General features: G+C 50.4%; 2 protein-coding genes across 7 annotated transcripts; both read right to left on the bottom strand.

Annotated features, from left to right (window-relative positions):
• Window positions 1–4,629: 4,629 nt before the first annotated feature.
• On the bottom strand, window positions 4,630–12,190 carry LOC115640453 (interferon-inducible GTPase 5-like). 3 transcript variants are annotated; one of them, XM_030543200.1, is made up of 2 exons: window positions 12,110–12,190; window positions 4,630–6,832 (listed from the first exon to the last, which is right to left on the bottom strand). In XM_030543200.1, exon 2 carries the CDS (start codon window positions 6,820–6,822, stop codon window positions 5,653–5,655), a length of 1,170 nt encoding a protein of 389 aa, XP_030399060.1. In that variant the 5' UTR covers window positions 6,823–6,832; window positions 12,110–12,190; the 3' UTR covers window positions 4,630–5,652. The 3 variants fall into 3 exon arrangements, with proteins under 3 accessions (XP_030399060.1, XP_030399058.1, XP_030399059.1); XM_030543198.1 differs by lacking the exon at window positions 12,110–12,190 and adding an exon at window positions 8,927–9,269; XM_030543199.1 differs by lacking the exon at window positions 12,110–12,190 and having other exon boundaries at window positions 4,630–6,984.
• A 9,882-nt stretch (window positions 12,191–22,072) lies between these two features.
• On the bottom strand, window positions 22,073–44,855 carry LOC115640454 (interferon-inducible GTPase 5-like). 4 transcript variants are annotated; one of them, XM_030543201.1, is made up of 2 exons: window positions 44,662–44,855; window positions 22,073–28,275 (listed from the first exon to the last, which is right to left on the bottom strand). In XM_030543201.1, the coding sequence occupies exon 2, from the start codon at window positions 28,232–28,234 to the stop codon at window positions 27,041–27,043; it is 1,194 nt and encodes a 397-aa protein (XP_030399061.1). In that variant the 5' UTR covers window positions 28,235–28,275; window positions 44,662–44,855; the 3' UTR covers window positions 22,073–27,040. The 4 variants fall into 4 exon arrangements, with proteins under 4 accessions (XP_030399061.1, XP_030399063.1, XP_030399065.1 ...); XM_030543203.1 differs by lacking the exon at window positions 44,662–44,855 and adding an exon at window positions 41,983–42,023; XM_030543205.1 differs by lacking the exon at window positions 44,662–44,855 and adding an exon at window positions 40,637–41,013.
• Between the last annotated feature and the right edge of the window lie 16,093 nt (window positions 44,856–60,948).

Genomic DNA, 60,948 nt, shown 5'->3' with positions numbered 1-60,948 from the left:
CTTTTAATTAAAGAAAGAAAAACAGTAAAAATTATCTTTGTAAATTTAAGATGGAATATGTTACAGGGTCTTTCAGCTATAGACACTGGGAATACCCTCCCAGCCTAAGTATACAAGTACAAATTAAAATCCTTTCAGCAAAATACAAATTTGAACTCTTTCCAGCCAAATACAGATTTGCAAATAAAGAAAACAAACATAAGCCTAACTTGCCTTATCACCTAGTACTTACTATTTTGAATCTATAAGAGCCTGTATCAGAGAGATGGAGATAAACCTGGTTGCTCATCTGGTCACTCTCAGAACCCAGAGAGAACAACCACCAAACACTAACAGCACACACAAAAACTTCCCTCCATCCAGATTTGAAAGTATCCTGTCCCCAGATTGGTCCTCTGGTCAGGTGACAGCCTGGCTCACTGATCTTGTTAACCCTTTACAGGCAAAAGAGACATGAAGTCCTCCTGTTCTATTAACCCTTAACTATCCGTTTATGACACACGGCCTCACAGATCGTGCCCACCTGTGGCCCCGTGCGGTCTGTGGGGGGTGCCCCTTTCAGTGTGACAGCCCTTCACGGGCATCCACTCTCTCTCAGGGCTCGGCTCCTCCATCTCCTGGAGCCGCACCTCTCTGAGCCTTAGCATGTCTGTCTGTCTCTCGCCGTGGGCCCCCTCAAGGAGTCAACTCGCTCTGGATCCCCGGGGTCTCCATCCCCCAAAGGGGTTGATGCCCCCTGTTTTCTAGACCGGAGCGACTCTCAGTCAGCATAAAACAGGAGGGTTTATTGAGGGTTGAACACAGCATAGGAAACTCTCAGGGCCTCAGGCCTGGCCACCCTCAGCCCAGCACATCCCAGTCTCCCCTGCATCCAGGTGGGCTCTGCCTGCTCCCCCTCTCCAGCCCAGAGGCCCCTGCTTCCCAGGTGGGCCTCCGATATCCCTGGCACCAACTCCCCCTCTCTCCATTGTCTTCTCTCCAGGTAAACACGGTTGTAAACAGGGTGGCCTGGGTCTTGTCTCTTCTCAGCCCCCCTCTGGCTGGAACCGGCTGGTCCGGTCACCGGGGTCCTCTCTTCGCATCCCATTTTTCTCGCACTTGCCAGAACCAGCTGTGACTCCTGAGCTGGGTCTCCAGGTCGTCAGGTCACCAGTCGCTGGGGTCTCCATCCTCCAGGCCATCTCCCTCTCCGGTCCTCTGTAACAACAAACTCCCTGTCCTCTCACCTCATTAAACCAGGAAATACGGGCACACTGAGTCCCACTCCCTCTGCATGCAACCCCCTGGAAAACATGAAAAAAACCAAGCAAACTCCCCACTTCGTCACAGCGTGTCATTAAAATATTACATGCAAATGGAGACATGCTAAAAATTGCTAGGTCTCAAAAAGACCTGACAGCCTATCAACGTTTTTACAGTCTGGTCCCTGACATCTAAGGGCATATCGTCTATTATGTTTCACACATTACTAGTTGTGTTAATAGTCTCCTGTGTTTGCTTGCTAGGAATGTGTTGTACGTGCTGTTGGACAAAAAGGATATTCGTTAAAATTAAAACCACACGCTCAAATGGCCTCTCAGTAAATTGCTGTGAAATAGTTGTATAAAATAGGACCCAGTCAAGAATTGTTCTCGAGGGGTCAAAAGGGGACATGTAGCAGTAGGATTTTATGTTTCCATTTAATATAATTTAGAATGAACAATAATGAGATAATAATGTAGCACGTATTAAATGTATCGGTGTATGATTTGATTATATCCTGCCAGCCACCCTCGTTGAATACAGGTCTGTCGCATCTTAGGCGGGGGTTCCGTTCTCCGGTTATCGCATAAAGCGAAAACTGCATATAGTCAAAACCCCAAGCCCTTTAAATCCTGCCCGCAGCTCCAGTGGAATTTAAAGGGCTCCCCCCACCCCCCACTTGGCCGCCGGAGCTGCGGGCGGGATTTAAAGGGCTCCCCTGCCCCTGCCCAGCTACAAAGCTGCAGGCGGGATTTAAAGGGCTCCGCTGGGCTTCCCGCCATGGTGAGGAGCCCAGAGGAACCCTTTAAATCCCGCCCACAGCTTTGGGCAGCCAGGCTGGGGCTGGCATTTAAAGGGCCCGAAGCTCCACTGTGGCTAGAGTCTCGGGCCCTTTAGTTTGCCCCAGGGGCTACCAGCCACCTCTGCAGTTGGGAGCCCCCTGGGTGATTTAAAGGCCCTGGGACTCCCAGCCACAGTTGGTGCCCCAGGACCTTTAAATCTTGAGGCCACGCCTCTTCTACTTGAGGCCACGCCCCCTCCCGGACTCCAGGCCTTTCAGCTTAAAGCTGAAATCGCGCATGTTAAATGCACGTAAGTTGCGAGACCCGTAGCAGAAAGGAATGGCCTAACCGGGCACTGGTAGAGATGCATTAGCCAGAATCTGTCTGAGCTGATTTCAAGTCAGTAACAGACCTTTTAGGATCACCACTTTGTTGTGGGTTTAGCATTTTAAAATAAGTAAGAGAATGCCGTGATTGTTTTCTCTTGCATTGCAATTTGATGTTCTTGTTCAAATGGTCTGTGTAAATCAATTCTGTTTTGTGCGCGAATGCGAAATGTGTGTGTTAGAAAGTAAGTGTGAAGGCCATCACCCAACCAGATGGTCTAGGGAGGAACCGAGGACAGACGCAAGGGCACCAGAAAATCACCACACGCCCCTATTAAAATGTCAAAAAAGGGGAAATTAACAACTCTAAAAATAAAACAAGCACCTCTCAATGGGGACAGAATAGCTGTAATCAAAACCATCATGGGATAACTCCCTAAAAAACTTAATTAACCCCCCCCCCCCAACCCCAAACAAGCACTCATCAAACAACGATTGGTTACAGCAGGACGGTACAAAACTCATTGCTCCCAATGAAGGAAAATCTCTATATAAACAGGGGGCCTTGCTATGAAACTTTGGATTCCTCCTGCCAAGGCTTCCCCGGACCATCGTGCCGCAACTGACAGAACCCGGCTTCTCCCTACCCGTGATCAACCTAGCTGGCCACTAGATTGATCCAGACTCTGGACTGTTAACTATAACATCGACTGGCAGGACAGTGTTTGTGTGTGTGTGTCTGTGTGTGTGTGTGGTGTGACTGAATGCCCATGCTAATTGTTGTATTTCCAATAAAGACGGCATATTGCCTTTTCCCCTGAAAAAGATCCTGTGTGCTTCTTAGAAGGATAACATGGCCAGGCTGCAGCTCCAACCCCCTCCCTCCCCCAGCCACCGGAGCCGGGCCAGGGAGAGCTACGCTGGCAGCTGTGGGAAACCTGGGTCCCTCCACTTGCCCTGGGTGGGAGGCCTGAGCAGCCCTCGCTCAGCGTCCATGAACCCTGCCCCCCAGACCTCCTGCCCAGGGCAGTTGGGGGGTCCACACCGCGGATCCTCACAGCTGCCCACGCGGCTTTTACTGTCAGAGCCCTGTGCAGATACAAAATTTGTATTCGCATCAACCCTGGTATCACAAAACTGGTCAAGATATTTAGTGGATCCCTATGGATTTGCAGGGCTCTAGAGATGGGTGCGCGTTCCCAGCTGTGTAGGGAGTGACTGAGTCAATAAAGCGTCACATGATCGCAAGACGCTGTGATTAGAATCCATACTGACTGTCAGTCCGTTTATATGGTGAAGGCACACGGTCCCCGGTCAATTATTGTGACTTCTTTGTATTATGGTAGCAAATAGAAACCAGGGCCCCATTGTGCCAGGTGCTGTACGAAGATCTAACACAAAGACAGGCCCTCCTGGAAGAATGCAAGACTATTGACAATAGGTAGATTCACAAACAGGCCAAGAAAAAGTGCAAGGAAAGAACCAGACGATACTGGTCAGCATGAAAAACTACACACGCAGCAAACCCACTGCCCCAGCATTGCAGTTAAATGCAACTGACCAGATTCCAAGGGCAGGATTTTAATGAGGCTTTTAGGCCTTGTCTTCAAAGGCCAGGTGTACTGGGTCCGCGGCTCTAACCTCCTGCCCCATGGACGCTTTTGTGCTGGTAGAACAGTGACATTCTCCGGCTCAGCTTAACCCCTCTCCCAAGTGACATCAACGAAACTGAAAAAAAGTAATGCTTCTGCCTAAGGTTATACCGAAAAACTTTTGCATGAGGACAAGACCTTCAGCTTCTAAGCTGCAATGGAGCTACAGCCGATTGACCCCAGCTGGGGTCTGGCCCCATTGACTCCAATGGAGCTATGGCCCGTTGACCCCAGCTGGGATCTGGCCCCACTGACCCCAATGGAGCTACAGCCCATTGACCCCAGCTGGGGTCTGGCCCCATTGACTCCAATGGAGTGACAGCTGGTTTGCCCCAGTGCGGGGATCTGCTCCATTCATGTTTGTAAGGTGCTCAGATACCAAAGTGATGGAGGAGCCCAGCGGGACCGAGGTTGATAGAACCTGATTAATATAATTTTATTTTTGTTGTATGAATGTCCAGAAGGAAGCTGCTTCATTCCTTGTGAGGTAAAACCTCAGGAGTACTGAGCTGTCGCTGAGCCTGTCTTCTTCATTATGGGCACTTTGACTGGTGTGCAACGATGCCCCAGATGGTTTATGGGGTCTGAACATGTGTTATGCTTATAGGAATCACACAGAATCTTTTAAAGGGGATAAGGCAACACGCCGCGTTTATTGAGAGTACAATTTAAGAATTAAAATCAGCATGTGCTTCCATTCACACACACACACACACACACACACACACACACACACACACACACACACACACACACACACACACACACACACACACACTTACTAGTCCTTGGTGTTCCTCGGTCAGTTCTTGTGGCCTGCTGAACCTGCACACAAGGGAGGGGAGCTGGTCAAATGTGTTCGAAGCTCCGATGTTGATGCAGAACGAACCCAAAGTCCCATGGCAATACACCCGTCTTTTAGAGTGATAAGTTCCCAGACAAGTCTATGGAACTTGCTGTGTCACACCGGGGCTGTCAATCACAAGGTATTCAAGGTTGCTCTTAATTAGCATTATTTTGAGTTGTTACTGGAAGGATCTGCAGCTGTTTCTCATCTCGTCCCTGTGGCTCAACTCCTTAACTCGTCCTTGGGGCGTCTGCCTTTGTTTTAGGGTCGTCAATCTGCCATCCGAGTGATTGATCGTAAAGTTGGTGTCTATCGACTCCTCCACTTAGGGTGACCAGATGTCCCAATTTTACAGGGACAGTCCCGATTTTTGAGTCTTTTTCTTATATAGGCTCCTACTACCCCCCACCCCCTGTCCTGATTTTTCACACTTGCTGTCTGGTCACCCTACCTCCAACTCCCTTCTTGACCATCCGGCCCAGTTGTCCTTTCTCAGTTAATTACCATCCATTCTTCACTCACACCAAACAGCACTTACGGCCATAAAACTTCGATCCTTCTAAGAACAAATGTTAACACAATCAGCAAAAAATAAACTCAGAACAATTTCTTTGTACTAATTCAAAGCTGGCAAAATGGAGAATAAGGCAAAATAAGCAAAATTTTACTTGAGGCAATTTCTTCCCACTAGGTTTTTGGCCTACACATGCAACTCCTGGATGGGGAAGCATGAATCTTCCCTGCCTGAAGTCAAGGCTGTATCTTCTAGACAGCAGCAGGCTCAGCCAACGCAACACCAAATCCTAGCTGGCTTTTTCCCTTTCTGCTTCCAGAGCTTTGCTCAAAACCCGCTGGGTGTCTTCAGCTACAGAGGCCAAACACTTCCGCAGCATGAAGTACGTGGTAACCAGCACCACCCCTCCAGACACCATGGCACCAAATACCGGGAGGCGCTTCCACGAATATTCCGCTAACATCACGGCAGCCCCCACCGAATCCGCCAACAGCTTCAGAGCAGTCATGGGGGTTGTTCCCAAGGACGTCATCACAGCTGTCAGCTCCCACACGGGATTCCCAACCTGCCGGGCGAGAGCAGAGAGGGCCCTGTCGTCCACTCCGAAGCTGCTGTAGTATTGGAAGAGGTGTTTCCTGAAGCTGAAGAAGGTATACAAGAAAGCGAGGCCTGGGATAGGAATGACAGCGAGAAGACATGAGAAAAGGGCTGTTTTCCAAATCTCCCCCTTCAGGGTGGCTTTTTTCTCGTTGATGATGGGCGAGGCGACAGCAGTCAGGCTAAGCAGGAAGGCGTGTCTCTTCAGGTGTAGCAGCTCCGTCTGCAAAGTTTGCCGCAGGAGGGGAAAATCATAGCGGTTGGGTTCCCAGCTGGACACAACAAAAACCTTTCGGTGGCCCACTCCTTCAGCTGCTATGCCTCCCCTGCAGTCCTCCCTGATCTGCTCCAGGATCCTCTCCTCATTGTAGCTGGAGGGACGCTGCCTCCTGGAAGCGTCCAGGTCCATGTCGGCTTTGGAGCGCACAAAGTAGAACCTCTTGCCCATTCTCTGGATCTCATGGACCAGCCTGGCGTGTTCGGAGCGGAAGCGCTGGGAGCCGACAATGATGAAGAAATCGAATCGGCTCAAATTGAGCTGCTCACAGTAGGTGTTTAGAGGGAAATAGGCTGTCCCCATCCCTGGCATGTCCCAGAATGTGATGCCTGGAAGGAAGGGATCTGGATAAGCCATCGGCTCCGTCATGGTATCGAGCATCCCGGTTTCAGCGGCGCCTTCATCACCAGCATGTCGCCCCAACATGGCGTTGATGAGGGAGGACTTCCCGGAGCCTGATTCCCCCGTAACAGCAATGCTGAGGGTGTGGCTGTTAAACCACTGTGGTGGTCTCTGCTGCACAATAGAAATCGCATCAGCCAGGTTCCCATGATGGACAGCGGTTCTGAACTCATCGAGAGCCATGGTGCTCAGTCTGCAGCAGAGAAGAAGAAACATTTCAGCTCCTTGTCAAGGCTTCCCCTGGAAAATCCTGCACTGACAGCGCTGTGTCAAGCCCTCAAAAGTTAGGAAAAAGCACATTTATGGTGGCCCATGTAACCTTAACTCTGCCCCTTTGTGTATCCGACCCATGCACTGAATGAGGCAGAGGCAGTGTGGAAAAAATGGAAGTTCTTTGATTTTAACTATTATTTATTATTTGTAGTATAGTGCGTAGAAACCCTGACCAAGATCGGGACCCCATTGTGCCAGGCACTGCACGTACCCCGACCGATATCAAGGCCCCCATTATGTCAGGTGCTGCACAGACCCTGGCTGAGATCACGGCCTCCATTATTCTGAGCACTGCGCAGACCCACAGGTGAGAATTTTCACAAGATCTCCGCTCCCATGAACTCTCAGAAATAAGCAGGGACATTTTCAAGCCAGCCCAGCGCACTGCTGCTGACAGGGACAATCCATCACAGTGGTCCCCAACCTTTTTGTGGCCAGTAGCTCATTCATGTTTTCAGAAGAGTGTGGCAGGCGCCAACAATTTTTCAAGGCTTATTTTGTATTTGTACATTAAATAATGTGAAAAACATCCTATTTAATTGTACATAATATATGAATCCATAAGATAATAAAGGTAATTTTACATGTAAAAGGTATTAATTAAATTATTCGGCAATTACTCTTTCACCTTACCATGTGAATTTACTCTTTTTTTAATCTATCTGAAAGAAAAATTAAGGCGTCTTTACAAAATAAATATCATAAACATTCGGTCCATTCTGCAGAGACAGAGAGTTGGTTTTTTTGGCAGCAGTTCTGAGCAGTGCAGAGAGAAGCCTGAGAGAGGCCACGAGAACAGACAACACTAGCGCCCACAGCACTCTGTCCCCAGCAGGCGTGGGGCCCTGGCTTCTCTCCCCTGCTGGGCACTAGGTGGGCCCCGCGCCGGGGACAGAGAACACCAGTGCCCACAGCCTGCAGCCCCGGGGTTCTCTGTCCCTGGCAGGCGCGGGGCCGCGGCTTCTCTCCCCTGCTGGGCACTAGGTGGGCCCTGCGCCTGCTGCGGACAGAGAACACCAGCGCCCACAGCCTGCAGCCCAGGGGTTCTCTGTCCCCAGCAGGCATGGGGCCCTGGCTTCTCTCCCCTGCTGGGCACTACGTGGGTCCCGTGCCGGGGACAGAGAACACCAGCGCCCACAGCCTGCAGCCCCGGTGTTCTCTGTCCCTGGCAGGCGCAGGGCCGCGGCTTCTCTCCCCTGCTGGGCACTAGGTGGGCTCTGCGCCTGCTGCGGACAGAGAACGCCAGCGCCCGCAGCCTGCAGCCCTGGGGTTCTCTGTCCCTGTTAGGCAGGGGGCCGCGGCTTCTCTCCCCTGCTGGGCACTAGGCGGGCACACATAAATGCCCCAGCTGGCGCCATGGCACCTGGGGGCACCACAGTGCCTGTGGACACCGCGTTGGGGACCACTGATCTATCGTCTGTGAACAGGCAGAGCCATGCGCAGACCCAGCCTTCTCCCTTGGCTGCTCTCTAGCTCAGAGGAGCTGCAGGGAGCCCTGCAGCTGCTCTCACTTGTCCCAAAGGCCTGGCAGGAAGAGGGGGAGCGCACGGCTTTCTTGTACTCCATCCTAGCTCCGCGCACAGGAACAGAGGAATTGGAGCCCGGCTATTTCAACTGAAGCCAAGGGAGAGTCTGAGGAACCAGAGCTGGGCACAGGTTTTTCAGCTGCAACTTTTGCAGGTGAAAAATGCAGATTCATGGATTGCAGAGCTGGAAGGTGACTGCCCTGGGGCCCATCTGATCCACCCGCCCGCGGGCCACAGGCCAGACACCTTCCCCAGCACGAGTTCCTCTGCAGGGCAGCCTAGCACCTGCCCCTAACACAGCAGCACCAGTGGGGGAGGGAAGGAGGCTCAGAGGCCGCGTGTTCCCCAGGGACTGACAGGAGAGCGGACGTGCCAATGTACAGGGGGTTGGAAAACAGCTAAATTGGCAGCACTGCAGCTGATCACTAAGGGAGGGGGGAATTGGAGGTGTTGGGGCAGTAAAATCCCAAGCAAGGGGAATCTCTTACCTCCCCCCAGGCTGGGCTGATCTCAGATGGGGTTGATGGTCTCCGGGAAGGGGCAGCAATCTGTGGGCACAGCTCACCCCTGTCTCGCCCCAGTGTCTCAGCTGCTCTCTCACCGTCTGTGGGCTCCTCGCTCCCCCTCTTCCTGCCAGCCCCCCCACCCCTTGCCAGGCCTCCTCTGCCTGCCTTTGTCTGTGCCCCTGGCTCTCTCCTGTGGCCCTCGCTCCAGCTCTGTCTCGAGCAAGGGAAAGTGAAAGCAGCAGCTGGCTGAGGAAGCAGGGCAGGGCCTCACCCCGAGCATGAGCAGGCTGTGGTGGGTAATAGGGGAGGGACAGAGCAGGGCCTAGATACGTGCCCCCCCCCAGCGTGTTTCCAGGCGGACACCCAGCCCTAAATGTCACCATGGAATCAGGAGGTGACAGTGTGGACATATAACACACACATACACCCCAGACCTGGCAGGGGACAGCAGCAAGACTCACTCTCTGTCTCTCTCTCTCTCTCTCACACACACACACACATACTCACACGCTAGTGCATGGCAGAGACAAACAGTGCAGAGACTAGACATGCTCAGGGCAGGGCCCAGCAACACAGTGCAGAGACCAGACACACTCGGGGCACGGCACGGACATACAGTGCAGAGACCAGACACGCTCGGGGCACGGCACAGACACACAGTGCAGAGACCAGACACGCTCGGGGCACGGCCACGGACACACAGTGCAGAGACTAGACATGCTCAGGGCAGGGCCCAGCAACACAGTGCAGAGACCAGACACACTCGGGACACGGCACGGACATACAGTGCAGAGACCAGACACGCTCGGGGCACGGCACGGACATACAGTGCAAAGACCAGACACACTCGGGGCACGGCACGGATACACAGTGCAGAGACCAGACACACTCGGGGCACGGCACGGACACACAGCGCAGAGACCAGACACACTCAGGGCACGGCACGGACACACAGTGCAGAGACCAGACACACTCGGGGCACGGCACGGACACAGTGCAGAGACCAGACACACTCGTGGCACGGCACGGACACACAGCGCAGAGACCAGACACACTCGGGGCACGGCACGGATACACAGCGCAGAGACCAGACACACTCGGGGCACGGCACAGACACACAGTGCAGAGACCAGACACACTCGGGGCACGGCACGGACACACGGTGCAGAGACCAGACACACTCGGGGCACAGCACGGATACACAGTGCAGAGACCAGACACACTCGGGGCACGGCACAGACACACAGTGCAGAGACCAGACACACTCGGGGCACGGCACAGACACACAGTGCAAAGACCAGACACACTCGGGGCACGGCACGGACACACGGTGCAGAGACCAGACACACTCGGGGCACGGCACGGACACAGTGCAGAGACCAGACACACTCGTGGCACGGCACGGACACACAGCGCAGAGACCAGACACACTCGGGCACGGCACAGACACACAGTGCAGAGACCAGACACACTCGGGCACGGCACAGACACACAGTGCAAAGACCAGACACACTGGGGGCACGGCACGGATACACAGTGCAGAGACCAGACACACTCGTGTCACGGCACGGACACACAGCGCAGAGACCAGACACACTCAGGGCACGGCACGGACACACAGTGCAGAGACCAGACACACTCGGGGCACGGCACGGACACACAGTGCAGAGACCAGACACACTCGGGGCACGGCACGGACACACAGCGCAGAGACCAGACACACTCGGGGCACGGCACGGATACACAGTGCAGAGACCAGACACACTCGGGGCACGGCACGGATACAGTGCAGAGACCAGACACACTCGGGGCACGGCACGGATAGACAGTGCAGAGACTAGATAAGCGGGCCACGGCACAGATTCACAGGCACAGACCAGACACGCTTGGGCGGGCAAAAAAACACACAGCACAGAGACCAGACACACTGTGCCTGCACGCACAGGCAACCAGACACAGGGCATGGCACAGACACATGGGCAGAGACAGACATGTTGGAGCATGCACAGACACAGGACTCGACATGTCAGGGCATGGCACAGAAAGACATGCTCGGCACACAGAAACACAATGCACAGACCAGACACACTCGTGCACGGCACAGAGCACACAGACTCAGGGCATGGCACAGACACAAGGAGGACGAGAGCAGAGAGTTTGGAGCATGGTGCAGGCACACAATACAGAGACTCGACATGCTTGGGCATGGCACAGAAACCACAATGCACAGACCAGACACACTCGGTGCATTGCACAGATACAGTGCACAGAGCACAGAGCACACAGACTCAGGGCATGGCACAGACACAAGGAGGAGAGACCAGAGATGTTTGGAGCATGGTGCAGGCACACAATACAGAGACTCGACATGCTTGGGGCATGGCACAGAAAGACAATGCACAGACCAGACACACTCGGTGCATTGCACAGATACAGTGCACAGGGCATACACACTCAGGGCATGGCACAGACACACAGTGCAGAGACCAGACACACTTGGTGCATGGGACAGACACAGAGCACAGAGCACACACACTCAGGGCAGGGCACAGAGACACGGTGCACAGACCAGACACGGTGCATTGCACAGACACAGTGCACAGAGCACACACACTCAGGGCATGGCACAGACACACAGTGCAGAGACCAGACACACTTGGTGCATGGCACAGACACAGAGCACAGAGCACACACACTCGGGGCAGGGCACAGAGACACGGTGCACAGACCAGACACGGTGCATTGCACAGACACAGTGCACAGAGCACACACACTCAGGGCATGGCACAGACATATGGAGGAGACACCAGAGATGTTCAGAGCATGTTGCAGGCACACGATACAGAGATGAGAAATGTTGGGCAGAAACACATAGTGTAGAGACCAGACTCGCTCAATGCAGGGCACAGACACACAGTTCACAGATCAGACGTGCTTGGGGTACGGCACAGACACACAATGCAGAGACTAAATATGCTCTGGGCGTGACACAGACACACAGTGGAGAGACCGGACATGTTGGGTGCCTGGCACAGATCACAGTGAAGAGAACAGACACGCTCAGGGCATGGCACAGACACATCGTGCACAGACCAGACACACTCGGTGCACAGCACAGACACCCGCTGCGCAGCAAAACAGGTTCCTGCTGTTGCCAGCTCCTACTTGCTCCCCCGTGGAGACAGCTTCCAAGAGGATCCCTGGGAGCCAGAGGTTCGCAGGCCCAGGCAGTATCGCAGGCATGAAAGGAACCATGCTAAGCTGAATGACCCGCCAAGAACCAAAGCCGGATTCCTGTGTGAGTGACACAATTGTGGGGCATCGGTATTCACACCACAGCTCTGGCTGCAGCTGGGTTCTCCATAATTAACCAGATGTTCGCCCCTGCACACACACACACACACACACACACACACAGAGCGCCCTCTCTCCTGGGTCTGCCTCAACTGAGTTCCCCCTCCCATGTCTCTTTCTATCTTTGTGGTTTCCTGGCCCTGGCCCAGCTGGGGTCACAAAGTTCCTGTGTGAGTGACACAATTGTGGGGCATCGGTATTCACACCACAGCTCTGGCTGCAGCTGGGTTCTCCATAATTAACCAGATGTTCGCCCCTGCACACACACACACACACACACACACACACACAGAGCGCCCTCTCTCCTGGGTCTGCCTCAACTGAGTTCCCCCTCCCATGTCTCTTTCTATCTTTGTGGTTTCCTGGCCCTGGCCCAGCTGGGGTCACAAAGTACCATTAAGTTGCCCTGTCACCCCCAGCTGGGGACTCGCTGCTAGCTCACAGGCCAGGCTGAGCTTGGCTTGCCTTAAAGGGCCGACAAGCCTGTGACACCTCCCACAACGAACCAGCCCACTGCACACACAGTGCAAAGAGAGGGTGAGAGGCAGCGAATCACACGTGTGAGACGTCAGTCACCTCATGTAACACCCAGCAGGAAAGTGAAGAGAGTCCAGGCTGGTCTGGGAATCCCAGAAACCTGCAGCCTGAGTCTCAGGGGAAGAATCTCCCAGTCACGTACTCAGGTTTGTTCTTAAATCATAGGACAAAGTTAAGGTCCCCTCTCCCCTCACACAGGATTTCTCACTGTCTTGTGAACTATTTGTCTTGCTCTCACAGCCCCATAATTACTGCCCAATAACGAGCTATTCCTGAGCCTTTCACCACAGAGGTTTCTACATATGACTTAACCCCGTGATCCCTCTCTGGGCACAGCGCTGCTCCCATTGGAGCTGGTGGGATTTGTGCCACTGACCTCAAAGGCAGGTCAGGTTTGTCGAAATTTTGGTGGTGCCCAGAACCCGCCCCCACAACTCTGCACCCCAAACTCCTCCCCTCACCTGCCTAAGGCTCTGGGAGGGAGTTTGGGTGGGGAAGGGGGTCTGAGGTGCAGGCTCTGGGATTGAGTTTGGATGCTGAGTGCAGGCTCTGGGCTGGGGCAGGGGGTCGGTGTGCAGGGGATAGTGAGGGGTGCAAGCTCTGGGACAGAGTTTGGGTGCAGGCTCTGGGCTGGGGCTGGGAGCATAGAAGGGGGTGAGGGGTGCAGGCTCTGGGAAGGAGTTTGGGGGGTGGGAGGAGGTGCAGTCTCTGGAAGGAAGTTTGGGAGCAGGAGGGGGTATGTGGGAAGGAAGAGGGGGTGCACTCTCTAGGAGGGAGTTTGGGGATAGGAGGAGGTGCAGAGGTGAGGGCTGTGGGGCTGAGGGTGGGGAGGTTCATGATGCAGGAGGGGGTTCAGGGCTGGGGCAGAGGATTAGGGTGCAGGGGGATAAGGGCTGGGGCTGAGGGGTTTGAGGTGTTGGAGAGTCTCAGGTCTAGGGTGGAAGGGCATGGTAAGGGCAGCCTGCACTGCCATTAGTGGCTGGGGGGCACTGGGACCCTGGGGCAGCACTACTCTGGCAGCACAAGCAGGCATCGGAGAGGCACCACATGCTGCTTTCTTTCGAACAGGGATGTGGCAGGGCGGGGGGAGATGCGGGGGGGAGGAGTGGCAGGCGGGGGCCGGGGCCTGCTCCAGGCAGGGCTAGGGTGGGGTGGGGAGACCCGGCTCCAAATATCGATGGAGCTGAGCCCCTGGCCCTGAATATTCCTGGAGCCCGGGCACCACAAAAGAATATAACTCGCCACCTAGGCGCAAAGGATCAGGATTCCCCCTTTCACAGGGGGAAAGTGACTTGCTCAAGATTGCACAACAGCTATAGACATCGAGCTCATAACAGCAACCAGGACTCCTGGCTCCCAGTGCCCAGCTCTACGGTCAGATTTTATTCCTTAGTGAAGCAGCAGCCACAGGCAATGCACAGTCCCTGCTGTTCCACTGACAAACCACACTCTGTGCATTGCCCTAATTAGCCAGCAGGTGTCACTGCTGTGCTAACGAAGGAAACATTACCCAGACTGTCCACCAGGTGTCACTGTTGCACCATCAGAATTACCAGCTGCCCCACCTTCTGCGGAAGGGCAGCCAATCAGAGCTGCTGCAGGTGATAGGCAGCTCTCTCCCCCTCCCCTCAGGGGGCAGAGGACTGTTTGGGTAGGGGAGGGGGAGAGAGGTGAAGACCCCCCCCAGAGCTGCAGGAGGAGCAGCAGTGGGACATGGGGGCAGAGCTGATGTAGGGCTGGGGGGGGTGCAATTTATGGCTGGTCTGGGGGAGGGGCAGATGTGGGGCTGGGCAGGGGGCACAAAAGTAATTAATTATAATGTGGGGGTCTGGGGAGAAGCGAGAATCTCCTTTCTACCCAGCAGCCAAGAGAGCCAGTCACCTGCTCTGTACGTCTGGGAGAGCCGGGCACAGGCATTGTCTCTGACGCACACACTGGGGCAGGGGGAGTTCAGAAACCAAAACACCAAAACCCTCAGTATCAACTTTTCAAAAATATCTCATGATTTTGGGCCAAACTTGTGGGGTTTTGGGAAAAAATCTCATGATTTTCTGGGTCTGACTTGCAGTTTCTGAACGTTGGGGGCTGGTATCCTGCTCCCAGCACCTGGCATCCCCACACTGCAGCTGTCACAGGCTGGTCACGAGGATTGGTAGCGACACATGGGATGGTGTCTCCAGCGCAGGCCCAGCGCCCCCAATGCCGGGCCCTGTAAGCTGGTTCCCGGGATGGGCGAGGAGCCACCGGCTTTGGGGCAGTCATGGTTCAGCCTGTCCTACTGACTGACTCCTTTCCATAATGCAGTGCTCTGCGCATGGGAATTACCCAAAAACCCCTGCTCCCAGATGGTGCTGGGCTCTCAGGGATACATTCGTCCAGAGTCCCAGAACGCACTGGTTGTCGGGGTCACTGTACTTCTGTGCCCCCGCTGCTGAGTGCGACCTGTCCCCGGCACACGGCAGGGAACAAGCTGGTCCATCCAGCTAGGAGCTGAGACTGGTCCCTCCCTAGGGGAGAGGGGAGGACTCAGCCCAGCTTCACCGTGCACAGCAGGTAACGCATTCGGCCACTGGGGCGGCCACACCATGCTCACGAGACACACGAATCTCACTGGATTCTCCAAACCACCCACATCCAGCAGCTCCACTAGTTCCCCAGCAGCTCATTGTTCCTGATGGGGGCTCCTGTGCGCTGCACCCGTCTGGAAATCTGACCCTTGGAACTGACCCTGCCCCAGTTCACACCATCCCGCAGCGTCAGCCTTGGAGCAGCAGTGACAGCTGCTGGCCAATCCGGGTAATGCACAGAGTGTGTCCTTTCCCCCACCCCTCCCTACCATGGGAGCAGCAGTGACACCTCGCAGCTAGCTGGGGGGGATGCACAGAGCATATTTCCATGGAGCAGCAGTGACTGGTGGGAATATGTCCTCCAGGTTTCCTGCTGTCCAGACGCCCTGAACCACCTCTCCCCTAAAGCCAGCAGGAACAGGGCTCTTCTCCTACAGCCCTCACAGGATCCCCAAGGACGGGAGATGTGAATGAGGACAAGGGGCTGCAGGGGTTTGTCCCTTAGGGGGTCTTGGCCCATCTGGGAACTGTTCCTGGAGAAGGCTCATGGGGCAGAGCCCAACTTCTCTGGGCTGAGCTGACGCTGCGTCTGCAGAGGAAAGGAGAGGAAAGGTTTCCACACGTGAGAGTGACCTGCTCCATGGGTTTCCTTTGCCTCAGTTTCTTATCTTGTGGTGTGAAAGTCTGACAAACAAATGTCCCTTTAACATGCTACTCCCCTCCCCCATACTGTCCTTTGTGAGAAAAGACTTTAAACAGTAGAAAAGGGCAAATTAATCATACAGCCCAGCCCAGCCCAGTGCCATACCTCATTCCTCCCCCTCTCCCATTCTGCACTGGGTCCTGGCATCCAAACCCACTGCTTAGTGAGTTCTGTGACCCCCTGAATCAGGACAGGTGAAGCACAGTTCTGCTGCCCTTTGCTCACACAATAAGGGTAACAACATTTCATGCCCCCTGCACTGATGTGATTTGTAACCCAACACCTGCCAAAGTTGATCACTTGGGTACCCAGCTCTGTCTGCTGGATACTAGGTGGAGCGGGTGTGTTCATGTAAATACAGTCTGGTCCTGAAGCGGTTTCCCCATGCCCCTCCCCCCCAGCTCATCACTGGCTGTCAGGGGAGAGTTCATGCAAACCTTGCTTACAATCCTAAGGACGGTAGGAGAGAAAACAGCGGAATAAAAACAATGGATGGCAAGAAGGCAAACTTCAGCAAACTCAGAGACTTGGCAGGTAGGATCAGGTGGGAAGCAAGTCTGAGGGGGAAAAGAGCTAGCTGGTTTTTTAAGAGTCATTGTTAAGGGCACAAGAGCAATTGTGTAGGAGAGATGGGAAGTCGGATAAGAGACCCCCAGTCTTAACTAGATTTTGAATGACCTCGTAGGATCAAAGAAAAAAAATTAATTAAAGAATGAGCGTTAGCTTAAGTTTGGTTAAGAACACAATATGTGGGTGTTGTGATGAAAGGCCCCGAGTAGCTAGAGGGAGGAAGGGCTTGAAAATCATGAGTTCTGAGGCCTAAGGGAATGAAGTCCGGTTCAAAGACTAAGTAAAGAAATACATGGACGTTTCTAAGAAGAAGGTCTCTGACGGACAGGGGTGACTGCAAGTGTTTTTCAATAAGAAAAAAATAATCTCTCTGAAAAGAAGCCAACACGGACTCCCCACCACATACCACTGTCTCCTGTGTGAACCCAGGTGCAGCAGGGAGGCAGGGACGAGATCAGGAGGAAAGGGACTGGGAAGAAAGGAAGTTGTAAATCTTCTCTGGATTAAGACTGGAAATAAGGGTGAATGATCTCAGACTGATCGTTAGCTGGAGTCAGTAATTGGCAATGACATCCCTTGTTTGTTAAAAGGTATAAAAAGTAAACTCTCAATGAGGTCATTGCTAATATCTGCCTGACCACGCTGGAGCTGAAAAACTGGGGTCGAAGCAACCTTTGGCTTAGCCCATTAGTAAGTATCCGGATCAAATGTTTAAAAATATTTTGTTACTGTTTGGATATAGTAAGTTGCTTATTATTTAGGATCTGGGGGTCCTAGTGGATCACAAATACTGTTGCAGAAATAGGGAACATCATTCTGGGGTGTATTAGCAAAAGTGTTGGATGCAAGACACGAGATGTAATTCTTCCATTCTATTCAGCACTGAAAAATCCTCAGCTGGGATTATTGGGTCCAGTTCTGGGCACCTCACTTCAGGAGAAATGTGGACTAATTGGAGAAAGTCCACAGGAGAGCAACCAAACTGATTAAAGGTCTAGAAAACACGAGCTTCAAAAAGACTGAAAAAAATGACTTGTTTAGTCTGGAGAAGAGAAGACTGATGGGGGACATAACAGTCTCCACCTACAGAAAAAGTTGTTATAAAGAGGAGGGTGATAAATTGTTCTCCTGAGCCACAGAACCCACGACAAGAAATAATGGCCTTAAATTTCAGCAAGGGAGATTTAGATTAGGCATTGGGAAATGCTTCCTAACTGCAAGGCTAGTTCAGTACCAGAATAAAATACCCAGGCAGGTTGTGGAATCTCTGTCTGGAGAAGAACCAAGTTGAACTCACAGCAGAAATGGCCTGTCTCCTTCAGCACCTCACTTCCTGAAAGCCAAGAAAAAGAATTCTGAGTCGGCCACTTGGGAATCCTCACTCCTGGTGACATTCAGGACCCCTCAGTTAGCCACCTTTAACTCTCTGTCTCGCTCTCTCTTTTCCAGAGTTATAGTTTGTGCCCTTGTTTTGATAAAGTTTGTTGTAAAATAGCTGTTAAATAGAACAAGTTACAATTCCTAAACACTGTACATCCCCCGTAGTTAATGGCTGCACACTGCCTGTCCAGTTCTAGGTGTATACAGACATAAAAATAAGACTACGTGTGAAAGCCTCTTGAACTGCATGCAGCCTGTCATAAAAATACAGGCGTTCTTGTTAGGTGGTTAGGAGTGTTTACCAGTTTATCAGATTCTAATATACCAGCTAATATTTACCAGTTTACCAGCTAATATAACTGGTGTGAGTATTGGTTAAAAGGGGTAACTGCAACACATCCACTGGGAAGGGGACCTTGGGGGATTGGCATGTGAGTAAATTTTCTTATGCAATGGTGCACCACCTTGTTACACAGGAGGGCCACATAAACCGAAGCACAACCTTGCGTGAGCCAAACAGATTCTACATGGTTTAATAAGATTTAAAGTCACCTGTATTGATTGATATTTTTAGGTCAGCTTATTTCGTATGTATTTAGCTAGAAACAGCCTATGTAGAACATTGTCTATTTACACACTTGTGTAAACTAAAATGCTGAGAGAATTTTTCCCTGAGGAAATGTTTCTTCTCATACTGGAATCATTTTTAAAGTGTAGCCCACACACCAAACAGGGAAGGGAGAAGAGCCTTTTTCAGAGAAAAATTTAAGGCCCAGCGCATCAGGGCAGTCCATGGAGCCATGCCCGCTTACACCTGTTAAGGATCATACCAACACATATATAAAAACAATTCATAAATATAGGAAACTAAAAGCTACTTTTTAAAGTAAATCAAATAGCCCTAAAATCTGTGGTAACGTTATGAATTGGTGTTGGGAAGGACATGACAGACTTTGACATGTTGTTAGAAAAATAAATATTATTAAAAACAAACCAACCCTGTGGCATCCAATTCCAGTAACAATCGATTGATATTGAAATAAGACAGCACTCTGTAGGTATAGCACATCCAGGAGTGTTTGGCTATGTCTACACTACAGCATAAAATCGAAATTACTAAAACCGGTTTTATAAAACCGATATTATAAAATCGATTTTATGCGTCCACACTAGGGCACATTAATTCGGTGGTGTGCATCCATGGTCCTAGGCCACCATCAATTTCCGGAGCGGTGCACTCTGGGTAGCTACATTAAAGGAATGAGACCAATAACTTCGATTTCCGTCCACACTAACCCTAAATCGATATAGTAATATTGATTTTAGGGTTACTCCTCCCGTTGGGGAGGAGTACAGAAATCGATTTTAAGAACCCTTAAAATCGATTTAAAGTACCTTGTAGTGTGGACGGGTACAGAGTTAAATCGATTTAACACTGTTTAAATCGATTTAACTGTGTAGTGTGGACCAGGCCTTTGTGACGGGCTTTGAAACCTGCCTTTCTGAGGAGGCCTCAGGACACTCATCTGTTTCTGGTCATCCTTGTTTTCTGTGCAAAGGAACAGAGGCCTTTGGAGGTGCAGGTCATGCAGGAAGTCGGGGCACAGTCACAGATAGAACCCAGGAGTCCTGTTGCTTCATACAACATGGTAACCACCAGTCCTGACCCCTGTTACACTGTGTTACAAGACATCATTAGTAACGGATCTTGTTAAATAATATTTAATGTGGCTTCCAAATATGTGACTAACAGGACAGTAATTGTTATAGAGACTTATTCATATCTTTTTTCTGAGCTTCTGGTTGAATCGTCTTCTGCTCTAACCCTAACCTTTGACATGCTAGTCAGTTTGGGGATCTGCTTTAACTCTGGGCCTTCTCTGTACATGAAGATAACGACTCTCCATCGGAATGAGCAGGGAGTAAATTTCAAGCTTGTTTGCAGGTGGTGTAGGATTGTAAATCTCAACAGATCATTAAAGAATTAAAAACTACATTATAAGACACTTACATCAGGGCAGTGAAGCAAGTGTGTTCTGTGGCCCGGCGTCATTGCCAAGGAGCCAGAGGCAGTGGATGGAGAGAGCTGGGGTGCGAAATGTGGGGATGCTAAAAAAGGAAATTCCACAGCCCCAAATCTTTGTTAGCACCAAGTTAAAGTTCCCCAGAGCTACCCTCTGCCCTTCCAGAATGCGGAGAGCGGCTAAATTTTGACCTCTGAAATCCAGGAAGTAAAGAGCTAAGATCCACACCACCTGTGCAACACAACCTTACTGTGCCCTATTTGAATGATGCCCCAGCTCGCCAATGACACACAGACTAGCACTCTGCCCTTACAGATATATCAGATCACCCTGGGAAAGGAGCACAGGAGCATGTAGGACAGAGATGGGCAAACTAGGGCCCAGGGGCCACATCCGGCCTCCAGAAGTTTTAATCTGGTGCTTGATCTCCTGCTAAGAAGTGGGGTTTGGGGCTTGCCCTGCTCCAATGCTCCAGCTGGGGGTCTTGCTCTACTCTGCATGGATCCCAGAAGCAGCGGCAAATCCCCCCTCTGGCTCCTATGTGTAGGGGCAGCCAGGGGCTCCACCCACTGCCCCCAACCAAGTGCCACTCCCCACAACTCCCATTGTCCAGGAACTGCAGCCAGTGGGAGCTGCAAGGACGGCATCTGCAGACAGGGCAGCACACAGAGCCGCCTGGCCGCTCCTCCACGTAGGAGCTGGGCCTGGAGCGGGGACATGCTGCTGTTTCTAGGAGCTGCTTGAAGTAAGTGCCACTCGAAGCCTGCACCCCCGACTCCCTCCTGTACCCCAAACCCCTGCCTCAGCCCTGATCCCCCTCCCACCCTTCAAACCCCTTGGTCCCAGCCCAGAGCACCCTTCTGAACCCCCAAACCCTCATCCCTATCCCCTCCCCAGAGCCCACACCCCCAGCTGGAGCCCTCCCTCAACCCAACACACAATTTCATGAGCATTCATGGCCCACCATACAATTCCCATACCCAGATGTGGCCCTCGATCCAAAAAGTTTGCCCATCCTTGATGTAGGACAAAGCCCTTGGTCTTGACAAGAGGGTGTGCTCGCTGGAAGGGGAGAGGCTACGACAATTGAGGAGGAATCTAAGGCCATCCCTCAGGTCTGGGACACTCTCAGCAGAGCACAGAATAGAGCTGATGGAGCCTAAAAACCCTGCAATTCACACCCCTAGGAACGTTCCCCTCCCCCTAATAAACAGCAGCTGGATGGGCCTGGTGCTCTGGGAACCACAGAGCTGGCCGAAGAACCAGCGGAGTGGGTGCAGCCGTTGGGCAGTGAAAAGGAAGAGGGGACCCTTCACCTGATACAGACCCCAAAATTCAGTAGGTAATAGGGGAACATTTCCCCTGACTTCCAAGGGGAGGAATGCTGGGTAGCATGGCTCATACCAGATATTATTCCAGGCTGGGTGCACCAGCAGGGGTCTGGCAGGTGCCCTCAGGAAAATGGACCACAAGTCCCACACACCCTGTTTCTGCAGCCTGCTGCTTGTGTGGTGCTCAGCACCGCAGGTGTTTCACTGGAGCACATGCTATAGTGCAGGGGTGGGCAAACATTTTAGCTCAAGGGCCACACTGGGGTTGTGAAACTGTACGGAGCACCGGGTAGGGAAGGCTGTGCCTCCCCAAACAGCCTGGCCCCCCACCCCCTAGCTGCCCCCTCCCACTTCCTGCCCCCTGACAGCCGCCTCAGAACCCACTGACCCATCCAACCCCACCTCTCCTTGACCCCTAACTGACCCCTCCTGGGACCCCTCGTCCCTTATCCAACCCCCTGGGACCCCACCCCCTATTCAAACCCCCTGCTCCCTGACTGCCCCGACCCCTATCCACACCCCTACCCCCTGACAGGCCTCCCAGGACTCCCATGCCTATCCAACTCCCCATTCCCTATCCCCTGAGCGCCCCCCTCAAAGCTCCGCCCCATCCAACCGCCCCCTGACTGCCCCCGGGATCCCCCACACCCTTACCATGCCACTCAGAGCAGCATGTCTGGCAGCTGCGCCGCCTGGCCAGACCTAAACACGCTGCCGTGCTGCCCTGCAGGAGCGCACAACCCTGCTGCCCAAAGCACTGCCCGCACGGCGGCATGGCTGCAGGAGAGCGGGCACTGCGGGGAAAGGGCTGGGGGCGAGCCTCCCCGGTCGGGAACTCAGCATCCGGACAGGACGGTCCCGCGGGCCGTAGTTTGCCCACCTCTGCTAGAGTGTGTTGTAAGGTTACACAGGTGGCACTTGGATGTGGGGAACAACAGCAGAAGAGCCTGACCAGAGGCTCCGAGCAGCCAGAGCCGCAGGGCTAGAGCTAAAGGAATCAATGTAAATTCTGTGTGACAGAAATAACATCCCTGGGAGAGACGTTCACCCAGGAAGGGGGACAGGTAGCTCACAGCATGGCTGTGCCTGCGCCCATCACTAACTCGCCTGGCTTAGCAACTAGGGCAGGGTGCAAGGACCCTTGGCATGGCGCTGAGCTAGCACGTGTCTGGATAAGGCAGGGAGGGGGAGGGGAGGAATGGGACAGGAGATTTGACCCACTGGAGGGAGGAGGGGGCAGCTTGGCTGTTTGCCAGGGGCTGAGGGGGTGGCTGGGTTGTTCCAGGGGTGGACGTGGTTGGCCCTGGAGAGACAGGGAGGGGAGGATGCCCAGCCGTGGCTGGGTCTGGGAACCCCGATGTGTCACCCCAGTGGGCTCTGGCCAGGATGGGAGAGGAGCTGGCTCTGTTTTTGGCTGCCCCTGCAGCTCATCAGGGCCTCCACAGCCCAGTCACGACGTCTGCTCGGCCCAGGGGTCAGTCAGCACCGGGTGGCTTTGCACAAACCCCAGCTCAGCCCAGGCTGCCCCATGGGCTGTCTGAGGGAGGGAGTCTGTGCAGGGAGACAGGGCAGGTCTGTAAGTGCAGAGCCAGTTCAGGAATGCCCAGCAGACTCTGCCCTTCTCAGCCTCAGCGTGTGGGATACACCCCCTGCACCTTGATCACTAATTATTGCTAATGAGGTAACATTTCCTGGCCCCAGGCTGGGCTCAGCACCCTATTGTGCTGGCACCTGGTGGCCAGTCAGGGTAATGCACAGAGGGTGTCCTGGAACACGTAAGAAAGGAAGGTATCAAATAAAACATTGGTTAAGTTAATTGCTCAGCTGATTACCCAAATCACCTGCCTTAGGGGTCTTTGGATATTCACCTCTTAACGAAAGGAAAGGACTCAGATTTGATTTACACTTTTATTGGCTACCCTTATCAACAGCAGCCAAGAGCATATAATATAAAAGAATGCACAGAAGCACTGGTTTATGATTGGACTGAGAGAAATGGGAAAAACGGAACCATCCAGGTTTTAAGAATCACATAACACATCCATAGCAGAAAGCAGCGAAATTCCTATTCAACAATTATCCTTTCACTTTGTTTGGAATTTTGACCAAACCCCTTAAAGCAGAAGGAACCGCACTCAAGCCCATTAGTAAAATTCTCCAGTTGTACTTGACTCAACAATGCAAAACAATTCCAGGCTCATGCAGAAGGGTGCCCAACCTATGGCTCCTGAGCTGTACAGGGCCCACCAGAGCATTTCATAGGGCCCAGAGCCTGCTTCAGCACAATATACTAAGGGCCAATTCAATGGCCTTTTAGCATCATGTTTCCGTCATTTTAGTTTACACAAGTGTGTAAATAGACAATGCTGTACATAGGCTGTTTCTAGATAAATGCATATGAAATAAGCTGACCTAAAAATATCAATCAATACAAGTGACTTTAAATCTTATTAAAGTATGTAGAATCTGTTTGGCACACACAAAGTTGTGCTTAGGTTTATGTGGCCCTCCTGTGTAACAAGGTGGTGCACCATTGCATAAGAAAATTTACTCACATGCCAATCCCCCAAGGTCCCCTTCCCAGTGGATCTGTTGCAGTTACCCCTTTTAACCAATACTCACACCAGTTATATTAGCTTAGAATCTGGTAAACTGCTAAACACCCCTAACCACCTAACAAGAACTCCATATTTTTATGACAGGCTGCATGTAGTTCAGGAGACTTTCACACGTAGTCTTATTTTTCTGTCTGTATACAGCTAAAATCCCCGTTCAATAATTATCCTGTGAAGGTGACTGCTTGGAATTTTGACTGAGTCCCTTAAAGCAGAAGGAAAACATTCAAGCCCACTAGTTAAAATCTCCACTGTTGCTTGACTCAACATCTGAAAACAATTCTAGGCTAATGCATAAAACAACGTGAGCAATTCCTCACATGCCAACCCACCATAGTCTCCTTCCCAATGGGTCTGTTGTAGTTACCCCTTTTAACCAATCCTCGCACCAGTTATATTCAGGATCTGATAAACACCCCTAACCACCTAACAGGAACATCTATATTTTTATGACAGGCTGCATGCAGTTCAAGAGGCTTTCACACAAAGTCTTATGTTATGTCTGTATACACCTAGAACTGGACAGGCAGTCTGCAGCCGTTAACTACTGGGGATGTACAGTGTTTAGGAATTGTAACTTGTTCTATTTAAAAGCTGTTTTACAACAAACTTTATCAAAACAAGGGCACAAACTATAACTCTGGAAAAGAGAGAGAGAGAGTTAAAGGTGCCTAAATGAGGGGTCCTTAATGTCACCAGGAGTGAGGATTCCCAAGTGGCCGATTCAAAATTCCAGTCTTGTTCTTTTTTTGGCTTTCAGGAAGTGAGGTGCTGAAGGAGACAGGCCATTTTATCCCCTTTCTGCTGTGAGTTCAGCTTGGTTCTTTCTCTGAGAGAAGCTGGCATGGACCAATCAAACGGTGACCCATGCTTGTGATGAAGACTGGAAATGTCCAACCAAAATGAGACTCGTGTCCTTCTCGCCACCCAGCCTCAGGTATATCTTGTGAGTTCTTACATGGAGGTCTTGAAAATTCCAGTCTCTTTTGTGCAAAACTCCTGGTGTGACAGCAGGTTGTGTAGGACAAGTTAGGCCATAGCCAGGAGTACGGCCATCTCGGGACAGCCAGTGAACACCTGCTGCTCAGCTCTGCTCAGTAACCTCCTTTCACAGATTGCTTTCCAAGGGCCCTTCTTGCAATGCACTTTGATCACCACTGCATCCTATGTTGGCCAAGCTGCAGTTTGCCCTCGGCACTTTGCTGGCTGCTGAAATGACCAGTTTAATTTCAAATGGAGTTTTACACAAAGTCTCGCCACATTCTTTGATGCTCTTTAAACATGTTGGAACAATCCACTTTGCAGGACCATGGAGTGACTTGAACTGTTGTTCTCCAGCAGGCTGGGACAGCTCGATAAACTGACATCCTGGTCTCCTTATTTTACAATTGTGGCAGGATCTCTGTGTGTGGCCGTGTGTGGCCTGTGCCTCATTGGTCCAGCAGCTACATTTCTGATTATTTAATTGTGACTAACTGTTCTTATCAGACATTTTTCAGTTTCGTCCCCCTTTACTTCCTGCCTCTCCCACCTCAGGGGTATTTCACTTATTTGTGGTAACATGAGCATGCTTGATGGCAAATATTATCTTACTTCCTAATTTTATCGCTAATTAAAAAAGTCAATACGAATGCAGCCCCTTTATTTCCCTAACAGGATCACCCCTCGGCAAATCCTGGCATAATGTTCACAGTGTTTTGCCGAAAACATTACCAACTTCTAGCTGACTTTTCTTCTCAATTTAATGTCATTTCATCAAAGTATTTTAAGCCATCTAGTACACCGTCAATTCCCCCATGTGAGAAAGGATTTCAGCTTGGATTTTCCCACCCCAGGAGAGTGCTTGAAGCACTAAACTGTTAGAGAGGCACCGCCACTGTCAGTGACTGGAAGATGGGTGGCCGGACCTAGCAGAGCAGGATCAGGCCCAGTGGTTGGAGCAGGCATCAGTAGCCAGGAATCCGAGCTCAGGCTCAGGGCAGGAGTCAGAGGGCAGGTGCCAGAGCCCAGGGTCACAGCTGAAGTCAGGAATTGGAGCCGAGGGTCAGAACCAGGTTACCTGGCGTGAGGCAAGGCTGAATCCAAGGCAGGAGCAAGGCTTGGAATGAGCAGGAGCTATCTCAGCTGCGGGTGAATGCGCTGAGCAGCTGCTGACCTGCTGCTGGACTCAAGAGCTGCTCTGTTGACTCTTCCAGCCAATCATGTTGTGTAGCCATTTACGCATCCTGCTACAGGCTGACCGTGCTCATTATGTTACCATGAGACTTGCTCTGCTGCGGGTCCTGGATTCTGACAACCATCTCCCCCTCCATCCATTTTGTGTGGGGTTAGGTGTGTCCTGAGAACACTCCTGGATCAGGCCCTGCAGGTCAGACAGACAAGGGAATGGAACCTTCTGGGGTGTTGGTGTGAGGCAGGTTCCCTAGTGTCATGCAGCTGAGCCCCTGCTCACTGGCAGAAACGTAGGCACCTTGCGGCTTTACTGGTGGAAATGTAGCTGTCGAGGCACTCTAGGCACCTACAGAGTCAGGTGGCAGCTGAGCGGCGTTTTTCTGAATGCCCAGGTGCCCCATGCTGGACTTGGAGGGTTAAAACGACACCTAACTCCTTTTCATGGATCCAGCCCAGAAGGTGCAGTTGTACCAGACTTCACAGGGGTTTCTTACAGACTCTGTTTCACATGAGGCCAGGGTAAGCGAGCCAAGCAGAGATACTGGAGCATCGTCTTCTTCTCAGAACATTTCTCCTGGATTCATAGACTGGTTTAGAGACCAGCTCCATTCCAGTTAGTTTTGCCTGAAAAGAAACCATCTAACCTGACATAGTGTTGGTGGAAGGGACAAGCTTTTGATTCACCAGAATCCTGTCTGATCTGATTTGGTCGGTCTCACTGCTGTTTGTTGGTTTAAGGTGTTAGTTTGTTTTTGCTGGGCTCACCCATATCTAGAGATTCTAACAGGGCTGGGCCAGGTGTGTCTGGTTTTCTATGGGCATGCATAGGCGGTCTTGGTGCTGTTATATGGACTCTTCAGCTCTGGGTTCAAAAGCCTTGGTCAGAATATTCTGAGCATCTTCTGCAGCGTCATCCAGAAATCTCTGCAGCATGTAGTATGTGGTCACAAAAGAAATCCCTCCCCCTGCTAGGGAGTCAAGGCCTGGTGCAAAATCCAGAAAAAGTTTCACCACCATCAGTGCTCCACATAGAGATCTGGAAAGCAGAGACAGTACAAACTCTTTTTTTATGGCTGAGGCCAGTGCAGAGTTTCTGATAGCAGATTTCAGCTCTGCAACAGGCTTGTCAACCTGCTCAGCCAGTCTAGTGAGATACTCTTCATCCAAGCCAAAGGCCAGGCAGTAACGCTTCATGTGAAAAACCAAGATGGCTACATCACAGATGAGAGAGAGGCCTGGAACAGGAACAGCACCAATAGCACATGACAACAGGGCCACTTCCCAAATATGCTTCTGCAGTTCAGCCTTTTTATTCTCCAGGATCTTTGCTGAGATGTTGGGCATGGCCAGGATGAAAACATGCCTCTTCTGATCATCCAGCTCATTCTTCAGGGTCTTCTGCAGGAGCTGGAAATCATAGTTGTCCAATTCCCAGTTGGAGAGGAGGAAAACCCGCGGGGAGGCCTCGCCTGCTTCTCTCAGCTTCTCTACGCAGTCCTCCCTGATCTCCTGCAGGGTTCTCTCCCTGTTGAAATTCCTTTTCCTTTGTTCAGCCTTCAAGTCAATATCCACTTTGCAGCGCACGTAGTAAAACCTCTTCCCCAGCCTGTGAATGGCACGGGCCAGGGTGGTGTCGTGGGAAGTGAAGCGCGTAGCAGTGACGATAATGAAGAAGTCATAGTTGTTGAATTGTACCTGATTAAGGTAATTGTCTGCCTGAAAGTTCGGTGTCCCAATTCCTGGCAGGTCCCATATTGTCACATTTGGGAATCTGGGGTGTGGATAAGCCTTTCGCTTCATTGTTGTTTGTTTCACCCCAGTCTTAGCAGCCCCTTCATCATCATCATGCAGGCCCCGGATGGCGTTGACGAGGGATGATTTCCCTGCACCTGACTCTCCTGTGATGGCGATGTCCAGTGGGGTGTTTTCTAATGATTCCAGCTTCTCCTGAAGTTTAGCGGCTGCTGCCGTGAGGTTTCCACTCACAACAATGGCCTTCAGTTCTTCAATTTCTGCTCTGGAGAGTCTACCAGCCATGGCAACCCTTTGGTGGTGGCTCAGTTGCTCTTACCACAGATCTTAGAAAAAGGAAAAGAAAAATTCCAGTGATTTATTTTTATCAGGATAAATCAGATCAACCCCTTTCCTTCAGGACCTGCCTCTGGTTGGGGGAAAGGTTCATTTTGACATCAATTTTAACCATATGAGGTTGTAATAAAGTTTAACACAGGCTGATTTTCCTAGAAGCAAACACCCAACCTTTAGGAATAGCAGATGCTCTGGGATGCTTGATTAAATTAAAGAGGCGAAAATCAACAGCCAAAGTTCAGTTCCAAACTACCTGCTCAGTACACTGTATTTTCAAAACATTCCCATACACACATTGCAGCTTGTCCCTAGCATGCTGAGCTGGTGAACTGCAGTGAACCTGCCGACTCATGCCTGGATCTTTTCCCTCCACCCCAGTTGAGCTGCAGGGAAATGATCTACCAAAGATCTCCAGTGGAATGGCGCTTCACAGCAATTATCATATCACCCTACAGCAATGGCTTTGAAAGACTCCACAGAGACATGTACAGAAGGTAGATTATTGCTTTTATTTGGTAATCATGTACTATTCTTAATTTCCTGAGGGGGTGAAAAACCAGATGTAGTGGAAAAGATCAGCCTCTGAACATTTAAATATGTCATAGGGACCTTAAAAATGTGTAGTAAAGGCCTAAAATGCTTTTCATTGCACATTATCATGATATTAATCCAGCCAGAAACTTTGCTGGAAGTTCAGGTGGCCCCCAGACAGAGCACAAAACCCCCAAACACAGGAAATAACACAGATAATAGTCCATGATCTGTGCGGAACAGAGCACATGCTATTAAACTTACATCCCATTATGTATATTGATACATCAATACCATCTCTGAACAAAGACCACAATGCACGAAACACAGCCTGAACTGTGACTCAAGAAAAGAAAAATGAAACCCATTTTTTGGTAAAAAACAAACAAACAAACAAAACCTACCAGCTTTAGCTGCCATTCATTGATAAGTTATTTTATTAAAAAATTAAGTAAAAGGGAGACCTAGCTCTAATCATTCTTGGCCTCATTATCTAATGTAGAGCATGTGTGAACCAAAAATCAGACCCCAGAAGTTTATTTTTCAGTAAAGGAATCACCTCAATCAGTTAACATTCTAAAAAGTTTTTTTCTGTTCATATGAAGTTGCTCTGCACCCAACCTCCACAAAAAGTTCCAACACTTTATAAGTTTAATGTCTCTGTTTCTTATCACTTTTACAACATTTCTTTAAAATCAAAGTTTAATCGTCCTGTCAAAAGAAACAAAACTTGCTACTACCATAATGGTGGCATTGTCATCACTCCCCCAGAGTAAATGTCAGAACGCCGGTTACTCTGCCTGAAGGAGATGTTGTTTGTAACTCCACAGTTAATGTGGATTGCCAGTATGCACTTCCTACCCCATTTGTCCCAAGCAGTTTTGCCAATATTTGGGATCTTGCTGGCTGTTTCCATTAGCAGGAGAACTTGATGTAGGAATCATGTATTTCTTTGTTGCAATCCTGATTATTTGCAAAGAATGTGCACAAAGGGCAGGATTCACAAGGGGGAAGTTAGGCATTGCAAGGCTCACCATTGCAGCACCTAACTTTGATGTGATCTGCCACCCTGTGAATTCACAGCCCCAGTCAGCTGCCCAGGCTCATGCAATGCCTGGCGAGAGTCAGGAGCCTAAAAAGGGATTCACAGAAGACCCTACTACACAGACCTCCCAGATCCCAGCACCCCTCCCTGAGCTGTGAGGATGGGGGAGTAGTAGTAATACACTTGTTAGTATTCATCACTATGCAATTTTGACAGGTTTCCACGCCCCTTTTAGGCTTATGTCCCGCCTTCCCATCCCATTTCCGTTGGCGCCGAAGTATGGCGCTGACAGCCATTTTGAAAAAATGTGTGTGTGTACGTGTTTGACTAGGGGAAGTATTGTGTATGTTTGTGCTTGGGTAAATGGAGAGAAAAAGGTTGAAAGAAGAGTGTAAAGACGAGAAAAGAAAATTTGAGTAAGGTGTAGAGAAAAAAAGGAAATTTGAAAGCAGAGAGGTAAGTTATTGAAGAATAGAGGCTGGTAAAAGCAGGTTATGAAAGAATAGATTTTTTTTTTAAAGGGTTAGTTAGTTTGAAAGAAGAGAGGTTTTTAGTGAGTTTGAGTAAGGAGAGATGATGGTAAAGGCTTAGTTTGGTAGGCTAAGAACAGAAAATTTTGAGATAAATGTAAAAGGTGTATTAAATATTAGGGTGGGTTAAGAAAAAACATTTAAAAACATTAAAAACTAGGTTTAAAAAGGGAATTGACTAAGGCAAAGCCTGTTTGGTAAGCACAGGATAAAAATGCATTTAAACTATTCAATACCAATGTAAAAGCATCAAAGAATCCTGTGGCACCTTATAGACTAACAGACGTTTTGGAGCATGAGCTTTCGTGGGTGAATACCCACTTCCTCAGATGCATCTGAGGAAGTGGGTATTCACCCACGAAAGCTCATGCTCCAAAACGTCTGTTAGTCTATAAGGTGCCACAGGATTCTTTGATGCTTTTACAGATCCAGACTAACACGGCTACCCCTCTGATACTTAATACCAATGTAGGTTAAGAAAAAAGCCTTTAAAAACAATAACAATAACACAATGCATAACCAACTCGAGCCCCCACCCAGTGACCTGGGACACTTACACATCACCACCCCCGGGCGCCTCTAAGAGGCAATACTTCCCCTCTCGCAAGCATGGAGTCTGAGTGTAGCAAAATCTTTTTAATAAAGGAGGGAAACTATGCAGCTTCACATTGGAGAAACACCACAAACAGGATTATAACACAAACCATAAGCAAAAACTTACCTCCAAGTACGTTTGGCAATGTCCTTTCCCCCTTAGGGTCTTAAGTCCAGTCATCCCAAAGTCCAACAACCCAAAAGTCTCTGGTCAATACCATCCCAGAGTTCAAAAGTTTATCTGCAGAGTTTTATCCCCCAAGCCTTAGTGGAAATAGGGGGGTAGGCCCACACAGGGTGTTAAGGGGCACCTTACATGGGCCAGGGCCAATTGCTCCGCCTCTCCATGGAGTTCTGCTGCAGCCTTCATCACGACCAGCTCCACTCCACCAGCTGTGCCAATCCTCCAGCCATCCCTGCAAACCACTCTGCTCTTTGTTCCGTGGGCTGCTCCAACATGCTGCAAACTGCTCCGCTCTGCCAGCCGCTTAGCGATAGATCTTCAGGCTCCCCCACTAGTTAACCCAGCACTCAGTGATCGCAGCTCAGTAAGCTTAGCTCTTTTAGTGATTTCAGCTTGTAGTAGGGGAGCCCCAGTGGTGCACCATTGGCCCAACATGAATTCAGCTCAGCAGCCTCTAGATGGACTCCTCATGGAATTAAAATTAGCTCTACTCTTCAACAGTCGAGAAAGAAGGTGCTGCAGTTGGTGTTCCAGACCCTCAAAAGAGGCCCATGCCATCAGGTACACACACCAGTCCCCAACCTCTCTCATTTCAATAAGTTTTGGCACCCATGTCCCTTGTCTAGCAAGTGCTACTTAATTGATATTGAGACTTCTCTGTCATAAAGCAGTCTCATAGTTCGTCATTCACATAATCAGGGTGGCAACACTTTATTCCTCCTGCCTCAATAACAAAGAAATTGGAGATCCCAGAGCTGTCAAAATAACCATCTCAGGCTGCCCTGGGCTATGCTAGATGGGGTGGGTGTGCCAATGCAAATACCTAAAATTCCTTTCCACACTCCCCATAATTCACCACCAGATGTCAGGGTAGAGCTCATCCTGACTCTGCTTACACACGTTAAAGTTACATTCAGTTTTGCAAAGGGATAATGACTTGAAAAGACAAACCTTAAACACATCCTTTCTGTATGTGTTGTAATAAAAAAAGAGCAAGCAGAAGCACCCTAGGCTTAAACCCCAGGTTTTTAGTAACAGACAGTTTATATTCCTCTTATTTTGTAAACCACTGGATTAGAGGGAAAGAAATTGCTTCTTCTCCCACTTTTTAACAAAGAGAGGTAAAAGTCTTGGAAAGAAATAAACACGTGAAAAGACATGCCTAAATGAAGACACAGTTCTTTGGTATAGGTGTTTTAATAAAAAAAAGAGCAGGCAGAAACAGTCTAGGGTTATAAAAGTAATGTATAGTGACAAAAAAAGTTGCCCCACCCCCTAGGTTTTAGACTAGCACTGGTTATTTTTCAGTAAAAACTGTGAAGCTGCAGCAAAGCCCTGCTCTGCTCTAACCTAAACAACCAGGACCCTGTAACAAAAGCTGAACAACACATACTATAAACCATTTTAAAATGTGTTTTTTGAAAGAATGTCTTAAACCCCCTCTTTTTAACATATTAAATAAACACATGAAATAACAAACCTACCTGAAGACACATTCCTTTATTTGTAGGGGTGTTTCAATAAAAAAAGAGCATGCAGAAGCACCCCAGATCTAAACCCGCAAAACCCTTACTAAGAAAAAGTTTCCCCCCAAGGTTCTTAGTGAGAACCACTTGAAACAGCCTTTGGAAGGTAGTGGATTAGAAAGGAAGAAGATCCCTTTGAAAAACAGGCCACCTAAAGACACTTTTTTTTATTTAGCCCCCTTGGCATAAGTGTTTCATTAAAATGTAAAAAAGCAGGCAGAAGCGCCCCAGGTTTTTAGTAACAGATGGTTTATATACTCCTTATTTTGTTAACCATTGGATTAGAGAGAAGTTTGTTTCTTTTCTCACTTTTTAACAAAGAGAGGTGAAAGATTTAGAAAGGAATAAACACTTGAAAAGACAAGCCTACCTGAAGATCCATAACCTTCATTTAGTCCCTTAGGCATAGGTGTTTCAATAACATGTAAGTCTGCAGAAACAACCCAGGCTTAACAACACAGAAAGCCTGTTTATAAAAGTTTTTCCCCTAAGTTTAGGCTAGCACTGGTCATTTTTTTTTTAGTAAGGACAGCAGACTTTTGCAGCAAAGCAAATATGAAGACAGAGCCCTTTATTTAACATTTTTGCATGCATGTTTTAATTAAAAAAAGAGAGCATGCAGAAAACACGCCAGAGTGAAAACCCCAAGTTTTAAGTAACAGCTCGTTTATATCCCCCTTATTTTGTAATCCAGTGGATTAGAGAGAAGTTTATTTTCCTCACCATATATTTGAAGCATTATGTTTTTATAAAGTTTATTATGGAAAAGCGGTATTGCCTGAGCTGTAACAAAACAAGGCCCCTCTTAGCGATATTTTGTAGAAGTTTTGTGAACTAAAAAAGCTTAAGATACTAGCCTGTTCTTTTAAAAATAGTGTTTTTAAAGTACCAAAACAACAACAGGGTAAGAATATGAAAACTGGCAATTAAAGGGAGTTTACATATGTGTTTTCATAACCCCCCCCCCCAGATTGCTTTTTAAAGTTTGGATTTATACAAAAAACACGAGAAAAAATAGATTATGTAAAAAAGTTAGCCGTTTTTTACCAGAGAGATGGAGCCTTCCTCAACCCCCGCACTACACACACACACACACACACACACAAACTTTTCTCCTCCCACCCTTCCCCCTTTTTTTCTTCGTTTTTTAACTGTTTTTTAAAATCTAAACCAAGGACAAACTTTTTTTTAAGAAAGCCAGAGCCACAAAGATCAGGCCATGGGGGTAAGAAAGCTGCCCTGAGTTTTAGGGGGCATGTTGATAACTCTTTTAGTCAAATGGTTTTGTAGGCAGCCTGTCTGTGTAAGCTGTTATGCTTTAGCATGGGCAAACCTTTATTATTTGAAAGAACTTTTCCACTTTATGAGGTATTATCTCCCCCCCATCTTACGGCCTATCAGAAATATTAACAAAAACAAGCTAAAAGATACATTGTAGCAAGGAAGTCCATAAAAACACGCTCTAACTGTTAGTGTTTTTCTTAGCAAGATTTTGTAATTTGCTGAACGAAGAAGATGTTCAACATTTTGCATTAAACATTTATCTGTCGGTTTGATGATTTCATCTAAAATGCTATTTGGGTTCTCGGCCTCTGTCACTTTGTTCACCAGTTTTACCCCTAGAGCTAAATGTTCCTGGGTTAAACAGAGGCACTGCAGCGCGTATCCCAGTGTGATGATGATATTTAACACACTCTCCATACGCATACTGCTGCTAGTTTCTTTAATTTTACAATTCACATAATCTAAAGACCCATACACGCAGTGTTGTAAAATAAAATGCCAGCCTAAAATAACTATGTAAAACCTGTTTTTATGGAGTTCCTTGTTCCTTACTCAATCACATCCAATAACCTTTCTTTCCTCTTTTCTCTAAACCTTATTCAAACTTTCTTTTTTCATCTTTACACTCTCTCACACTTTTCTTTCAACCTTTTTCTCTCCATGTATCCAAGCACAAACATACACAACACTTCCCTTAGTCAAACACATACACACATACATTTTTTCAAAATGGCCGATGGCGCCACACTTCGACGCCAATGGAAACGGGGTAGGAAGGCGGGACATAATCCCGAAAAGGAGCGTGGAAACCTGTCAAAATTGCATGGTGATGAATGCTATTGAGTGTATTACTACTCAGGTGTGTAAATCAGGGCAGGAAAAAAGCCTGATGCCTGAATCTAATTGCTTTTCTTATTGAACTGCATATCCCAAGCACCTCTTCACTTGTCAGGATGAGAGGGAAATGCTCTATTTCAGGGAGAATGAAAGGCCTTTAGGGAGTTGATGGTCCAGAGCGGTGGCAGGCAAGGGCCTGGATGAGGGCTGGATTCAGCCATTGGTATCAGCTAGTTCTTTTTTGTCATTGAAATGGATTTTGGATAATGGCTGACATCCCAGCCCTCATGTAAAATGCTTCCCTGTGGCCTTTTGACCTGCAGACTCAGGTATCTCACTGCCGAGTCCCTATACGGGGAGGGGGAAGGCTGCAGAGTGAGCTCCCACTTCTGCTTGCCACTGTCATGCTGGAGCCTCCACATTTATTTACTGACCAAATTTGCAAATTTTTGCAGAATTTTAAAATATTGTGCAATGTTTTGTTGCTGAATTCCCTCAGGAATATGGGATGCTGGGCAGTTGGGGGTCTGTGAGAGGGGCACTGGGCAGTGGGAGGGTGTCTGTGGGTGGGAGATTGCTGAGCAAAGGGATCTGTGGTGGAGATCTCTGGGTGAGGGGCCACTGGTCATGGGGGTTGCTGGGTATTAGGGGGGTAGGGGTACTGGGCAGGGGGGCGGTGTGGTGGGGCACAATGGCAGTGCAGGCCTGGAGTTGGGGGCGCAGGTGGGAGGGAAGTGCAGGAGTTAGGGGCAAAGGAGGCACAATGAAACTGTTTTTAATAAAGTGCATGTGGCAAGTTTTCCAATACTGTGAGCTTGTGTTTGTGCTGCTAAGAGCAAGTCAGACACAGGGGCACCAGTTGAATAATACTGCGCTGGGCCCCATAAATCCTAAGGCCGGCTCTGGGTACAAGAATGCATTGGCCCCTTGTAAGATAAGGATTGGATGACAAGACAATGGGTGAGGAGGTTTTGTTTGAAGTAGCAGGTACAAGGAGCAGGGTGGTAATTAACAACATCTGGAGTATGATACGTAACTTGTTTGTATCCATATATAAAAGAAGTCCTATGAGGGGCATCTTTGTATTGGCTGAGGGGACATTATTCTTGTGCCCTGACTGAGCCTTTACCCTGTGATGGGCACACGTGTTAGTATCCCTGTGACCCACTGGACAGGGCACTAGTGCTGTGCTTTGTGGACAGTGAACCTGCCCGAGCACCTTTGCCACCGAACCGAGCCTTTGGGCTCCTTGTGAATAACACCCAGGTCTGCGGGATCGGGAGCTTCCTTCCTCCTTGTGCAGCTGACACAGGAACCGCAGTGCTGAGCAGCCATAACAAACGTAGCCTCCTTAATCACTTGCTGCAGCCCCATAACCTCTCACCGCAGCCCCATAACCTCTCGCCGCAGCCCCTTCCCAGCGCTAGGCAATGAGAGTGGAATGGCAGCGACACTAGAGCTAAGGGAATGGCAGTTTTCCCTTTGATAGCGGCGTGAAGCATAAAGAGCATTAAGAGCCTGTGTGTGCAAGTGTTGCTGATCTTTCCCATCCTACACAAGTTCTCAGAGATAATCGCTAATGGCTCAGAGACCCCTTCAGCCAGTTCCTTGAGTATTCTAGGATGTATTTCATCAGGCGCTGCTGATGTGAAGACATCAAACTTGTCTAAGTCATTCTTAACTTGTTCTTTTCCTATTTGAGCCTCAGCCCCTGCCCCATTTACACTGGGGTTCTTTCTGGGGGGCGAGGGGGCTGGAACAATTTGTATAGTGCAGGCGCTGACAGCCATTAAACCAAACTGCAAACCCTGGATATAATGGAATCCACTTCAAGCCAGGGGGTGCAGCAGCAGCCCCAGCACCCGTAGTTCCAGCCCCTCTGGTTCTCTCTGTTAGTCATTTGATCACTGCTAACTTTTCTGGTGAAAACTGAAACAAAAAAGACATTTAACATTTCGGCCGCGGCTGTTTCCTGTGATTGTCTTTCCCTCCTCGTTGAGTAATGGGCCTAGCCTGTCCCCGGCCTTCCTCTTCCTTTTCATGTATTTGTAAAAGGTTTTCTTGTTCCCTTTTCTGTCCCTAGCTAGTTTAATCCATTTCTATGTCTTGGCCTTTCTCATTTTGTCCCTACATGTTTGTGTTGGTTTTTTATATTCATCCTTTGTAGTTTGACCACTTTTCATAGGACTTTTGCATTTCAGTCTTTTGGAATTATTAGTGATATTTGAATTTATTAATATGGGGAACTATCAAACACTCATTGAACCATAAATTCCTTTATTAAATCCAAAGGCCAAATGGTATTTACACAATTGTTCAAAATATGCCTAAAAAGCCTAAATAATAAGCAACTTACTACATCCAAACTGTAACAAAACATTTATAAACATTTGATCCAGATACTTACTAATGGGCTAAGTCAAAGGTTGCTTCTACTCCAGTTTTTCAGCTCCAGCGTGGTCAGCCAGGTATTAGCAATGACCCCTTTGAGAGTTTACTTTTTATACCCTTTAACAAACAAGGGATGTCATTGCCAATTACTGACTCCAGCTAACGACCAGTCTGAGATCATTCGCCCTTATTTCCAGTCTTAATCCAGAGAAGATTTACAAATTCTTTTCTTCCCAGCGCCTTTCTTCCTGATCTCATCCTCTCCTCCCCACTGACCAGCACCTTTTTCCTTGCATCTGGGTTCACATAAGACAGGGGTCGCCAACCTGTGGTTCCGGAGCCACGTGTGGCTCTTAAGAAGTTCATATGTGGCACCTTGTATAGGCACCAACACCAGCGCTGGAGCTACAGGTGCCAACTTTCCAGTGTGCCGGGGGAGCCTCACTGCTCAACCCCTGGCTCTGTCACAGGCTCTGCCCCCACTCCACCCCTTCCTATCCCCTCCCCTGAGTGTGCCATGCCCTCACTCCTCCCCTCCACCGCAGAGCCTCCTGCAGGTCATGAACCAGCTGATCCGGAGGTGCAGGAAGGGAGGGGGAGGCACTGATCGGTGGGGCTGCTGGTGGGCTGGAGGTGCTGGGTGCGGGCAGGGAAACTGATGGGAGGCCGCTGACATACAACTGTGGCTCTTTGGCAATGTACATTGGTAAATTCTGGCTCCTTCTCCGGCTCAGGCTGGCCACCCCTGACATAGGAGATAATGGTATGTGGGGTGGGGGGTGGAGGGGGTCCATGTTGGCTTCTTTTCAGAGAGATTCTTTTTTTTTCTAATTGAAAAACATCTGCAGTCACTTACTCTTTGACCCAGACTTCATTCCTTTAGGCCTCAGAACTCATTATTTTCAAGCCCTTGCTCCCATTAGCTAGTCAGGGCCTTTCATCACAACACCCACATATTGTGTTCTTAACCAAACTTGAGCTAACGCTCATTCTCTAATTAAATGTTTTTTGTGTTGCTCCTTTGAGGTCATTGAAAATCTGGTTAAGCCAGTGAGGGGGGGTCTCTTACCCAACTTCCCATCTCTCCTACACATTTGTATAGTTTGCTCTTCTGCCCTTAATTATGACTCTTAAAAAACCTGCCAACTCTTTCCCCCCTCAGACTTGCTCCCACAGGATCCTACCCACCAATGCTCTGAGTTTGCTGAAGTTTGCCTTCTTGCTGTCCATTGTATATTCTGCTGTTTTCTCTCCTACTCGTCCTTAGAATTTGTTAATTAGCTTCCTTAGCTGTCATCCCCTAGTGCCCCTCCTCTACTTGCACTACATTGATGACATCTTCATCATATGGACCCACGGAAAGGAGGCCCTTGAGGAATTCCACCAGTATTTCAACAATTTCCACCCCACCATCAACCTCAGCCTGGACCAGTCCACACAGGAGATCCACTTCCTGGACACTACAGTGCAAATAAGTGATGGTCACATAAACACCACCCTATACCAGCAACCTGACTGACCGCTATACTTACCTACATGCCTCCAGCTTCCATGCAGAACACATCACACGATCCATTGTCTACAGCCGAGCCCTAAGATACAACCACATTTGCTCCAAACCCTCAGACAGAGACCTACAAGATCTTTATCAAGCATTCTTACAACTATAAAACCCACCTGGGGAAGCGAGGAAACAGATTGACAGAGCAAGACAGGTACCCAGAAGTCACCTACTACAGGACAGACCCAACAGGGAAAATAACAGAACATCACTGGCCATCATGTACAGCCCCCAGCTAAAACCTCTCCAGCGCCTCATCAATGATCTATAACTTATCCTGGAAAACAATCCCTCACTCTCACAGAGTGGGAGCAGAGCCGTAACTAGGCATTTTTTGTGCCCGAGGCAAGAATATAAATTGCGCCCTCCCCCAGGGCTGGTTCTTCAGCAGCAATTTGGCGGTGGGTCCCTCAGTCCCTCTCAGAGGGAAGGGCCTGCCACCGAATTGCCACCAAAGAATGAAGTGGTGGCGGCAAAGCCAGATTTTGGGAGGTCAACTCATGATTTTTGACTGCTTGGGCTGGTAATGTTGCTTACAAGATGATCTTTGGTTCCAGTCCAATTCCAATCCAGAGAGGGACTCAGAGGTTAAGAGAGAAGGGAGGTGCTGGATATCAGCAGTGGTCACTAGGGATTAGCAAGTGTCCTGAGAATGCTGGGAGTTCAGGTCTGCAGGGCAGGATCAGGGGTGGCAGGTTTGTAGAAATTTTGGTGGTGCCCAGAACCCACCTCCACCCAAACTCCACCCCCTCCCCACCTGCCCAAGGCTCTGGGAGGGAGTTTGGGTGAGGGAGGAGGTCTGGGGTGCAGGCCCTAGTCTGGGGCAGGGGATTGGGGTGCAGCCTCTGGGAGGGAGTTTGGGGATGGGAGGAGTGTGGAGGGATGGGGTGCAGGGGTGAGGGCTGTGGGCTGTGGCTGCAGATGAGCAGTTTGGTGTGTGGGAAGGGCTCAGGGTGAGAGTAGGGGTGAGGGCTCTGTCTGGGGCTGGAGATGAGGGGTTTGGGGTGCTGGAGGGATTCAGGGCTGGAGCAGAGGGTCAGGGTGTGGGGGGATGAGTGCTCTGGCTGGGACTGGGGATGAGGAGCTTGGGGTGTTGGAGGGGATCAGGGCTCGGGCAGAGGCTCAGGGTGTAGGGGGATGAGGGTTCTGTCGGGGGCTGGGGATGAGGGGTTTGAGGTGTGGGAGGGGCTCAGGGTGAGAGTAGGAGTGTTGGGGGTGAGGGGTCTGGCTGAGATTGGGGATGAGGTGTTTGGGGTGTTGGAGGGGCTCAGGGATCAGACAGAGAGTCAGGGTGTGGGGGGATGAGGGCTCTGTCAGGGGCTGGAGATGAGGGGCTTGGGGTGTGGGAGGGGCTCAGTGCTGGGGCAGAGAGTTGGGGTGTGGGGGTGAGTGCTCTGGCTGGGACTGGGGATAAGGTGTTTCGGGTGGTGGAGGGGCTCAGGGCTGGGGCAGAGGGTTGAGGGTGCGGAGGGCTGAAAGCTCTGGCTGGGGGTGTGGGCTCTGGGGTGGGGCAGGGCTGGGGATGAATTTGGGGTGCAGACAGTCTGCTCTCGGACAGGGGCCAGAGAGTAGGACTTTATCCCCGAAAGTGTATCATTCCCCATTATCTTGGACTATTTATGGTCCCTCAAGGAGCAGGCCTGGCGATCTCCTCTATAAAGATGCATCTTGCAGCTATTTCCACCTTCCACCCTGGGGAAACTGGCAGTTCAATCTTTTCTTACCCCATAGTTTCCACGTTTCTCAAAGGCTTGGAGCAGCTCTGCCCTCAGGTCAAGCACTCAACCCCTACCTGGGATCTAAACCTTGTATTAGCTAGGCTCATGGGTCCCCCCTTTGAGCCTTTAGCCACATGCTCACTGCTGTACCTCTCCTGGAAGACAGCCTTCCTCGTCGCTATCACCTCGGCTAGGTGAGTCTCGGAACTTCGAGCTTTGATTGTGGATCCCTCGTATACAGTATTCCACAAGGACAAGGTACAGCTGTGACTGCACCCGGCATTCCTCCCTACGGTGGTCTCTGCCTTCCATGTTAATCAGGACATCTTTCTACCAGTCTTTTTCCCGAAGCTGCACTCATCGCGTCGGGATCAACAGCTGCATACTCTGGATGTCCGCAGGACTCTCGCCTTTTATATCGAGAGAACCTAACCCTTCCGACATTCGCCTCAGCTATTTGTAGCTGTGGCTGAGCGCATGAAGGGCATGCCAGTCTCTTCCCAACAGATTTAATCTTGGGTGACATCCTGTATCAGGACATGCTATGACTTGGCTCATGTTCCAACTGGCCATCTCACTGCCCATTCTACTCGGGCTCAAGCCTCATCTGCCACTTTCCTGGCCCGTGTTCCCATCCAGGAAATACATCGCGCGGCTACCTGGTCTTCCATCCACACCTTTGTATCACACTACGCATTGGTCCAGCAGTCCAGAGATGATGCCGCCTTTGGCTCAGCGGTCTTACATTCCGCAACGTCTCGCTCCGACCCCACTGCCTAGGTAAAGCTTGGGAATCACCTAACTGGAATGGATATGAGCAAGCACTCGAAGAAGAAAAGATGGTTACTCACCTTTGTAACTGTTGTTCTTCAAGATGTGTTGCTCAAATCCATTCCAAACCTGCCCTCCTTCCCCACTGTCGGAGTAGCCGGCAAGAAGGAACTGAAGGGTGGCTGGGTCGGCAGGGGTATATATCCGGTGCCATAGCGGCCCCACTCCAGGAGGCGCCCAGCCGACCCACCGAGTGTTGCTAGGGTAAAAATCTTCCGAAGAACGTGCACGTGGCGCGTGCGCACCTAACTGGAATGGATATGAGCAACACATCTCGAAGAACAACAGTTACAAAGGTGAGTAACCGTCTTTTCCCTCTGAAGCACCTGGCCTTGACCACTGTTGTAAGACAAGGTACTGGGCTATATGGACCATTGGTCTGACCCAGTATACCATTCTTGTGTAAAAATTAATTATAATAATAAAAATGTTTAGTACAGAAACTCCCCAGTATAATGACCTCTCAAGATAGCAACAATGTGAGATAACAACCTTGGCAAATAATGCATTTTAAAAATCTTGGCCTACTAAGAAACATATTTATATAAGTTTCCATTCCCAGTCACAAATCTAGCATTCTGGAGCAAAGTGACTAAAATATAGTTCAACAAACAAATTTTAATTTAACATGCCCCTCACTTTTCCTTCCACCGCACTCCACTCACCGGTGTTGTCCTTGGTCAGTGGAGACTCAGAGTTCAGAGGTGCTTTCACGTGAGTACACCTTCCAGGTGGGGGGCAAGAAGGCATCTGGCTTGTTCCTCCAGCTGCTCACTGTTCGCTCTGGCCACGTCTGTTCGTTGTGCCACTGTTCACTCCACCGCTCTGTTGCCAATAGCCCTGCGCAGTCACCTTCTGCTGCCACCTGCCACGGTGACCTCTGCGAGTTGGTCTCTTGAGGTTCCACCAGCTCTCAGTGATTTCAGCTGAGCTCTCAGTGGGGGAACCTCGCTCGCTGCTAGCACAGCTTGGGCTGTCTCTTCCACAAAAACACTGTCCCACAGGAACACTGTCCCTACAACAGGACTAAGCACTTAGACCTGATTGTCAGTGATTTCAGCTGCAGTGGTCACTTAACAGAACAAAAGACTCTCTATGGAGCCTAATCAGCTCTGTCTTTAAACAGTGGAGAGGGACAGGTCCCCACCCTCTCTCTTGATGCCTTCAAATCATCACAGGCTACAGTTCTACTGCCCTTTACTCATGCAACAAAAACAACATTTCATCCCCCATTACCCCCCACATTCAAGTGGTTTGTAACCCAGCCCCAGCCAAAATCTATCACTTGGACAACACAGCTCTGTTTGCTGGATACCTAGGTAGATTAGGTGTGAATGTAAATACAATCTGGCCCTGAAGCCTTTCCCCACAGCCCCAGCTCATCACTAGCTGTCAGGGAGAGCTCATTTAGACTTTGCTTACAAATCATCATTTGAAATGATTAGGTTGGCCAACATCACTGAAATGAATGCACCGACATCATAAAAAACGACAGCTGTATAAGGAAGCAAGGAAGCTAGTCTATGTTCATACTTTTCAAATCTATTATACTTTTTCAGATACACGTATTTTACAATACACTGTATAAGCTTTTAAAGTGTGTATTAATGTTTCAGTTTAAATTCAGATTTCCAAACAGTCACTGAATTGGTATGTAACTAGCTCACAAAACGGGGGGGGGGGGGGGGGGTGGGGAAATTCAGGGGGAGTGTAGGGAAATCACTGCACCCGGCCCGGCCCCAGCTCACCTCCCTCTCTCCCCCGAACGCTCCACCCTCCTTCTCCTTCCCCTCCCCTGCTTCCTGCGAGTCAAATGTTCACGGGAAACCTGAATCAAGGAGCAGACAAGTAAGCCGGGCGGAGGGGGCCCAGTCCGGCTCCACTTGAGCGGCTCCCCCTGGCCCCGGTCGAGCGCCCCAGCCCAGTCCCAGCCAAGCACCCCCTGCTCGGGCTGGTTCCGGTCGAGCGGCTCCGACCTGGCCCAGCTAGGGACCCGCGGCACTGGTCGCGGTCCCGGCGGAGCGGACCTGGTCCCGGCCCCACACAGTGTGGTAAGGGGGCAGGGAGGGGGTGTTCGGTGGGTTGTGGGGAATGGATAGGGGTCAGGTTGGTCAGAGGGCAGGGAACAGAGGGATTGAATGGGGGCAAGAGTCCCGGGGGGCAGTCAGGAAGGAGCAGGGGTTGGATGAGGTGGTGGGGGCAGTCAGAGACAGAGAGAAGGGGTGGTTGGATGGGGCAGGGGTCCTGGAGGGCCATCAAGAATGAGAGGAGGGGTTGGATGAGGTGGCAAGGGGCAGTCAGGGGACAGGGAAGCAGGGGGATGGGTCAGGGGTCCTGGGGAGGGTGTCAAGGAACATGGGGGGTTGGATGGGGCATGACCCCCTGGGGGGGCACGACTCCCTCATGTAGTGAGGAGGGAACCTGTTGCTAATATTTTCACAGCTCATCACTGCCCACTCCCCAACAGACCCTAAATTGCCAGAGTTCCCTCTTCCCCCAGCAGTGTCCAAGCTACTGCCCCAGACACCCCCACTTCTCCTCCCACACGTTACCTCCCCACATTCCCCCGATCTCTGTCCCAGCACCCAACCTCTTGCACCCCCAACAGCTTTCAGCACCCCTGAATCCATCCACCTCAGAGGTGCGGCAGTATCCCCCATCTACCTGGCCACCTCCTGCCCCAGCCGTAGCGCTGCCCAGTTCTCAGCAGCTGCATGACCTGCTCCCTCCCCTCTGCTGCCCGTGGACCCAGCTGTGGGTCAGACGCTGCAGTTTCTGGCTGTCTGCAAATTAGCCCATGAAGTAATTTGCACAAAATGCCAGGCTTGGAGATGGTCACAGCTGGGCAGCTTTGTTCTGGCTTCAAGGGGCACCTGGGAATAGTTTCATTTTTCGCCTCCTCCCCAGAGCTGGGCGCAGTCTCCAGTCAGGGTCTGCCCACTATCCGGAGGGGATCCCACCTCCCGGCTCCTACTCGCTATTCACCAGTCTCCCCAGCCCAGGGTCGCGCTCGCCCGCTTAGCCACAGCATCCCCGGGGGAGGGGGCAGGGGCGAGCTCACAGGCAGCTGGTTCCACAGGACACCTGGGACCTTCTCAGAGCTGCAGCTCGCCAGGGTCCCCCTCTGGAAAGCAGAACTCCCCCCCCAATTGGTTACAGACGCTGCAGCTTCCCCCTCCCCCAGCCTGTGGGTGATTGATATTCTTTGTCCCTAGATTGGCACCTTGCCGGGGGCTGCAGGAAACCTGGAGGAGCCCAGTTCGCCCGGGGATCTGGGGGGCTCTCACCGCACGACCCCTGCTCCCATTTGTGCCTCCTCTGCCCCATCCGACGGGGCGAGTTACCTGCTCGCTGGGCCTGTGGGAAGCTGAGGAGCCGTTCGCCTGGGCAGAGCTCAGCTCAGCTCAGCTCCGTGGGCAGCAGCCTGGGCTCTCTGGAAAGGATCCCTTTGCTGTGAGGCTCTGTGCACACCAGAGCAGGGACTCTCACCTTTATAGGAGGCTGGTCTATGCTTTTACTTTCCCAGTCAGCCTCCCCGAGATCTCACTGGCAGACCCAGAGGGCGGTGCCAGCAGATGTCACATGGTCCTTAAAGTGGATGCTACTGGCTTCATGCCTTCAGCTTCCAGTTTCCCACATGGTTTCAAGGAAATTCAGTCTCACTGGTTTCCAAGTCCTGTTTTTCTTCTCAGTCACGATAGGTAGAAAGATCCAGGATCTAATCAATCTATGAGCCAGCGAGCCCGGCCAGACCCTGGCTGCAAGCGCCCGCAGCTGGCCCTGCCCAGGGGAATTGCTTCCACCAGCGCAACTCAGAGTCCATCCTCCTGCCATGCAGGGAGTCTCCGGGCTTCTTGCAGTTCAGAACTGGCCAGTGCAGGGAGAGAGGTGAAAAGCAGCGACTCAGAGTCATGGCCCCTAGGTTCCATCCCCAGCTCTGGAAGGGGAGCACAGTCTAATGGTTAGAGCAGAGAACCAACCAGCTCCACTAGAGCAGCAGCGATAGTTGGCCTCAGGTCTCTGTGTCGAGTGTCCCCTTGGGGCATTAGCAGAAGATGTAAAATCTGTTTTGTATTTTACCTAAAACTGCGTTTTGGTTGAAGTGCCTGGGAGAGCTCAGCTCGGGTCGCAAAGGCTGGTGCAGGTCCACGTTCCCAGGATGCAGTGGGAATAATGAGCTGACACTGGCCAGGCTTCTGAGCAGTGCGGGGGGTGTATTACTGGGCTACAGGGCTGGAGTGGGGGCAATTGGCAGGAGCCTCCCTATTGGTGGGTCAGGAGTGGCTGGGGCCCATTGACATGACCCCACTGAGTGTGTCCCAGCCTGGGGATGCTGTGTAAGTGCAGGGCCTGCCGGAGGCTGGAGAGGCAGCTCAGGCTGGTGCTTTTGGAAGGCTCAGTGACGCCACAGTCCAGGTCGTACCTTGAGGTCCCCGTCACACCCCCTGGATCCATTCACCCCAGGAGCGCGGCAGCATCCCCAGCCTACCCGGCCACCTCCTGCCCCAGCTGTGGAGGTGCCCAGTTCTCGGCAGGTGCATGACCTGCTCCTTCCCCTCTGCTGCCCGGGGACCCAGCTGTGGTCAGACGCTGCAGTTTCTGGCTGTCTGCAAATTAGCCCATGAAGTAATTTGCACAAAATCCCAGGCCTGGAGCGGGTCTCAGCTGGGCAGCTTTGTTCTGGCTTCAAGGGGCACCTGGGAATAGTTTCATTTTTCAGCTTCTCCCAGGGCCAGGTCTAGGCACCAGCGCTCCAAGCATGGGTTTGGGGCACCATTTTCCAAGGCTCCCCTCCCTTTTGTTTTTGTTTTGTTTTTTTTGCTTGGAGTGCAAAAAGCCGGGATCCGGCCCTGAACCAACACGTTCCCCGTCAGCTGAGGCTTTCAGGCTGTGAAAACTGGCTGACCCCCCTTAATAGATTACAAGTGGGCAGTAGGTGGGGGGGGGGGAGTAAGTGCTGCTCATGGACACAGTAGCTTGCATTTTTGCACTATCTCTTTTCCTCTGCCTCAAGGCAGGAAGATCCTGCTCCTAACCAGTGAGTTCTACTTAGAAAAGGGAAACATGAGACTTTACACTTACCAATCAAGTATTAACACGCAAAGGTCTTTGTCTGAATGTGTATAAAGGTTTGTGAAATTTGTGTAAGACAGAGTCTTTTGTACCAAGGTACAGGCTCTCCTTTTTCTGCGGAATAAAGCATTTTTCCTTATTCCTGTCATCCCCGGAGCTGAGCCCGGGTTGCGGCGGCGAGAGGGGCTCAGCTCCGGGGGACGATGCGCCGGCTCTCCAGCGGCAGGGCAGCCTGAGCTGCAGTCCAGCCTGCGTGTGAGGAGCCGGGGAAGGAGGGAACTGGGGCCCGGGATGCAGGGAGTGTCCTGCTGCCGCTGGTGCTCTGAGTCTCCCCAGGGCAGCGTGACATTTCCCCACCCGACTGGGCTGTGCAGGGCGCCGCCGGGCTGGGCAGGGGGCGCGGCTCCCAGTTTCCAGGGCCGACGGGGTGAGTGGCTGGGCAGCCCCAGCTGCCAAGGAGCTGCCCCCTCCTGCCCCCGGACCCAGCCCGCTGCACACCTACCGCCTCAGCCCCGCGCTGCCTGCCCTGGGCGGGGAGAGGCAGAGCCCAGCTCCGAGCGGGGCAGCGGGGGATACTGCCCTGCCGGGGGACCCCTGCAGCTCAGGCACTTGGGGGCTGGGGGGTCAGTGTCTGTCCTCTCGGCTCTGCCTGTACCGGGCTGGGGAAGCAGCTGTCAGCGCCTGCCCCTCTCAGCCCTTGCACCCCCCATCCCGCTCGCAGCCCCTCCACTTATCGCTCCTTCGCCGCACCCCTTCTCCTTGTACTCTCTCTTCACCCGCACCTCTCCCCTTGTACCCTCCCCCCGCCCTGTCCTCCCGCACCCCCCCTTCCCCTGCACCTCTTCTCACGCAACCCTCCTGATACCCCCTCTCCTCCACCCTCCTCAGTGAGTACCTCACACCCTGCTTCTTTGCCAGTGTAGAGCCCCAAGCACCCCCACACCCGCTCCCCTGCCTGACCCCTCTTTACTAGATGCCCATCCCTTTCGCGGTACAAGGTTTGAGGGTTAGTCCCTCTGCCTTCCATGTGCATTTGCAGCACTAAAGCTGGGGTTGCGGGGGGGGGGTGTTGAGATTTATACTAAAATGAAATAAAAATAAGAGATATGGTTTGATCCCCACTGCAAGTGTAAGCGGGGATTGCTGTGGTGAACGAGGAGGTCACATTTGAGGGGGAAGCCCAGGGCTGGGGAGGCAGGGGGTGCGGGTGGGGGAGGGCACTGGTGTTGGGGCGAGAGCCCAGGGCTGGGGAGGCAGGGGGTGCGGGTGGGGGAGGGCACTGGTGTTGGGGCGAGAGCCCAGGGCTGGGGTCAGAGGCAGCCAATATTTTTTTGCTTGGGGCGGCAAAAAAAATAGAGCCAGCCCTGCCTCCTCCCCAGAGCTGGGCGCAGTCTCCAGTCAGGGTCTCCCCACTATCTGGAGAGGATCACACTTCCCAGCTCCTACTCACTATTCACCAGTTTCCCCAGCCCAGGTCGCTCTCACCCGCTTAGCCACAGCATCCCCTGTTGGGGGTTCATAGGCAGCTGGTTCCATAGGACACCTGGGTCCTTCCCAGAGCTGCAGCTCGCCAGGGTCCCCCTCTGGAAAGCAGAACTCCCCCCCGACACCCCCCATCGGTTACAGATGGGGCAGCTCCCCCCGCCCCAGCCTGTGGGTGACTGATATTCTTTGTCCCTAGACTGGCACCTTGCCGGGGGCTGCAGGAAACCCCCATTCCTGGAGGAGCCCAATTCGCCCTGCGATCCGGGGGGCTCTCACCGCACGACCCCTGCTCCCATTTGTGCTTCCTCTGCCCCATCCGACGGGGCCAGTTACCTGCTCGCTGGGCCTGTGGGAAGCTGAGGAGCCGTTCGCCTGGGCAGAGGTTGGTTCAGCTCCGCAGGCAGCAGCCTGGCCTCTCCGGAGAGGATCCCTTGGCTGTGATGCTGCAGGTCCCCTGCTATTCTCCACGTGCCAGAGCAGAGACTCTTGCCTGGATAGGAGAGCTGAGCCTTGCTATCTAGGAAGGGACAATTGGCAGACCCGGAGCCCAGCAGTGGGCAGCATGAGTGCGGTGCCAATGGACATTGCCTTGGCCTTCAAGTGGCTGCTACTGTGATCCAGCTGTTGCTTAGTGCCGTGGTTCTCAACCAGGGGCATGCATACCCCTGAGCTTGCACAGAGGTCTTCCAGGGGGCACATCAACTCATCTAGATCAGTGTTTCTCAACCTGGGGGTTGCAACCCCAAGAGGAGTCACAAGTGTAGGGCAGCCATTAGGGGATGGTAGGCAGGGCAATTGCCTGGGGCCCCATGCCACAGGGGGCCCCCTGTCAAAACCTAGTCCCAGATTTGGACCTTAGCGTCCAAAATATGCGGGTTAGCATGAAAACCTCCAAGCTTAATTACCAGCTTGGACCTGGTAAAGCTGCCACCACCCAAAAAATTAGAGTGTTTTGGGGCACTCTGGTCCCCCAAAAAACCTTCCCTGGGAACCCCAAGACCCAAATCCCTTTAGTCTCACAACAAAGGGAAATAAACCTTTTCCCTTTCCCCCTCCAGGTGTTCCTGGAGAGACACACAGACGCAAACTCCGTGAATCTAAACAGAGGGATTCCACCCTCCCCCGTTTCCAGTCCTGGAAACACAAGCACTTCCCTCTTCACCCAGAGGGAATGCAAAGTCAGGCTAGTAAATCTAACACACACAGATTTCCCCCTGACTTCTTCCTCCCACCAATTCCCTGGTGAGCTGCAGACTCAATTCCCTGGAGTTCCCAACTAAAGAAAAACTCCAACAGGTCTTAAAAGAAAGCTTTATATAAAAAGAAAGAAAAAGTACATAAAAATGGTCTCTCTGTATTAAGGTGACCAATACAGGGTCATTTGCTTAAAAAATATTAAATAAACAGCCTTATTCAAAAAGAATACAATTCAAAGCACTCCAGCAACTATAGACATGTAAATACAAAAAGAAAAACAATAGAAACCTTACTGCATTACTATATTGTACTTACAACTTGGAAACAGAAGATTAGAAAGCAGGAAACAGAAATCACTTCTCATAGCTGAGAGAGAGGCAAACAGAAGACCCCAGAACAAAGGACTCACACACAAAAAAACCCTCCACCCAGATTTGAAAAAGTCTTGTTTCCTGATTGGTCCTCTGGTCAGGAGTTCAGATTACTTCTTTCCAGGTGAAAGAGACGTCAACCCTTAGCTATCTGTTTATAACACCCCCTGAAGCTAAGTTACATGGTTTAGCACCAGACAGTGGGGATGGGGATTCAGACTCCTTAAAGAGGTACAGCAGTTGGGAAAGGTTGAGAACCACTGGCTTAGCGTGCCCATGAACTCTGCAAAAACTGCCATGCTGATGTCTGTAACAGGGGGTGAGTAGGATCTACCAGCTAGCAGGGGGCTGCTGGAAGATGGAAATGTTGAGTACCACTAAGACAGCCAACAAAGGAGGGGGGAAATGGAGGGGGAAGGTGGAAGAGGGGGCCTCCTGGTTTCTGGTTCCCTACGTGGTTTCAAGGAAATTGAGTCTGGCTGGTTTCCAAGTCCAGAAAGCCCCAGGCAGTCCCTGCCTGCAAGCGCCTGCAGCTGGACTTGTCCAGGGGAATTGCTTCCACCAGCGCAACTCCGAGTCCATCCAACCTCCCTGTAGGGAGGCTCCAGGCTTCTCCCATCACAGAACTGGACAGTGCAGGGAAAGAGGTGAAAGGGGGCAGACTCAAAGTCAGGACTCCTGGGTTCCATCATCCACTCAGGAAGGGGAGTGGGGTCAAGTGCTTAGAGCAGAGAGGCTGGGAGTCAGAACTTCCCTGATCACTGCTTGACTGTAGGGAAGTCTCTTTTGCCTCTCTCTGACTCCCTTCATCTCTGATTTGGGAGTTGAGCTAGAGTACCCTTAACTCCACCTCTTTGTAGATTTCAAGCCTGTGATAGGTTCCTGGGGGTGCAATCTGCAGTATGGGGCCACTGAGCCCTGCAAACTCACCAGTCTGGGCTGCCTCTCACACTGTGATGCTGATGTCAAACTCCAAATCTCTGACAGGGGCTGCACTTCCAGCCATCCCCAGGCTGGGACACGCCCAGCTGTGTTACATGAATGGTTTCCCAGCCACTCATGAACCAACACTTGGTAGGCTCCAGCCATTCCCTCCAGCTCCAGCCCTACACCCCAGAACTGTACCATCTTACACTGCTCAAGGCCCCCTTGGGTAGTGCAGGCTCTTTAAGTAGTTCACCACTACCTCAGAATGGACTGGACACACACCAGCCTTTGTAAATTGAGCTGAGATTTCCCAGGCACTTAAATGAAAACACACTGATTGAGGCAAAACACAAAACAGGTTTATTAACGGTGGAAAGATCAATTTTAAGTGATTATAAATGGTAGGTGCAAAGGTCAGAGAGTGTTACCTTAAGCAAATAAAAGGTAGAACATCCATTCGAAATCCTAAACTTTTAGAGTAAGTAAGAGTTGAATCCATGAGTGTCTCACCCTGGCAGATGGTACAAGCAGGTGACAGTTCCTCAGTACACGGACTGGGACTCTTTTCCAGCCTGGGACTAATCTCCCTAGTTCCAAGTCTTTGTCTTAGCCAGACAATCTTCCAGGTATTGAGATGCCGGGGAGTGGGGGAGGAGAAAGCGAAGGGTGACAAGTGATGATGTCACTCTCCCTCTTTTATACCTTCTCCAAGATGCTAGAAAGAGCCTTGCTGTGATATGGGGGTCAGGGAATCCCCATTGGTCAAGCAGTTTCCATTGGGTTCATGCCTTTTTCAAGGAGTCTCTTGGCTAGTGTATTGGGTGTTGATGAGCCATTAATGACAGTCTAGCTATTGATGGCTACTCCTTCTCTTGCCACTAAGAGGCTGGTTGTGGGGGGTTCCTCACAACATACTTCAGTAACACACACATAGCAATATTTCATAACTCCCCATACAATGCTAGCATATACAATCCAACAGGGTATTAATGTTCAACAGATCAAGCCTTTTAAAATGATACGTCACAAAGCAGACTTTGTACACAACATACCTGTAGTGAGGCGGCATGGCCTCTCTCTGAACTATAGAGCAAGGGACAGCTACATTCTCCCTGGTGGGCAAAGCTAAATCTGCTCCACCTTCCTCAGTCCTGGGGCGGGACAGGAAATATAAAAGGAGAGCCCTGGAGCTCAATGCTGAAGCTATTAGGATTTTGGGCTGGGACCTGGTAGAGAAGGGTGGGCCTGGGTTCCCCTACCCCTCTGCCACTGACCTCACCCCTGCGGTGATGGCTGAGCACCCTCAAAGGCCTGTGCTGTGTTGTTGGCTTAGGCCAGCCAGAAGGCTGGGAGCTCAAGACTGTTTGTGGCTCTGTCTTGCCCAGAGTGCCAGAGCTTCCCCATAGACTGAGTATTGTCTGCCTGTAGTGAGGCGGAGTGGCCTCCCTCCCCACTCGAGAATGAGGCACGACGACAATATCAACATTATATGACAGTGGTGAATAGGGGGGCTCTACGGTGCTACTTTGAGTTACAAAGTGTCATAAAGCCCAAAACTCATGTTCAAAGCTAGAGCAGAGTTTTTGAGAGATGCCCAGGCCCAATGGAAAGACTCCGAGAGCTGGAGATTCTGCCCTGTCTCTGAGGTAGTCATTCCCAGGGTCAACTCCCCTCTCAGGGGAAAATCTGCCCCTCATTTCCAGTCTGAATTTGTCTGACGTCATCCCCCAGCTGTCGGCTCTCTCTCTGCCCTTGTCTGCTGGGTTATGTTAGGGGGCTTATTCCTTTCACCCTCTCACTTCCCTGGTCCTTCTCGCATGAACAGAGAGCAACAATACCCGAAGTTCAAAGGCGCAAACAATTCAATGTTTATTGAGGTGAACTTCCAGCAAGCATGATTCCAGTTTCCTTCCTTAGTGTCCCCCTTCCCAGCTCTGACACCACAGAGCCTTCCCTGTGTCCCTGTTCCCACCCCCTGTTCCCATTTTCCCCTTTAGCAAGACATGATTTTAATTCCCCCACCCCCAGTCCCTGTTCCCATTTCCCCCCTACCCCTTTACTCCTGATTGACTGCAGACTATATAGTAAAACCTGAGTTCTGCTCAGCTATTCCTTAACCAATCATTTTACTGAAATTTAATTAACCAACCCTAACATATTGTAACATGGTTATTTAACTAATTATATTCCACCACCTTCACTGGGTTACACCCAACAAAATTAATTATACAGCAGACAGAAACAATTACAGAACCAGACAGAGACCATGCAAATAAACATACAAAACAATACAGAAGTGAGGATTTCACAACTACATCTATACAGACATAAGGGTTTTCCAGCTGTGTCTATTGAGAAGTGAGTTCTTGCCAGACAAGATGCTATCAGACTGTTTCCTTTTACATCTTCTAGGCTCTTCTCTTTCTCTGGAGGTGTGAGGAATATCAGGACAGGATTGTACTCCTAACAGCCCAATAGCACCTTATTTCAATGTGGCTAGTTTGGAATGTGAGGATGTGACCATACACTTCCCAGCTTATGGCTGCCTAACTACATCTTAGCTGAAGGCTTTAACCTGTCCCAGTAAGAGAAGGCCATTACAGAGACAGTGATTTTTGATTCTTTCTTTTATACCTCTATAACTAGTTAAATGATAAGAATACACTTAAATTCTTATAGTATAGGTCTTTGCAGACAGGCCTGAATATCTATATCCTAACAGGTTAAACAGCCTCTGTTCGCTCCCCAAAATCTCCTCCCCACAGACATATTGATAGACAGAAATCTAGTCCCCTCTGAACCTTCTCTGGGAGAAACTCACTCTGTGGAGCTCCTTCAGTCTCCGGCTCTCAAGCAGGTTTTCCAGCCCACATCACTCTTCTCTGACCCCTCCCAGTTTCCTGATGTCCTGTTTGCCATTTGCTCTCCCTCCCTGATCTCCCTTTCTGGGCGTGGTGCTTGGCCGGAGCAGGGGGATGCGAGGAATAGGCATATTCCAGGGTAAGGAAGATGCTAATTCCCCTCACAGGGGTGTTGGCCGCTGCCCAGAATAACCAGGGTGGCGGCAAAAGCCCCACTTGCCTCCTTTCCTGCCCTGCAGGCCAACCTTTGCTGGGAGCAAGGGGCTAGGGACAACCTTCCTCGCCCTGACCTTACCCCTCTGCCACCTGCAGCTGAGGATGCTGCAACAATAGCCCCAGGAGCACAACTGCGAGCCACTGCAAAGCCCACTGGCCAGACTGGGAGAGCTCAGCGCTGTCCCTTGGCTGCACCACCCACTGGTGGGGCAACTGGTGGAGACAAGGACCAGATTTCTGAAGGGATTCAGGGGCCTAAAGAGGGTGGGGGATGGGATGGGGGTGCTGGGTTGGTGGGGCGGACTCCTGGATTCCAGTTCCTTCAAGGAAATCGAGTCTGGCTGGTTTCCAAGTCCTGATTTTCTCCTCAATCACGAGGGGCTGAAAGATCCAGGATTTAATCAATCCACAAGCCAGCGAGTTCGGCTGGGGCCCTGCTGTGAGCATCCGCAGCTGGCCCTGCCCAGGGGAATTGCTACCACATGGATTGGCTTGTATCAACTTTCTCTTTCTTGCCTAACAGGAGCTTTATAAGGAGAGGCAGCGAGCTGGCATTGTCCTCTCCTTCACCCTGCCAGGACAGCAGACGCCCCAAGGAGCTACAGGTGAGAGCTCTCTTCCCCATCTGGGTCACAATGTCTGGGTCACAGCCAGCACGTGAGCAGCAGCTGGGATCCCCCTCATCTGAGCTGGCTGTGGAGAGCCGCCCCTCCCCCAGTCTCAGCTGGTTGCGGAGGGCCAGACCGGGCTGGTTGGGAGATACACACAGACTCTAAATGTTTTGCAGGTACATGTCAATTTCGACCCATTTGGTTTCGATGCAGAACATGACTCTGGGTTTGAGTCCTTTTGCTTCGGCCTTTTTTCATCACCAACAGGGAGGTCTCAAACTTTTATGGCTGGGCTGGGCCCCCTTTGAAAATATTTCAGGCTGTGATGACCCCCCAAAATGTGTTAGTAAATCATTGATCATAGAGAACTGAGTGAAGCCTCTAATCGCCATCCCTACATCAATGGCGCTGAAATCCCAGTGGGCATCGCGCTGGTGCACTCCACCCATAGTGCCTACCTGCTCTCTTGATGTGCTGGTAGGAGCCTTCATTGGCTTCAGCTCTGTCCTCCTCTCTCTTACCTGGTGTGCAAACTGTCCTCCTACTTCCCTACTTTGTGCTTCTTGCTGCTGAGCTGTAAAAAAAGTGAAATCTCATCCCGTCCGAGGTGTAAGGTGTTGCCGGCCTTGCTCCTGCCCGGCTGCTGGCAGCGGCACTGCCTTCAGAGCTGGGAGTCTGGAGACCTGCACCCTACCCCCAGCAGTGTCCTCAAAATATGGTACTCCTAGATCTCATGACCCCCCTTGTCATAGTATAATTCCCAACTCTGGACCTTAGCGTCCAGGATATGGGTACTAGCCTAAAGTCCTCTAAGCTTAATTACCAGCTTAGATTCTGTAGCGCTGCCACCAATCAGGAATTCCAGGGCCTGATACCCTCTGGTCCCCCCAAACCCTTCCCTGGGGACCCCCAAGACCCAGATTCCTTGAGTCTCACAACAAAGGGGAATAAACCATTTCCCTTCCCCCTCCTTTCTTCCTCCCAGCTCTTTCCCACCCTAGGTACACTAGAAGACCACAATGATTCAACTTCTTGAATCACCACCCCGAGAGGAATGTTACCTTCCTCCTCCCTTCTTCCCCGGAGAGAGATACAGAGATAAAAGCAGAGAGCAGGTTTTTCTTCCCTCCTCCCTTTCCTTTCTCCCACCAATTCCCTGGTGAGTGCAGACTCCCTTCCCTGGAGTCTTACAAAAGATAACCAAAAAAAATCAATTAGATTTAAAAAAAAAAAGGAAAACTTTAATAAAGAAGGAAAAATATAAAAATTGTCTCTGTAATCAAGATGGTAAATACACAGGGTTTTTATAGCTTATAGACAATAGAAAGAAGCTTTCTCCAGCAGAAACACAATTTAAGCTACTTCCAGCAAGTACACATCTGCAAATAAAGAAAAACAAGTTAAAAGACTATAACCGCCTTTGTACTTACTCATTATTGTGAATAGGTAAGAGACTGTAGCAGGGAGATTGGCAGAAACCTGGTTGCACCTCTAGTCCCGTCCAGGACCCAGAGAGAACAACACACAAAACCAAAACCCACAAACAAAGGCTTCCCTCCACCTAGATTTGAAAGTATCTTGTTTCCTGATTGGTCCTCTGGTCAGGTGTTTGGGTCCCTGTTTGTTAACCCTTTACAAGTAAAAGAGACATTAACCCTTAACTATCTGTTTATGACACCCCTACAATAGCCTCGCGCCCCCTTCTGGGTCAGGACCCTCAGTTTGAGAAATACTGACTTAGGAGTTTCCGAAATGATCTTCTCGGATCACTTCCGTCCCGCATCATCACTGATCCATACCAACGCCCTGTCTGTGCTGTGAGTACAGGGGACTAAGGCTAGGCAGAGCTTGAATGGCATCCAGCTGCTGCCCCAGACTTGGGTACCATAGGGACCATCTCTGGGTGCAGCCTTACTGAGAGCTGGAACCAGCTGCCGGCACTTGGGTGCAATGCAGCCCTTCAGAGTATGTCTGCATTGCAATTAAACACCCATGGCTGGCCTGCCGGATTGCAAACTAACAGCGTAGACGTGCAGGCTTAGGCTGGAGCCCAGATAGTAGGACTCAGCCTGGGGGAACAGTCCCAGGGCCCGGACTCCAGCCTGAACCCAGATGTCTACATGGCAATTTTTAGCCCCCCAGTCTGAGTCAGACCAGACACCACCGTTCCAGGGGCTTTTATTCCAGCATCAATGTAACCTGAGACTCTCCCGTCAGTTCAACACACCCTCTCTCCGGGTTCCACCCCAATGGCACACTGCCTCCAGTTCGCAGCATGGCTCTCTTGGGGCCCACAGCAACTGCAGTGCAGGTAACAAACTCACATGCTGTGACATGGTCTATATGGTTTTATAAAAATATGCTAATAAGTGTGAATATAATGTAACTGGGATATACTTCATGCAAAAGGTCTCTTGTAAGGTATCATGACAAAGCTTATAATCTACTGAGTGTGGTCATCCTATTTGTGTAAATGTATCACTCTTGTATCTGAAACTAGAAATATGAAATATAATTCTGAGGGCCTATTGTCATGCAAAGTGTGGGCCATTAATGGTGGTTTGAAATCTTGATGACTCCCATTAACCAGGACAATTGTCTGTAGATGGCTCCATTTTACCTGTAAGTTTTCCTGTATACCTGTGTGCTGGCAAGTGGGCAGTGAAGTCTTACAGTGACATGTGATCACATCACCTGAACTGGAATCCATCTTTAACCTGGTGCTTTTCCATTGAGAAGGAGGAGTGGGAACCCAGAGAGGGACAAAGGATTCCCGCTTTATACAAAAGATATATAAAGGGGTGGAACAGAACAGAGAGGGGAGAGGAGCCATCATGAAGAATCCCCTAGCTACCACCTGAGCTGTGATAGATAGGATGCTTTAGAGTGGGCCCGAAGGCCCACAAGATAGGCTGAGCAGGTGATCACATGCTTGATGCATGAACAAGGGGGGGCTTCACCAGGTGCTGTTAATTAACCACAGGCAATTAAATGCTTTAACTGTGATGTAAACTTGCTTATATAAATTTGTGCTGTATTGAAGAAAGAGGGGGCTGATTCTGGTTCTGTGTGGAGAACGGGCTTGTTCTTTGTTGCTTGTGTGCATGCATCAATAAAGAACTTGGTTTCGGACTTTGCTGGGTTGCCTGTCTCTCTTGCGGTCAGACAATGAACCTGAAAAGTCTGGGATAGAAATAACCCCAACAGATTTGGCACCCCAGATGGGAGCCCTCTGACTCTCCGGCAAGGGGGTCCATCTCCGAACGCAACGCAGCGTGCATCCTTCGATTGAGAGGAGCCTTGTCTAGGAGTCAGATCTCATGCTGGCGATAAGGCATCATCTCATGAACCAGCCTGAGCCCATTTAAATCCAGCAACGTCCACCTGCCCTTTGAGCAGGAGTCCGGAGAATTAGGTAAGTGAGTGCTCGGTACAGGAAAATGGGACAAGGTGGCAGTAAGTGCCCGGGGACGCCCCCTTATCTCTCATTCTGGGAGAGTGGAAGGATATATCCGGGATGGCCAGATTGTCCAAGGCTAAAATGAGAGATTTGTGTCGGATCCGATGGCCGTCATTTACCTTTCATTTGTCCCCGACCAGAGACTGTCCGGAGGGTGGAACATTTTCCACAGATAAGATGAACTCCTTAAGGGATATTTTGGTTGATCTTAGGCTGGGACAAATGGATTATTTGTTTGTGTGGTATAATTATAAACCCATGGAGGGACAAGTGGCTATTGAAGCTGTTTGTATAGAGCACTCTTATAAAAATCCCCCACCATATGCCCCAGAGTCACACCGGGAGGAGGACGATTTTGTTCCTGTTCTCCCCCCGTCTGGCGGAGTGCAAGGATTCAAGAGCAGGCTAGGGACAGTGCAGGGACAGAGGAGAATAAAGGGGGAGCGCAGAGTAATGTTCCCTCATCTTTAGAGACATCAGTCAGTCTCACCCTCCTTGCCCAGTCTTCAGCCAGTCTTCATCAAATTCAGAAGGAATCTGAATCCATGGGGGACAATGCCTCTGAGACAGACCTGACAATCCAAGCCCTGTTAAGAACTTATCCGGTTCCACTGGTCGCTGGGGGACATCAGATGGTTTTTACCATACTCCATTTGCAACTTCAGATTTTCTTAATTGGCAACGTACTATGCCTCGCCTACGGGACAATCCTGAGGCAGTGGAAAGAATGTTCCGTACAATCTTTTCCACTCATGTGCCCACCTGGGCAGATTTTAACCAATTATTAGATACTCTCATGACAGAAGATGAAAGACAAAAAGTAAAAGAAAAATCTGCAGGTCATCTGGACATTCCTTGGCCAGTTACTGACCCTAATTGGGATCCCAACACTCCAGCTGACAAGGTACAGCTGGATGGATTTTTGAAAGCTGTTTTGAGTGGCATCAGAGAAGCAGGAGAGGCTACTCCAAATTGGAGCAAGGTGACTGCTTGTGTTCAGCGTCCAGACAAACACCCCTCTGACTTTTGTGCTCCACTGATTTGTGGAGTTAGAAAGCATGGGAATTTGGATCCTGAAACTGATCATGGAAAGAAGATGGTTAAAATGGTTTTCATGTCACAATGTGTGGAGGATATTGCTAAGAGATTTAGAAAGCATCCAGATAGTATGCAAGGGAAAAGTTTGCCTGAGGTAGTTAGCATTGCTACTATGGTGTTTAATGGGAGAGAGTAGAAGAAAGAAAAAGAGAAAAGGAAGGGAAACCAGAAGGATATAAAGGAGGAAGTGTCACAGATAGCAATAGCAATGACCAGGGGAAGGGGAAGAGGTCGTGGATGGAACAGAGGTGGATGGAATGGAAGGGGAAGAGGAGGAGCAGCGAGAGGCAGAGGACGTGGAGAAGGAGTTAGAGGAAGTGGTTGTCATTATTGTGATGCAGAAGGACACTGGAAGAAAAAGTGGCTAGTGCGCCTTAAGAAGGAGTATAAGCCAGAGGCAGCAGGGCAGTTCGCAGAGGACAGCGACTGAAGGGAGGTGCCGCTCCCCTGGAGTCCTGAGATTTATGAGGCTGGACTTGTGCAATTTAAATGTGATGCCCGATTCCCTGTGATTCCCCTTAAAATAGGGAATGAGACTTTTGAACTGTTAGTGGATACTGGTGCTACTCATTCAGATATTCCCGAGGGAACGGCCCCAAAAGGAAACATTGAAAAATGTGTGATAGGAGTTACTGGAGAGACAGAACGATGTTTTATGATCAGCGATTACATGGCCACTTTAGGCCCTTTAAATATTCAGCATTCCATTTTGCTTATGAAGGGCCAGTAAACTTGCTTGGGGGAGATTTGCTGTGTAAATTGCATGCTCCAATATTTTGTAATCCGGATGGCATCATTCCAAGGTTCCCATCAGAAAAGGCCTATTTGTTGGCAGGTCTGGAGGTTCAAGAGTTCAGTAAAGATCTCTTTGTGCAAGTGCAAAATGAAGTTAACCCTATAGTGTGGGGAGGAAAACATGCAGTGGGACTAGTAAAATCAGCTCCCTTTTTAAGTCCGACAGTAAAGAGTGATCAGGCTCCTCCCGCCCAGAGACAATACCCTCTGAAACCTGAAGCCGTTCAGGGGCTAGGGCCTCTCCTACAGGATTTGAAGGAAAAGGGAATCCTGGTGCCATGCGTCTCTCCTTGCAATACCCTATTCTGGCTATTAAAAGCCTCAGCCTGGGCCAGATGGAAAACTGGTGTATCAAATGGTTCAGGACCTGAGACTGATTAATCAACATGTGATCCCAGAACACCCTGTAGTGCCAAACCCTAGCATCATACTGGCAATGGTGCCACCAGAAGCAGAATGGTTTACTTGCCTGGATTTGGCAAATGCCTTCTTTTCTGTACCGGTTGCCCCAGATAAACAGTACCTTTTTGCATCCACCTGGGGAATACCAGGTGCAGCCAGGCAAAGGGGGGAGGAACAGGAAATTCCACCCCCAGGGCAACTTACGTCGACTAGAATGCCCCAAGGGTATGTGGAGGCACCAAGGGTGTTTGCTAGAATTTTAGCCGAAGATTTAAAAGATGTCCAGTTACCCCGAGGCTCTACCTTGGTAACTTGTGTTGATGATATCTTAGTGGCATCAGAAACACAGGAAGATAATGAAATTGATTCCATCTATCTACTTAATCAGTTGGCAACAAAGGGATACAAGGTCAGCCCCACAAAACTGCAATGGGGAAGACAAGAGGTGAAGTATTTGGGGTGTACTTTAGGACCTGGAATTTGTTGCATAGACCCCCAGCGGGTAAAAGCAATTTTAGATATTCCTTTTCCCACAACAAAACGAGGAATGAGAGGCTGTATTGGAATGATTGGATTTGTCATTCATGGATAGTGGCTGCAGGTGAATTATTGAAGCCGTTACATGAGCTAACTAAAGAAGGGGCAGAGAAGCCTTTACATCCAAATGCTGAGCAGTTTAGAGCCTTCAGAGAACTCAAGGAGTCCATTATTCAGGCTCCCATTCTAGGACTCCCTAATTATAACAAACCCATTGACTTGTATGTACATGGATCTAAAGGAGGGGCATCTGGAGTGTTAACACAATCATTTGGAGGCTCTCCTCGACCTGTTGCTTATTTGTCAGGACAATTAGACCCTGTAGCTCGAGGCCATCCAGGCTGTCTAAGGCCATGGCTACACTGGAGAGTTGCAGCGCTGGTGGTGTGTTTACAGCGCTGCAACTTACTCTGTGTCCACGCTTGCAAGGCATGGCCAGCGCTGCAACTCCCTGGCTGCAGTGCTGGCTGTACACCTGGTCTGCTTGGGGTGTAATGATTCCAGCGCTGGTGATGCAACGCTGCTCGTCAAGTGTGGCCAGCAAAAGCGCTGTTATTGGCCTCCAGGGTATTAGGAGGTATCCCAGAATACCTTTTCA

This window comes from Gopherus evgoodei, unplaced genomic scaffold (assembly GCF_007399415.2).
Source record: "Gopherus evgoodei ecotype Sinaloan lineage unplaced genomic scaffold, rGopEvg1_v1.p scaffold_31_arrow_ctg1, whole genome shotgun sequence".
Lineage (NCBI taxonomy): Eukaryota > Metazoa > Chordata > Testudines > Testudinidae > Gopherus > Gopherus evgoodei.
The sequence above is the reverse complement of the archived record's forward strand: the minus strand, read 5'-3'. Positions and strand labels throughout refer to the sequence as shown.

Coding starts and splice junctions, on each gene's coding strand:
- LOC115640453 (XM_030543199.1), bottom strand. CDS start 6,855: ATGTTTCTTCTTCTCTGCTGCAGACTGAGCACCATGGCTCTCGATGAG.
- LOC115640454 (XM_030543201.1), bottom strand. CDS start 28,234: ATGGCTGGTAGACTCTCCAGAGCAGAAATTGAAGAACTGAAGGCCATT.